Source organism: Oncorhynchus gorbuscha, linkage group LG16, assembly GCF_021184085.1.
Source record: "Oncorhynchus gorbuscha isolate QuinsamMale2020 ecotype Even-year linkage group LG16, OgorEven_v1.0, whole genome shotgun sequence".
NCBI lineage: Eukaryota > Metazoa > Chordata > Actinopteri > Salmoniformes > Salmonidae > Oncorhynchus > Oncorhynchus gorbuscha.
The window spans coordinates 79194808-79247134 of record NC_060188.1 but is presented as its reverse complement, the minus strand read 5'-3'; the positions used below and the strand labels follow the sequence as shown (position 1 = coordinate 79247134).

At 43.2% G+C, this 52327-nt stretch overlaps 1 protein-coding gene, 1 long non-coding RNA gene and 1 pseudogene across 2 annotated transcripts; 1 reads left to right on the top strand and 2 right to left on the bottom strand.

Moving 5' to 3' along the window:
- The first annotated feature begins 1298 nt into the window (after positions 1-1298).
- On the top strand, positions 1299-31715 carry LOC124000194 (rod cGMP-specific 3',5'-cyclic phosphodiesterase subunit beta-like). The gene is made up of 22 exons (XM_046306396.1): positions 1299-2021; positions 5085-5237; positions 6368-6457; positions 6623-6763; positions 8215-8289; positions 8402-8466; positions 8584-8650; positions 8792-8839; positions 8953-9102; positions 16583-16726; positions 16832-16897; positions 17054-17200; positions 17412-17519; positions 17876-17985; positions 18180-18267; positions 18396-18496; positions 28419-28526; positions 28657-28720; positions 28850-28924; positions 29109-29192; positions 29405-29528; positions 29649-31715. Exons 1-22 carry the CDS (start codon positions 1551-1553, stop codon positions 29672-29674), a joined length of 2505 nt encoding a protein of 834 aa, XP_046162352.1. The 5' UTR covers positions 1299-1550; the 3' UTR covers positions 29675-31715.
- A 1688-nt stretch (positions 31716-33403) lies between these two features.
- On the bottom strand, positions 33404-35268 carry LOC124000195. Its single transcript, XR_006832555.1, has 3 exons — positions 34220-35268; positions 33771-33825; positions 33404-33486 (listed from the first exon to the last, which is right to left on the bottom strand). It is a non-coding gene; the product is annotated as an uncharacterized LOC124000195 (long non-coding RNA).
- A 3093-nt stretch (positions 35269-38361) lies between these two features.
- On the bottom strand, positions 38362-51948 carry LOC124000891 (annotated as a pseudogene).
- Between the last annotated feature and the right edge of the window lie 379 nt (positions 51949-52327).

The window sequence follows — 52327 nt, the reverse complement described above, 5'->3', positions numbered from 1 at the left end:
GTTCTTTGAAAGGCCACGTACTGTGCTTGCAAACTCCAAGCTGATGCCTGTACAATACTTATGCTTGTAACACCACACTTGATCTTAGACCTCAGGGAAGATTGTTGGCACATGGATGTCTATTGACAATATCATATGATGTTGTACTGCATTCGACAACGCACAGCTTTTTCTGTACAGGCGTTCAATGTTGGTATTTTGGTTACCAGGTTACTGTAATAATTTAGATGAGTGGAAAGTAAGTCTAGGCGTGTTGTTGCTTTTTATTCATTCAACCTTTGGGATAGTGGCTGAGCGGGAGCATACATTTGCTGACTATATCTGGCATATCAAATTAATTGAACTGACATTGAAGAATTATAGTGCCAATAGATAACAGAAGGAGTATGACAAACAAGCAACAGTTCTAATATGTACTGGTTAAACAAAACTCTTGAATACATTTATTTTGATGGCTTGAATCTTAATGGCATGGTCAGCCTCAGTAGCAATGATTAACAGTACAAGCACAATTAGCTTGGTCCTTAGTATGAGCCGGCTGCCATCTTGTGTTGTAACACTGTATCTCTAGGTTCAAATGTGGCCCATGCACCAGGGACCACAAAGGGGCAACAGTTCATTGGTGACGAACAGGTAATGTAGAGGCCTGCAATGGTTGGATTAATATTACATCTAGTATCCTTGGATGTGTACATGTGTTAAATCCCTCATCTCCATCTGTAGAGAGTATCTCAGATGAATATAATGCCTTGGGATCAACAGTTCCTCTGCTGTCAGGTCTGTCAGTTCCCCTTGCTGCATGCATACAGTATGTAATGACTGACCCCATTAGTTTCAGAGGTTTATACTGTAATTGTGATTAAAGAACTGTTGAATCAATATTATATTTATTATAAAATAATAGTAGTTATATCCAACATAATACTGAGTAACAAAGATTACAGACCTCATAAACGAGGACAGACACGCGCAGGTTCATATGAACGAAACATATGACTATGACACACCTCCCTCGCCAGCCTCGTCTCACTCACAGGTAGCAGATCTGATAGTATGAATCTATTCATGTGGAGATTATCCAGCTGACCTTTTGTATAAGATGGTTAAGGAACCTTAATATAGCCGGGGTGGAAAGATTATTGCCATTTTATCATCAGGCTTGTCTTATTATCTCATAGACCCCCATACATCTCAATGATAGGACTGGACTGGGATGGCCTCCTTCATAGTGATCACCTGATCAGTTTTACATGAGCAGATCCTGGTTCACCTTCAACACTATTAAGAGAAAAGCTTGCTGATGACAGTGGGATTGGACTCAGCCCTCCCTCCCCTGTCATTGCAGGTGTATCCCCTGTTCACAGCAGGACCTAACTAATGTGCCTAACCTGCCTGCCCACTTTATTCAGGGTGTTTTGGGATAACATGGAGTGAATGTGTCTACTTTTTAATTTGCCAGTAATCAATAGATAATTGGTTTTGTAGTATTTTTAGGGAGCGTTGGTTTGAATACTGGAACTGGGGTAGAACCAGTACATCCCTAACCCAAGATGAGTGCGACAAAGGAAGATGTTGAAAAGTTCCTGGATGGAAACCCGGCTTTCGCCCAGGGCTACTTCAACAAGAAGCTCACACCAGGGGCCCTCTCTGTGATGGCGGGGATCCCGGAGTCCAATGTGGATTTTGGGATGTTACAGGAGCTGAGCCAGATAGAGGAAGGCCAGATCCTTTTCGACTTGATCAAAGAAATGCAGGAGAATGTGAACATGGAGAAAGTGGTGTTCAAGATCCTGAAGAGGATCGTCGCCCTGATCCAAGCTGACCGCTGCAGCCTGTTCATGTACCGGGAGAGGAACGGCATCGCGGAGCTAGCCACGCGTCTTTTCAACATCACCACAGAGTCTGAGCTGGATGACTGTGTGGTTCACCCTGACCACGAGATAGTCTTCCCCCTGGACCTTGGGGTGGTGGGAAATGTGGCCCAGACCAAGAAACACATCAATTTGAAAGATGCCAATGAGGTATGAGTCAGATTGTTGAAATTAAACATAAACGTTGTGGTAGTGATGGGGACAGACAGACAGTGTCCCAGAGGTTAGGACATAAACGTTGTGGTAGTGGTTGGGACAGATAGGCAGTGTCCCAGAGGTTAGGACATAAACATTGTGGTAGTGATTGGGACAGACAGACAGTGTCCCAGAGGTTAGGACATAAACATTGTGGTAGTGATTGGGACAGACAGACAGTGTCCCAGAGGTTAGGACATAAACGTTGTGGTAGTGATTGGGACAGACAGACAGTGTCCCAGAGGTTAGGACATAAACATTGTGGTAGTGATTGGGACAGACAGACAGTGTCCCAGAGGTTAGGACATAAACGTTGTGGTAGTGATTGGGACAGACAGACAGTGTTCCAGAGGTTAGGACATAAACGTTGAGGTAGTGATGGGGACAGACAGACAGTGTCCCAGAGGTTAGGACATAAACGTTGTGGTAGTGATGGGGACAGACAGACAGTGTCCCAGAGGTTAGGACATAAACGTTGTGGTAGTGGTTGGGACAGACAGGCAGTGTCCCAGAGGTTAGGACATAAACGTTGTGGTAGTGGTTGGGACAGACAGGCAGTGTCCCAGAGGTTAGGACATAAACGTTGTGGTAGTGATTGGGACAGACAGACAGTGTCCCAGAGGTTAGGACATAAACGTTGTGGTAGTGATTGGGACAGACAGACAGTGTCCCAGAGGTTAGGACATAAACGTATGCTGTGGTAGTGATGGGGACAGACAGACAGTGTCCCAGAGGTTAGGACATAAACGTATGCTGTGGTAGTGATGGGGACAGACAGACAGTGTCCCAGAGGTTAGGACATAAACGTTGTGGTAGTGATGGGGACAGACAGACAGTGTCAAAGAGGTTAGGACATAAACGTTGTGGTAGTGATTGGGACAGACAGACAGTGTCCCAGAGGTTAGGACATAAACATTGTGGTAGTGGTTGGGACAGACAGACAATGACCTAGAGGTTAGGACATAAAAGTTGTGGTAGTGATGGGGACAGACAGACAGTGTCCCAGAGGTTAGGACATAAACGTTGTGGTAGTGGTTGGGACAGACAGACAGTGTCCCAGAGGTTAGGACATAAACGTTGTGGTAGTGATTGGGACAGACAGACAGTGTCCTAGAGGTTAGGACATAAACGTTGAGGTAGTGATGGGGACAGACAGACAGTGTCCTAGAGGTTAGGACATAAACGTTGTGGTAGTGATGGGGACAGACAGACAGTGTCCCAGAGGTTAGGACATAAACATTGTGGTAGTGATTGGGACAGACAGACAGTGTCCCAGAGGTTAGGACATAAACGTTGTGGTAGTGATGGGGACAGACAGACAGTGTCCCAGAGGTTAGGACATAAACGTTGTGGTAGTGATGGGGACAGACAGACATTGTCCCAGAGGTTAGGACATAAACGTGCTGTGGTAGTGATGGGGACAGACAGACAGTGTGGTAGTGATGGGGACAGACAGACATTGTCCCAGAGGTTAGGACATAAACGTTGTGGTAGTGATTGGGACAGACAGACATTGTCCCAGAGGTTAGGACATAAACGTTGTGGTAGTGATGGGGACAGACAGACAGTGTCCCAGAGGTTAGGACTTAAACGTTGTGGTAGTGATGGGGACAGACAGACAGTGTCCCAGAGGTTAGGACATAAACGTTGTGGTAGTGATGGGGACAGACAGACAGTGTCCCAGAGGTTAGGACATAAACATTGTGGTAGTGATTGGGACAGACAGACAGTGTCCCAGAGGTTAGGACATAAACGTTGTGGTAGTGATGGGGACAGACAGACAGTGTCCCAGAGGTTAGGACATAAACGTTGTGGTAGTGATGGGGACAGACAGACATTGTCCCAGAGGTTAGGACATAAACGTTGTGGTAGTGATGGGGACAGACAGACATTGTCCCAGAGGTTAGGACATAAACGTTGTGGTAGTGATTGGGACAGACAGACATTGTCCCAGAGGTTAGGACATAAACGTTGTGGTAGTGATGGGGACAGACAGACAGTGTCCCAGAGGTTAGGACTTAAACGTTGTGGTAGTGATGGGGACAGACAGACAGTGTCCCAGAGGTTAGGACATAAACGTTGTGGTAGTGATGGGGACAGACAGACAGTGTCCCAGAGGTTAGGACATAAACATTGTGGTAGTGATGGGGACAGACAGACAGTGTCCCAGAGGTTAGGACATAAACATTGTGGTAGTGATTGGGACAGACAGACAATATCCTAGAGAATAGGAGCCAGCGGTAGTGATGGGGACAGACAGTGTCCCAGAGGTTAGGACATAAATGTTGTGGTAGTGATGAATACAGACAGACAGTGTCCCAGAGTCTAGGAGCCAGTGGCTTCAGTGTGATTGTGTCAATAACCTTTTTCAGGGGCTTTGTCACACACTCCCACATGATAATATATTTTAGCTGTACCTACTGCCACAAATAACAAACACATACAAAATAGATAGATGCATCAAGTTCATATTCAGCCAGACAAACAAGTGAATAGTTATTTATTCCGTGACTATTTTAACATACACATAGTTTTCACATTCTTGTTAAAACATAGTGCCACATAAAGTAGTACGGCAATTATACTGTTCTGTGGGGAGCTTCTAAATGTATATCTGGAGACAATATAAATCCTCTCGACAGACATAATCCAGTTATTATATATCCCATTACCCCCTGCTGTATCTGGGATTATGGCACCTGTCTTGGGGCGTTTACATTGGGGTCAGCATGAAGCTATTTATACATTTATAAATTTATATTTCACATTGCCCAAATTTACATTCGCTCTTGATATTGAAGTGTATTTCTTAACAGAATAGCTATATATATCCCTTTTATACATGGTCTTTTATCTTGAATTTGCCAGAGGTTTAACATGTATTAATCTGTGGTCTATAATGATATGTAAACTGAAAAAGGCTCCACACCAAGCCTATGTATCGACTTATAGACCCATCTTAACACATCCATGTGAGATCTCTGATGTCAGTGATTTGTTTGGTTTTCTGCCATACAGAGCAGTCACTTCAGCTCGTTTGTTGATGACCTGACAGAGTACAAAACCAGGAACATATTAGCTTCGCCTATCATGAACGGAGAGGATGTGGTGGCTGTGATCATGGCCCTGAACAAGACCACTGGACCCCACTTCACCACTGAGGATGAGGATGTGAGTACTGAGGATTAAGTGAGTCTCTGAGAATATGATCCACACATCTCTATGTGTCAGCAGGGAAATCCCACACAGTCACAATGGAAATACTATGATGAGGTCATTACTGGTCACCATAGCAGCACCCACCCGTAGCACACGCTCCAGCAGGTATATTTCACTGGTCACCCCCAAAGCCTAATCGTCCTTTGGCAGCCTTTCCTTCCAGTTCTCTGCTGCCAATGATTGGAACAAATTGCAAGAATCACTGAAGCTGGAGAGTCATATCTCCCTCTCTAACTTTAAGCATCAGCAGTCGGAGCAGCTCACAGATCACTACACCTGTACATAGCCCATCTGTAAATAGCACATCCAATGACCTCATCCCCATATTGTTATTTATTTATTATTATTTTTTGCTCCTTTGCACCCCAGTATCTGCACACTCCATTGTTAAATTGCTAAACTGTAATAACTTCACCACTATAGCCTACTTAATATCTTACCTCCCTAATCTTACCTCATTTGCACACACTGCATATAGATTTTTTTATATTGTGTCACTGACTGTACGTTTGTTTATTCCATGTGTAACTCTGTGTTGTTGTTTGTGTCGCACTGCTTTGCTTTATCTTGGCCAGGTTGCGGTTGTAAATGAGAACTTGTTCTCAACTGGCCTACCTGGTTAAATAAAGGTGAAATTAAATTTAAAAAAATAAATTACATGACGTTAGAGCCTGAATTAGTTGGGGATGGGAGGCAGGTAGCCTAACGGTTAAGAGTGTTGGGCCAGTAACCGAAAGGTTGCTCAAGTGAAGGCACTTAACTCTAATTGCTCCTGTAAATTGTTCTGGATAAGAGCATCTGCTAAATTACTAAAAAGGTCATCAAGAGCCTTCCCCAATCCCAGAGTTTGTTCACTGAAAGTATATGCAGCATACAAACACTGAATGCTGTTGTAGAACACAAACATGTCCAACAAGGAACGCGTACAAACTGCATTGCCTTTATGAAGAGGATTGTCACATTTACACCTGTTTCCACATACAGTACATGCGTTCAATCTTCTTGCCTTCCCTCTACCACCTTAATTACACATCAATGTATGTCACTCACTCTAAGAATAATTCACATTTTCTGTCTCCCAGCTTTTTCTGAAGTATCTCAGAATAGCCTCTTTGAACCTGAAGATTTACCAGCTGAACTACCTGTACAACTGTGAGACTCGAAAAGGACAGGTGAGTCTGCTGTCTGCACTGATATTCAGAGGAAGGAATAGTTGTCAATGGCAATATGGTGCAAACACAAAAAAGGCTCTTATTTAGCTTTCACACATTTATGGATATAGCAACCAACTGATTTTTAACTAATCCTTTGTGGTTGTTCATTTCTGTCGGGTAAAGGTCCTGTTGTGGTCCGCCAACAAGGTGTTTGAGGAGCTGACAGACATTGAGAGACAGTTCCATAAAGCCCTGTATACAGTGCGGGCATACCTGAACTGTGACAGGTACTCTGTGGGCCTACTGGATATGACAAAGGAGAAGGTGATGCTCTGTCTGCATGTATCCGGGTCATTCTTCAATTGCGGTGACATTTCCGCATGGCATTTTGGGAAGAAAATGACTTCATTTGTCTAAAATGTGTTTTGTTTAAATGTATTTGGGCACATCTTCCTATTCTAAATCAACTAATATGGCAGTTGAATGACTTTCATTTGTATCATTTGTATCATTATGACATCATTCTGCCACCAGTAGGAGCAGCAACACCGTTGACGGTAACACAATGACACACTTTCAATTAAGATTTACTTAAATGGTCACACATGCTCAAATCGAAGGTCAATAACCCCTTAAAAATCATTTATTAAAGTGATATAATTAATCATGTTGCGCACAACGTAATTTCCCTGCATTTAAATTGAGTAACACCAATTACACTTTTGATTTAGACACACCAAATGTTCAATGGAATCCTCAAGCCTTATGACATACTAAAAGGGTGTGATTGTAACGGGTGTCGTCGTCGGATGAGGAGGAATCGGACCAAAGCGCTGCGTGGTGAGTGTTCATGACTTTTATTGAACCTGAACACTTAAACAAAAATAACAAAGGGAATACACAAAATCGAAACGGTCCTGTCATGTGAAGAACACTAAACAGAAAACAACTACCCACAAAACATAGGAGGAAAAAAGCTACCTATGATAGACAGCTGTCCCTGATTGAGAACCATACCCGGCCAAAACAAAGAAATACAAAACATAGAAAAAGAACATAGAATGACCACCCCAAATCACACCCTGACCAAACCAAAATAGAGACATAAAAAGCTCTCTAAGGTCAGGGTGTGACAGTGATAAGCAAGTAATTTTCTTAAATATAGACCCCTCCCCCGATATCAGTTTGCTACTGGAGGGAATGCTCAATGCAATGAGTGATTTTCAAGGCAGTAACTCCAATGAAATAAAACTTAGGGACACATATTGTATTTGTAAACATTTTAAAATAAAGGTATTTTAATAACCTTCGTTTTTATTGGTCTATACAATACATGGAATAATTTTGATTACTTTCTTGCATTAAAAATAATAGATATCTCCAAATCCCAAAACATGTCACTACAACTCTGCTCATCACAACTGGGACCAGTCCATTTGCTTGCCCCAAGTACTTTAATGCACAAACATAAGGTTTTGCAGTATAAAGTACTTGCATTATGTTTTATCATTGATAATCAGTAAAATATAAACAAAAATACGTATGATATGTAACTATTTATCATGTTGAAGTGTTTTTTCATGGTTGCAAAGGTGAGGGACTTAAATGCCACCGCAATTCAAGAATGACCAAGACATTTAGTCATCATAAAGAAGTTATTATGGGTCCTCTGGTAATACTGTAGCCTACATGACATATCTCATATGGCACTATACAGTATATTATGAATATGCTGTGTGTGACAATCCATCTGTGTCATTGCTTTGTTGTTATAGGAGTTCTTTGACATCTGGCCAGTGTTGATGGGAGATCAGCCCCCCTACGCTGGACCTGTAACTCCGGATGGCAGAGTAAGTGTTCATATCTATCTACTTATTACCACGTGAACAGCTCTTTACCGTTTTGCCTTTGTTCTGCAAATTCTCATTTGTGATTTTTTGGGGGGGTTATCTGTGATTGCAGGAAGTCATATTCTACAAAGTCATTGATTATATTTTGCATGGAAAAGAGGATATCAAAGTTATCGCGTATGTTTCTCTCACCTTTCTCTGAACATTTGTGTATAGTTGAAGTAGTTACAACCCTGTATGACACTGTATAGAGGGATAATCAATGTGTGTTGTCTGACTGTCTCCTGTCAACAGGACTCCCACTCTAGAACACTGGGTGTTGTGTACTGGATTGCCCACATATGTGGCCGAAACTGGTCTTGTAAGTTCCCCCTTTTAACTAGCATTCCAGTAGTGTTTGAAATGCTTTCCGAATTTGGAATTTACTTAAAATGCGAGAACATTCAAATTGCCACGATTTGCATGTGTTGTTGATGCTGTACTGTTTATTATTAATATCTAGATATGTAACATCATGAATCCCACAACAGAGGAGATGTTCAAGTTTCAGGTACATTTTGCTTAATTATATAATCAGGTATCCTTATATGTAGTTTTGGCAAAAAGTTGAGCAACTTGCCTAATTCCTGTTGAGCATTTACTTTGTGTCTTCCCATGATGCAGTCAGAGCCCTTGGATGACAGTGGTTGGACCATAAAGAATGTGCTGTCCATGCCAATTGTCAACATGACGGAAGAGATTGTGGGCGTGGCTACATTCTACAACAGGAAAGATGGAAAGCCATTCGACCAGCAGGATGAGGAGCTAATGGAGGTACTTTACTATACTACAGCACTCAGTTGATTTCTCAACTCCTTCTGTCTTCACAGAGAAGTGGTCAATTAAAGTGACATGAGAAAGCCTTCTTCTGCTCCTGCTTTGTGTAGACCACATTGACTTTAGTGAACTTACTCAAAATGATATTGTGACTGTCTCTCCCAATGTTTCAAATAAAATTAAATCAAAGTTTATTGGTCGCGTACACAGATTTGCAGATGTTATCGCAGGTGCAGCAAAAGGCTTGTGTTTCTAGCTACAACAGTTCAGTAATACCTAGCAATAAAAATAATAACAATACACATATAATCCATAAATATATTTTAATGAAGAGATATTAGAATGAGCAATGTCAGAGACCAGAATATATATATATATATATACAGTGCCTTGCGAAAGTATTCGGCCCCCTTGAACTTTGCGACCTTTTGCCACATTTCAGGCTTCAAACATAAAGATATAAAACTGTATATTTTTGTGAAGAATCAACAACAAGTGGGACACAATCATGAAGAGGAAAGACATTTATTGGATATTTCAAACTTTTTTAACAAATCAAAAACTGAAAAATTGGGCGTGCAAAATTATTCAGCCCCTTTACTTTCAGTGCAGCAAACTCTCTCCAGAAGTTCAGTGAGGATCTCTGAATGATCCAATGTTGACCTAAATGACTAATGATGATAAATACAATCCACCTGTGTGTAATCAAGTCTCCGTATAAATGCACCTGCACTGTGATAGTCTCAGAGGTCCGTTAAAAGTGCAGAGAGCATCATGAAGAACAAGGAACACACCAGGCAGGTCCGAGATACTGTTGTGAAGAAGTTTAAAGCTGGATTTGGATACAGAAAGATTTCCCAAGCTTTAAACATCCCAAGGAGCACTGTGCAAGCGATAATATTGAAATGGAAGGAGTATCAGACCACTGCAAATCTACCAAGACCTGGCCGCCCCTCTAAACTTTCAGCTCATACAAGGAGAAGACTGATCAGAGATGCAGCCAAGAGGCTCATGATCACTCTGGATGAACTGCAGAGATCTACAGCTGAGGTGGGAGACTCTGTCCATAGGACAACAATCAGTCGTATATTGCACAAATCTGGCCTTTATGGAAGAGTGGCAAGAAGAAAGCCATTTCTTAAAGATATCCAAAGTTTGCCACAAGCCACCTGGGAGACACACCAAACATGTAGAAGAAGGTGCTCTGGTCAGATGAAACCAAAATTGAACTTTTTGGCAACAATGCAAAACGTTATGTTTGGCGTAAAAGCAACACAGCTCATCACCATCCCCACTGTCAAACATGGTGGTGGCAGCATCATGGTTTGGGCCTGCTTTTCTTCAGCAGGGACAGGGAAGATGGTTAATATTCCTCACCCAGAACCCCACTGGACTGAGGAGCAGATCGGGACTGAGGCAGCTCGGGACTGAGAGGAAGCTCGGGAGTGAGAGAAAGCTCGGGAGTGAGAGAAAGCTCGGGAGTGAGAGAAAGCTCAGGAGTGAGAGGAAGCTCAGGAGTGAGAGGAAGCTCAGGAGTGAGAGGAAGCTCAGGCAGGTTGATGGATCCTGGCTGGCTGGTGGTTCCGGCAGATCCTGGCTGACTGGCAGATCCTGGCTGACTGGCGGATCCTGGCTGACTAGCGGATCTGGCAGATCCTGGCTGACTGGCGGATCCTGGCTGACTGGTGGATCCTGGCTGACTGGCGGATCCTGGCTGACTGGCGGATCCTGGCTGACTAGCGGATCTGGCAGATCCTGGCTGACTGGCGGATCCTGGCTGACTGGTGGATCCTGGCTGACTGGCGGATCCTGGCTGACTGGCAGATCCTGGCTGACTGGCAGATCCTGGCCGACTGGAAGTTCTGGCAGATCCTGGCAGACTGGTGGATGCTGGCTGACTGGCAGATCCTGGCCGACTGGCAGATCCTGGCCGACTGGCAGATCCTGGCTGACTGGCACTTCTGGCGGGTCCTGGCTGACTAGCACTTCTGGAGGATCCTGGCAGACTGGTGGATCCTGGCAGACTGGCGGATCCTGGCTGACTGGCGGATCTAACTGATCCTGACAGACTGGCGACGCTGGGCAGACTGGCGGCGCTGGGCAGACTGGCAGCGCTGGGCAGACTGGGGGCACTGGCGGCGCTGGGCAGACTGGGGGCACTGGCGGCGCTGGGCAGACTGGCGGCACTGGCGGCGCTGGGCAGACTGGCGGCACTTTGCAGACTGACAGCTCCTTGCAGACTGGCAGCTCCTTGCAGACTGGCAGCTCTTTGCAGACTGGCAGCTCTGGCTGCTTCATGCAGACTGATAGCTCTGGCTGCTTCATGCAGACTGACAGCTCTGGCTGCTTCATGCAGACTGACAGCTCTGACTGCTCCATGCAGACTGACAGCTCTGACTGCTCCATGCAGGCTGGCAGCTCCTTGCAGACTGGCAGCTCCTTGCAGACTGGCAGCTCTGGCTGCTCCATGCAGGCTGACATCTCTGGCTGCTCCATGCAGACTGACAGCCCTGGCTGCTCCATGCAGGCTGATAGCTCTGGCCGCTCCATGCTGACTGGCAGCTCCTTGCAGACTGACAGTTCCTTACAGACTGCCAGCTCCTTACAGACTGACAGCTCCTTGCAGACTGACAGCTCCTTGCAGACTGGCAGCTCCTTGCAGACTGACAGCTCTGGCTGCTTCATGCAGACTGACAGCTCTGGCTGCTTCATGCAGACTGACAACTCTGGCTGCTCCATGTAGACTGGCAGCTCTGGCTGCTCCATGCAGGCTGACAGCTCTGACTGCTCCATGCCGGCTGACAGCTCTGGCTGCGCTGAACAGACAGGAGACTCCAGCAGCGCTGTAGAGGAAGAAAGCTCTAGCTGCGCTGAACAGGCGGGAGACTTCGGCAGCGCTGGAGAGGAGGAAGGCTCTTATAGCGCTAGACAGGCGGGAGACTCCGACAGCACTGGAGAGGCGAGGTGCACTGTAGGCCTGATGCATGGTGCTGGCACTGGTGGAACTGAACCGAGGACACGCACAGGAAGCCTGGTGCGGGGAGCTGCTACCGGAGGGCTGGTGTGTGGAGGTGGCACAGGATGGGCTAGACCGTGAAGGCGTACTGGAGATCTTGAGAGCAGTGCTGGCACAGGACGTGCAAGGCTAGGGATGTGCACAGGAGGCCAGATGCGTGAGGCTGGCACCAACTTCACCAGCCGACTAACACGCACCTCAGGACGAGTATGGAGCGCTGACCCAGGTGCCATCAAATCCCTGACACGTTCCTTCGGGCGAATTCCATGCAAAAGCACCAACACAGCAACTCCCTCATTTCTCTCTCCTCCAATATCCCCATGAACTCCTTCACAGTCTCTGCTTCGCTCACCTCCAACACAGGCTCTGTTTCTGGTCTCCTCCTTGGCTCCTCACGATAAACAGGGAGAGTTGGCTCAGGTCTGACTCCTGACTCTGCCACACTCTCCCTGAGCCCCCTCCCAAGAAATCTTTGGGGCTGACTCTCAGGCTTCCATCCGCTACGCCGTGCTGCCTCCTCATACCTGCGCCTCTCAGCTTTCACCGCCTCCAGTTCTTCCTTGGGGCGACGATATTCTCCAGGCAGAGCCCAGGGTCCTTTACCGTCCAGGTCGTCCTCCCATGTCCATTTCTCCAGGTGGTGCAGCCTCTCCCACTGCAGCTGCTGCTGCTCCTGCTGCTGCTGCCTCTGTTGCCTCTCCTGTGGCTCCTGCCTGTTAACACGCTGCTTGGTCCATTTGTGGTGGGTGATTCTGTAACGGTTTTCTAGGTGTGGTGAAGGAGAGTCAGACCAAAACGCAGCGTGTAGATTACAATTCATGTTTAATGAAAAAAACACACTAAACACAAACACTACAAAACAATAAACATAACGAAAACCGAAACAGCCTAAACTGGTGCAAACTAACACTAGACAGTTACAAGGACACTAAGGACAATCACCAACGACAAACTCAAAGAATATGGCTGCCTAAATATGGTTCCCAATCAGAGACAACGATAAACACCTGCCCCTGATTGAGAACCACTCCAGACAGCTATAGACTTTGCTAGATCACCCCACTAGCTACAATCCCAATATATACACACCAAAACCCCAAGACAAAACACACCACAATACAAAAACCCCATGCCACACCCTGGCCTGACCCAATACATAAAGATAAACACAAAATTCTTCGACCAGGGCGTGACAATTGGATCATTCAGAGATCCTCACTGAACTTCTGGAGAGAGTTTTCTGCACTGAAAGTAAAGGGGCTGAATAATTTTGCACGCCCAATTTTTCAGTTTTTGATTTGTTTAAAAAGTTTGAAATATCCAATAAATGTCGTTCCACTTCATGATTGTGTCCCACTTGTTGTTGATTCTTCACAAAAAAATACCGTTTTATATCTTCATGTTTGAAGCCTGAAATGTGGCAAAAGGTCGCAAAGTTCAAGGGGGCCGAATACTTTCGCAAGGCACTGTATATAGTTACATTTACATTTAAGTCATTTAGCAGACGCTCTTATCCAGAGCGACTTACTTCGGAAAGTATTTAGTCCCCTTAACTTTTTCATTATTTTGTTATTCAAAAATGGATTAAATAAAACAATAGTGGTCCTAAATCGAAGTCTTGAGGAACACCGAAATTTACAGTTGATTTGTCAGAGGACAAACCATTCACAGAGACAAACTGTTATCTTTCCGACAGATATGATCTAAACCAGGTCAGAACTTGTCCGTGTAGACCAATTTGGGTTTCCAATCTCTCCAAAAGTATGTGGTGTGTTAGATGTATTGAAAGCAGCACTAAGATCTAGTAGCACGAGGACAGATGCAGAGCCTCGGTCTGACGCCATTAAAAGGTAATTTACTACCTTCACAAGTGCAGTCTTAGTGCTATGATGGGGTCTAAAACCAGACGGAAGCGTTTTGCATACATTGTTTGTCTTCAGGAAGGCAGTGAGTTGCTGTACAACAGCTTTTTCTAAAATGTCAGCGTGCCCTGCACCCAGCCTGCCACAGGAGTCACTAGTGAGCGATGGGACAAGGACATCCCTGCCAGCCAAACCTTCCCGTAACCCGGACAACGCTGGGCCAATTGTACGCCACCCCATGGGTCTCCCGGCCGCGGCCGGCTGTGACAGAGCTTGGAATTGACCTCAGAATCTCTAGTGGCACAGCTAGCATTGCGATGCAGTGCCTTAGACCAGGGCTCCATCATTCTTAAATGGAAGAACTTTGGAACCACCAAGACTCTTCCTAGAGCTGGCAGCCAAACTGAGCAATCGGGGGAGAATGGATTTGGTCAGGGAGCTGACCAAGAACCCGATGGTCACTTTGACAGAGCTCTAGAATTCCTTTGTGGAGATGGGAGGACCTTCCAAAAGGACAACCATCTCTGCAGCACTCCACCAATCAGGCCTTTATGGTAGAGTGGCCAGACAGAAGCCACTCTTCAGTAAAAGGCACATGACAGCCTGCTTGGAGTTTGCCAAAAGGCACCTAAAGACTCTCAGACCATGAGAAACAAGATTGTCCGGTCTGATGAAACCAATATTGAACTCTTTGGCCTGAATGTCAAGCGCCATATCTGGAGGAAACCTGGCACCATCCCTACAGTGAAGCATGGTGGTGGTGGCAGCATCATGCTGTGGGGATTTTTTCAGCAGCAGGGACAGGGAGACTAGTCAGGATTGAGGCAAAGATGAACGGAGCAAGTACGGAGAGATCCTTGATGAAATACCGGTCTCAACGTCAACAGTGAAGAGGCGACTCCGGGATGCTGGCCTTCTAAGCAGAGTTCCAAAGAAAAAGCCATATTTCAGACTGTCCAATAAAAATAAAAGATTAAGATGGGCAAAAGAACACAGACACTGGACATAGGAACTCTGCCTGGAAGGTTAGAATCACAGAGTCGTCTCTTCACTGTTGACGTTGAGACTGGTGTTTTGCGGGTACTATTTAATGAAACTGCCAGTTGAGGACTTGTGAGGCAACTGTTTCTCAAACTAGACACTAATGTACTTATCCTGTTGCTCAGTTGTGTACCGGGGCCTCCTACTCCTCTTTCTATTCCAGTTAGAGACAGTTTACGCAATTTCTCGCATGGAATAGCCTTCATTTCTCAGAACAAGAATAGACTGACGAGTTACAGAAGAAAAGCCTTTGTTTCTGGCCATTTTGAGCCTGTAATCAAACCCACAAATGCTGATGCTCCAGATACTCAACCAGTCTAGAAGGACAGTTTTATTGCTTCTTTAATCAGAACAACATTTTTTTCAGCTGTGCTAATATAATTGCAAAAGGGTTTTCTAATGATCAATTACCCTTTTAAAATGATAAAGTTGGATTAGCTCACATAACGTGCCATTGGAACACAGGAGTGATGGTTTCTGATAATGGGCCTCTGCACAACTATGTAGACATTCCATCCAATGTCTACACTGCATTTCTGATCAATTTGATATTATTTTGAAGGACAAAAAAACGTGCTTTTCTTTCAAAAACAAGGACATTTCTAAGTGACCCCAAACTTTTGAACGGTAGCGTATATATATATATATGGGTAAAATGGGTAAAACAGTATGTAAACATTAATAAAGTTCTCAGTGTAATTTGGACAGCTGTCTCAAATGTTAAAGGTAGAGTACTGGGTGGTAGCCGGCTAGAACATTGATTAAAGTTCAGGGCAGAGTGAATTCCAATAATTGATATTTTATTTGTATTATTTGCATGGCCTGGAGATAGAAGCTGTTTCTCAGTCTCAGCTTTGTTGCACCTGTACTGTCTCAGCCTTCTAGATGGTAGCGGGGTGAACAAGCCGTGGCTTGGGTGGCTGAGGTCCTTGATGATATTCTTAGCGTTCCTGTGACACCGGGTGCTGTAGACATCCTGCAGGGTAGGCAGTGATGTGTTGGGCAGATTGCAGCACCCTCTGGAGAGCCCTGCGGTTGTGGGAAGTGCAATTGCCATACCAGGCAGGTGGTACAGGCCGACAATGCTCTCAGTGGTGCATTTGTAGAAGTTTGTAAGGGTCTTAGGGGCCAAGCCGAATTTTGTCAACCTCCTGAGGTTAAAGAGGCGCTGTCGCACCATCTTCTCCTTGTTGTCTGTGTGAAGGGACCCTTTCAAGTTGTCAGTATTGTTCACGCTGAGGAACTTTTGCTTTTGACCCTCTGCACTACGGCGCCATCGATGTGGATGGGGGTGTGCTCGCTCTGCTGTCTCCTGTAGTCCACGATCAGCTCCTTCATTTTGTTGACATGGAGGGAGTCATGGGTGAACATGGAGTACAGGAGGGTGCTGAGCACGCTGCCCTATGGGCCCCTGTATTGAGGACCAGTGTGGCGGAGGTGTTGTTGCCCACCTTCCCCACTTGTCTTCATCAGGACTTTCAAGTCTTCACCAAGTTTTACCATGTTGGCTACTGAATAAACCTACTCTGAATGACATTGTTTCTGTCTGTCTCCCCAGGCTATGACTAACTTCCTGGGCTGGTCCCACCTCAACACAGACACTAATGACAGGATGAAAATGATGGAGAACCGGAAAGACATAGCCCAGGACATGGTTCTCTACCACGTCAAGTGCCGTGATGACGAGATACAGACAATCCTGGTGAAGACTTGCTCGAAGATATTGTACACACCAAAGATCTAACCCCCTTTATACGAGAAGTATTGTTTTAATGTTTGACACTCATTGTTTTTTCATGTATGTTAGAAAACCAGGCAGTATTTCAACAGAGAGCCCTGTGACTGTGAAGAGGATGAGTTTCTGCAGATTCTGGTATTACTACGTTATATTTGTAGAATAACAGTTTGGTCATCCTCTGGTTCCAGATTAACTGGAACAGTAGGCCTGCATGTGAAACCTCTACATTCATATGGCCATATCTTTAGTTTGCTGTTAATAATGCCATAATAATCATGCATTATAATACAGAAAAAAGAGCTACCCGGCCCCAAGAAGTTTGAGATCTACGAGTTCGGGTTCTCTGACTTTGACTGCACAGAGCTGGAGCTGGTGATGTGTGGGATCCAGATGTACTATGAGGTCGGAGTGGTCAAGAAGTTCCAGGTTCCACAGGAGGTAACGTTACTGTACAATCATGATCTGTACTGCAACAACTTTCAATGCTGGGGAAGTGTCAATTTGAGCAAATACTCTGAAAATACTGTATATATGAACATGCTGTTTGTCATTAGTTAATTTATTGCTCTCCCATCATATCTGTTACTGTTCTAATTCTCTACTTCCAAATCCCATGAAAATCATCAGGCATCTTTATTTATTTCAACAGGTTCTGGTGCGTTTCCTGTTCTCTATCAGCAAAGGCTACAGGAAAATCACCTATCACAACTGGCGCCACGGTTTCAATGTTGGGCAGACGATGTTCACACTGTTGACGGTAGGAGTGCTTAAGCCTCAGTAGTAATGTACTTTATTTTGTCTCACAGAAAATAAAAGGCATATTTTCTTACAGATATCCTAATTTTACTAGATTCTCACATTAGGAAGATAATCCTGCAGCAACATGGGTTGATATGCTTTTTGTTAGGATAAATCAAGTCTGACATTTCAAAGTGGGTATTATGAACTTTAGAAGCCTGTTTAAACCTCAAATATACTACAATTGGCATTTTCTGCTGCACAGGAATATTCTCTGTGACAACAATTTGTATTTGCCCAAACACTTAACTGAAAGACATAATTAAAAGAAATCTCCAATTCTGAATGTCAAACTGCTGTTTTTTTTGTGTCAAGACAGGGAACCTGAAAAGGTACTACACAGATCTGGAGGTGATGGCCATGATCACATCTGCTTTTCTCCATGATATCGACCACAGGGGGACAAACAACCTCTACCAGGTGAAGTGAGTACTCCTGAGAATCTCTGCTCTCTGAGAGTTGGTACAACCAGCCCTTCATATATCTCTAGGTCTCTTATTTTACTATCTCTCTCATTGCAACTGTAAATGTAGAGAAGCACTTGAATTAGCTTTGTGTGATGAACGGCTTATGATGAGCTCCCTGTACAGTGAGTGGTCTGGTCCCTCCTCATCGACAGATCTGGTAACCCACTAGCCAAGCTTCACGGCTCGTCTGTCCTGGAGAGGCATCATCTAGAATTTAGCAAGTTCCTTCTGGCAGACGAGGTACGTAAGGCTTTTGAATCTCAACTACTGCAGTAGCATCTTTGATGTCAATTATTTATTTATTGGTACTCTTTACTTCCATGTTGATCACATGACGCTTTCGTCTAACTCCTCCTCCCTCCCACCAGTCCTTGAATATCTACCAGAACCTCAACAGAAGACAGAACGAGCATGCCATCCACCTCCTGGACATTGCCATCATTGCAACAGACTTGCAACTCTATTTCAAGTGAGTAATGGCATTTTATTTGTCACATGCTTCGTAAACCACAGGTGTAGACTAGTGAAATGCTTACTTACGGCACTTTTTCCAACAATGCAGAGTTAAAGATAAAAACACACTGAACAAAAAAATACACTAAACATGAAAATTTCAAAGATTTTACTGAGTTACAATTCATATAAGGAAATCAGCCCTAATCTATGGATTTCACAAGACTGGGAATACAGATATGCATCTGTTGGTCACAGATACCTTAAAAAAGGTAGGGACGTGGATCAGACCACTATTCTCCTCATGCATCTCCTTCGCATAGAAATGATCAGGCTGCTGATTGTGGCTTGTGGAATGTTGCCCCAATCCTCTTCAATAGCTGTGCGAAGTTGCTGGATGTTGGCGGGAACTGGAACACACTGTAGTACACGTCATTCCAGAGCATCCCAAACATGCTCAATGGGTGACATGTCGGGTGAGTATGCAGGCCATGGAAGAACTGTAACATTTTCAGCTGCCAGGAATTGTGTACAGATCCTTGCGACATGGGGCTGTGCATTATCATGCTGAAACATGAGGTGATGGCGGTGGATGAATGACACGATAAAATGCAATTGTGTTTGTTGTCCGTAGCTTATGCCTGCTCATACCATAACTCCACCGCCACCATGGGGCACTCTGTTCACAACCTTGACATCAGCAAACCGCTCGCCCACACGACACCATACACGCTGTCATCGGCCCGGTAGTTGAAACCCCGGGATTCATCTGTTAAGAGCACGTTTCTCCAGCGTGCCAGTGGCCGTAGAAGGTGAGCATTTTCCGACGCCTAACTGCAGTCAGGTCAAGACCCTGGTGAGGACAATGAGCATGCAGATGAGCTTCCCCGAGATGGTTTCTGACAGTTTGTGCAGAAATTCTTTGGTTGTGCAAACCCACAGTTTCATCAGCTGTCCGGGTGGCTGGTCTCAGACAATCCCGCAGGTGAAGAAGCCGGATGTGGAGGTCCTGGGTTGGTGTGGTCACACATGGTCTGCGGTTGTGAGGCCAGCTATACATACTGCCATAATCTCTAAAATGACATTGGAGGCGACTTATGGTAGAGAAATGAACAGTCAATTTTCTGGCAACACCTTGGGTGGACATTCCTGTAGTAGGCATGCCAACTGCACGCTCCTTCAAAACTTGAGACATATTTGGCATTGTGTTGTGTGACAAAACTGCACATTTTAGAGTGGCTTTTTACGGTCCCCAGCACAAGGTGCACACATATTCTTTAATCAGCTTCTTGATATGCCACACCTGTCAGGTGGATGGATTATCTAGGCAAAGGAGAAATGCTCACTAACAGGGATGTAAACAAATTTGTTAAGCATTTTAAGAGAAATAAGCTTTTTTGTGCTTATGGCAAATGTCTGTGATCTTTTATTTCAACTTATGAAACATGGGACCAACACTTTACATGTTTCTGTCATGCAGGTGAAAGAGGACCCAAAAGCGACTTAACAGAAACAGAGTTTATTTAAATCCAAACAGGGAATAACAAAAATCCTCTAGTCTGTAGAGGGGAATAACTAGAGAAGCGGCCACAGACTGCAGGTCGCTTCGGGTAGGCGCAGGCCGTAGTTGATAGAGCCACCTGCTCACACGCAGCATCTGATGAAGGCAAAAAACACGACAGGACAGGGCGAAACACAATCACAGCATGGTGAATACAAAACAAGGAACCGACGGGACAGGAACGGATCACAAAGGAATAAATAGGGACTCTAATCAGGGGAAAGGATCGGGAACAGGTGTGGGAAGATTAAATGATGATTAGGGGAATAGGAACAGCTGGGAGCAGGAACGGAACGATAGAGAGAAGAGAGAGCGAGAGAGTGAGAGAGGGAGGGGGAGAGAGAGGGATAGAAGGAGGGAAAGAACCAAATAAGACCAGCAGAGGGAAACGAATAGCATGGGGAGCACAGGGACAAGACATGATAATAAATGACAAACATGACAGTACCCCCCCACTCACCGAGCGCCTCCTGGCGCACTCGAGGAGGAATCCTGGCGGCAACGGAGGAAATCATCGATGAGTGAACGGTCCAGCACGTCCCGAGACGGAACCCAACTCCTCTCCTCAGGACCGTAACCCTCCCAATCCACTAGGTATTGGTGACCCCGTCCCCGAGAACGCATGTCCATGATCTTATGTACCTTGTAAATAGGTGCGCTCTCGACAAGGACGGGAGGGGGGGAGGGAAGACGAACGGGGGTGCGAAGAAAGGGCTTAACACAGGAGACATGGAAGACAGGATGGACGCGACGAAGATGTCGCGGAAGAAGCAGTCGCACAGCGACAGGATTGACGACCTGGGAGACACGGAACGGACCAATGAACCGGGGAGTCAACTTACGAGAAGCTGTCGTAAGAGGAAGGTTGCGAGTGGAAAGCCACACTCTCTGGCCGCAACAATACCTTGGACTCTTAATCCTGCGTTTATTGGCGGCTCTCACCGTCTGTGCCCTGTAACGGCAAAGTGCAGACCTCACCCTCCTCCAGGTGCGCTCACAACGTTGGACAAACGCTTGAGCGGAGGGAACGCTGGACTCGGCAAGCTGGGATGAGAACAGAGGAGGCTGGTAACCCAGACTACTCTGAAACGGAGATAACCCGGTAGCAGACGAAGGAAGCGAATTGTGAGCGTATTCTGCCCAGGGGAGCTGTTCTGCCCAAGACGCAGGGTTTCTGAAAGAAAGGCTGCGTAGTATGCGACCAATCGTCTGATTGGCCCTCTCTGCTTGACCGTTAGACTGGGGATGAAACCCGGAAGAGAGACTGACGGACGCACCAATCAAACGACAGAACTCCCTCCAAAACTGTGACGTGAATTGCGGGCCTCTGTCTGAAACGGCGTCTAACGGGAGGCCATGAATTCTGAATACATTCTCAATAATGATTTGTGCCGTCTCCTTAGCGGAAGGAAGTTTAGCGAGGGGAATGAAATGTGCCGCCTTAGAGAACCTATCGACAACCGTCAGAATCACAGTCTTCCCCGCAGACAAAGGCAGACCGGTAATGAAGTCTAAGGCAATGTGAGACCATGGTCGAGAAGGAATGGGGAGCGGTCTGAGACGACCGGCAGGAGGAGAGTTACCCGACTTAGTCTGCGCGCAGTCCGAACAAGCAGCCACGAAACGGCGCGTGTCACGCTCCTGAGTCGGCCACCAAAAGCGCTGGCGAATAGACGCAAGAGTGCCTCGAACACCGGGATGACCAGCTAACTTGGCAGAGTGAGCCCACTGAAGAACAGCCAGACGAGTGGAAACAGGAACGAAAAGGAGGTTACTAGGACAAGCGCGCGGCGCGCAGTGTGCGTGAGTGCTTGCTTAACCTGTCTTTCAATTCCCCAGACTGTTAACCCGACAACACGCCCATAAGGAAGAATCCCCTCGGGATCAGTAGAAGCCACAGAAGAACTAAACAGACGGGATAAGGCATCAGGCTTGGTGTTCTTGCTACCCGGACGGTAAGAAATCACAAACTCGAAACGAGCGAAAACAACGCCCAACGAGCTTGACGGGCATTAAGTCGTTTGGCAGAACGGATGTACTCAAGGTTCTTATGGTCTGTCCAAACGACAAAAGGAACGGTCGCCCCTCCAACCACTGTCGCCATTCGCCTAGGGCTAAGCGGATGGCGAGCAGTTCACGGTTACCCACATCATAGTTGCGCTCAGATGGCGACAGGCGATGAGAAAAATAAGCGCAAGGATGAACCTTATCGTCAGACTGGAAGCGCTGGGATAGAATGGCTCCCACGCCTACCTCTGAAGCGTCAACCTCGACAATGAATTGTCTAGTGACGTCAGGAGTAACGAGGATAGGAGCGGACGTAAAACGTTCCTTTAGAAGATCAAAAGCTCCCTGGGCGGAACCGGACCACTTAAAACACGTCTTGACAGAAGTAAGAGCTGTGAGAGGGGCAGCAACTTGACCGAAATTACGAATGAAACGCCGATAGAAATTAGCGAAACCTAAAAAGCGCTGCAACTCGACACGTGACCTTGGAACGGGCCAATCACTGACAGCTTGGACCTTAGCGGAATCCATCTGAATGCCTTCAGCGGAAATAACGGAACCGAGAAAAGTAACGGAGGAGACATGAAAAGAGCACTTCTCAGCCTTTACGTAGAGACAATTCTCTAAAAGGCGCTGTAGAACACGTCGAACGTGCTGAACATGAATCTCGAGTGACGGAGAAAAAATCAGGATATCGTCAAGATAGACAAAAACAAAAATGTTCAGCATGTCTCTCAGAACATCATTAACTAATGCCTGAAAAACAGCTGGCGCATTGGCGAGACCGAACGGCAGAACCCGGTACTCAAAATGCCCTAACGGAGTGTTAAACGCCGTTTTCCACTCGTCCCCCTCTCTGATGCGCACGAGATGGTAAGCGTTACGAAGGTCCAACTTAGTAAAGCACCTGGCTCCCTGCAGAATCTCGAAGGCTGATGACATAAGGGGAAGCGGATAACGATTCTTAACCGTTATGTCATTCAGCCCTCGATAATCCACGCAGGGGCGCAGAGTACCGTCCTTCTTCTTAACAAAAAGAACCCCGCCCCGGCCGGAGAAGAAGAAGGCACTATGGTACCGGCGTCAAGAGACACAGACAAATAATCCTCGAGAGCCTTACGTTCGGGAGCCGACAGAGAGTATAGTCTACCTCGAGGAGGAGTGGTCCCCGGAAGGAGATCAATACTACAATCATACGACCGGTGAGGAGGAAGGGAGTTGGCTCGGGACCGACTGAAGACCGTGCGCAGATCATGATATTCCTCCGGCACTCCTGTCAAATCGCCAGGTTCCTCCTGAGAAGTAGGGACAGAAGAAACGGGAGGGATGGCAGACATTAAACACTTCACATGACAAGAAACGTTCCAGGATAGGATAGAATTACTAGACCAATTAATAGAAGGATTATGACATACTAGCCAGGGATGACCCAAAACAACAGGTGTAAACGGTGAACGGAAAATCAAAAAAGAAATAGTCTCACTGTGGTTACCAGATACTGTGAGGGTTAAAGGTAGTGTCTCAAATCTGATACTGGGAAGATGACTACCATCTAAGGCGAACATGGGCGTAGGCTTATCTAACTCTCTGAAAGGAATGTCATGTTTCCGAACCCATGCTTCGTCCATGAAACAACCCTCAGCCCCAGAGTCTATCAAGGCACTACATGTAGCACCCGAACCGGTCCAGCGTAGGTGGACCGACAAAGTAGTACAGGACCTTGATGGAGAGACTTGAGTAGTTGCGCTCACCTGTAGCCCTCCGCTTACAGATGAGCTCTGGCTTTTACTGGACATGAATTAACAAAATGTCCAGCAACTCCGCAATAGAGGCACAGGCGGTTGGTGATCCTCCGTTCCCTCTCCTTATTCGAGATGCGAATCCCTCCCAGCTGCATGGGCTCAGTCTCAAAGCCAGAGGAGGGAGATGGTTGCGATGCGGAGCAGGGAAACACCGTTGATGCGAGCTCTCTTCCACGAGCCCGGTGACGAAGATCTACCCGTCGTTCTATGCGGATGGCGAGAGCAATCAAAGAGTCCACATCTGAAGGAACCTCCCGGGAGAGAATCTCATCCTTAACCACTGCGTGGAGTCCCTCCAGAAAACGAGCGAGCAGCGCCGGCTCGTTCCACTCACTAGAGGCAGCAAGAGTGCGAAACTCAATGGAATAATCCGTTATGGACCGTTCACCTTGGCATAAGGAAGCCAGGGCCCTAGAAGCCTCCCCACCAAAAACTGAACGGTCAAAAACCCGAATCATCTCCTCTTTAAAGTTCTGGAATTTGTTAGAGCAATCAGCCCTTGCCTCCCAGATAGCTGTGCCCCATTCTCGAGCCCGGCCAGTAAGGAGTGAAATGACGTAAGCAACCCGAGCTCTCTCTCTAGAGTATGTGTTGGGTTGGAGAGAGAACACAATCTCACACTGCGTGAGAAAGGAGCGGCACTCAGTGGGCTGCCCGGAGTAGCAAGGTGGGTTATTAACCCTAGGTTCTGGAGGCTCGGCAGTCCAGGAAGTAACAGGTGGCACGAGCGTAGACTCTGGAACTGTCCAGAGAGGTCGGAAACCTGAGCGGCCAGGTTCTCCACGGCATGGCGAGCAGCAGACAATTCCTGCTCGTGTCTGCCGAGCATGGCTCCTTGGATCTCGACGGCAGTGTAACGAGCGTCTGAAGTCGCTGGGTCCATTCCTTGGTCGGTTCCTTCTGTCATGCAGGTGAAAGAGGACCCAAAAGCGACTTAACAGAAACAGAGTTTATTTAAATCCAAACAGGGAATAACAAAAATCCTCTAGTCTGTAGAGGGGAATAACTAGAGAAGCGGCCACAGACTGCAGGTCGCTTCGGGTAGGCGCAGGCCGTAGTTGATAGAGCCACCTGCTCACACGCAGCATCTGATGAAGGCAAAAAACACGACAGGACAGGGCGAAACACAATCACAGCATGGTGAATACAAAACAAGGAACCGACGGGACAGGAACGGATCACAAAGGAATAAATAGGGACTCTAATCAGGGGAAAGGATCGGGAACAGGTGTGGGAAGATTAAATGATGATTAGGGGAATAGGAACAGCTGGGAGCAGGAACGGAACGATAGAGAGAAGAGAGAGCGAGAGAGTGAGAGAGGGAGGGGGAGAGAGAGGGATAGAAGGAGGGAAAGAACCAAATAAGACCAGCAGAGGGAAACGAATAGCATGGGGAGCACAGGGACAAGACATGATAATAAATGACAAACATGACAGTTTCGTTTATATTTTTGATCAGTATATATTTTTAGTCCAGCAAATTCACCCAATTCTATCTGGACATGAATAATACACTGAGTACACCAAACAGTGGTACACCTACCTAATATTAGGTTGAGTATGAAACATGGGACCAACACATTCTTCCTTCAGCTGTTCAGTGTAATAATAGAAACAGTGACACAAGGAATAAATACACAGTGAATAACAATAACGAGTAAAAATAGCGTGGCTATACAGTATACAAGGAGTACCGAGACAGTCTGCAGGGTTCAAGGTAATTGAGGTAGCTATGTACACACACGTAGGTGTTAAATAAACATGAAATAAAAACCATTTTAAAAAGGGGTAAAGTCACGAGGCAACAGAATATATCATAGACAGTAGTAGCAGCGCATGTGATGAGTGTGAAAGTGTGTGCGTGTAGTCAGTATGCATGTGTGCATGTGTTATGTGTGTGTGGACATACAGTTGAAGTCGAAAGTTTACATATACTTAGGTTGGAGTCATTAAAACTCGTTATTCAACCACTCCACAAATGTATTTTTAATCAAACTATAGTTTTGGCAAGTCGATTAGGAAATCTACTTTGTGCATGACACAATTTTTTTTTCCAGCAATTGTTTACAGACAGATTATTTCACATATAATTCACTGTATCACAATTCCAGTGGGTCAGAAGTTTACATACACTAAGTTGACTGTGTCTTTAAACAGCTTGGATAATTCCCCAAAATTATGTCATTGCTTTAGATGCTTCTGATAGGCTAATTGACATCATTTGAGTCAATTGGAGGTGTACCTGTGAATGTATTTCAAGGCCTACGTTCAAACTCAGTGCCTCTTTGCTTTACATCATTGGAAATCATAAGAAATCATCCAAGACCTATGAAAAACAATTGTAGACCTCCACAAGTCTGGGTCATCCTTGGGAGTATCCGTCATAGCCGTCATACCGCTCAGGAAGGAGACGCGTTCTGTCTCCTAGAGATTAACGTACTTTGGTGCGAAAATTGTAATTCAATCCTAGAACAGCAGCAAATGACCTTGTGAAGATGCTGGAGGAAACCGGTACAAAAGTATCTATATCACAGTAAAACATTTCCTATATCGACATAACCTGAAAGGCCGCTCAGCAAGGAAGAAGCCACTGCTCTAAAACTGTCATAAAAAAGCCACACTACGGTTTGCAACTGCACATGGGGAGAACGTTTGTACTTTTCGGAGAAATGTCCTCTGGTCTGATGAAACAAAAATAGAACTGTTTGGCCATAATGACCATCGTTATGTTTGGAGGAAAAGGGGGGAGGTTTGCAAGCCGAAAAAGACCATCCCAACCGTGAAACATGGGTGTGGCAGCATCATGTTGTGGGGGTGCTTTGCTGCAGGAGGGTCTGGTACACTTCACAAAATAGATGGCATCATGAGGTAGGAAAATTATGTGGATATCTTGAAGCAACATCTCAAGACATCAGTCAGGAAGTTAAAGCTTGGTTGCAAATGGGTCCTCCAAATGGACAATGACCCCAAGCATACTTCCAAAGTTGTGGCAAAATGGCTTAAGGACAACAAAGTCAAGGTATTGGAGTGGCCATCACAAACCCCTGACCTAAATCCTATACAAAATGTGTGGGCAGCACTGAAGAAGCGTGTGCGAGCAGGGAGGCCTACAAACCTGACTCAGTTACACCAGCTCTGTCAGGAGGAATGGGCCAAAATTCACCAAACTTATTGTGGGAAGCTTGTGGAAGGCTACCCAAAACGTTTGACACAAGTTAAACTATTTAAAGGGAATGCTACCAAATATTAATTGAGTGGCCACTTCTGACTCACTGGGAATGTGATGAAAGAAATAAAAGCTGAAATAAATAATTATCTCTACTAATTCTCTCTACTCTCTCTACTATTCTGACATTTCACATTCTGAAAATAAAGTGGTGATCCTAACTGACCTAAGACAAGGATTTTTTACTCTGATTAAATGTCAGCAATTGTTTAAATATATTTGGCTAAGGTGTATAAACTTCTGACTTCAACATGTACTTTTGTGTACTGTATGTGTGTGTTGGGGTCCAGTGTGTTTGCTGAGGTTGCAGGAGTGTTAATGCCTAAATGGGAACTACAAATGTGGCTCATGCGCACAGTGTAGTAGCACTATAAAAACGTCTTTCTTCATACATTCATATACAGCTTGAAAGATCCCTGTTAGAGGTATCATCTCATGCAAGACCAAGGGAGTAATCTCATCACCTGTTCATGTGGAAAAGCCCACGTAAGACAAACGAAAAGACAATTAAAACAACGCATAGCTGAACACCGCAGCTCAATCAGGTGTGAGAACATTGATTATCCAGTAGCAGCTCACTTTGTTAAAGCTAACCATCCCATCTCCTCCCTCAAATACACAGGCATTGAGCATGTTGCTCTACCAAGGAGAGAAGGTAACATCGAGATCCTACTACTACAAAGGGAGACTTACTGGATATCCTATCTAATAACATTGACCCCCAGTTGCCTGAATATTGACTTTGATCTCAGGCCCTTCTTATGAATGTATTTTTCCTTTATGAACAAGTTTTATAAATTGATATATTATTTATACAGCTTATTAGTGTACAACTAATATGTTCCCCCTGTTGATGATGCTCATTACACATTAAGGTTGAACCAAAAGATTACATGCAACAAACATGAAATTATGTGAAATTGAATGAAACAATAATGTATGTTGTTGCTAATATGATGTACAATATTCCATGATGTTTCTATATGATAGCAATAGTGTAATATATTTAATATGCCATATAATATTTTTTAACAGTTTAACTAATTCATTTGAATTAACTTAATCATTATGAAACACCCCTCACTATTGCCATTGGTTGCACTAATTGCACTGTTTGTCTACATAACCTGGTTCAAATCTTAGGAAGAATGTATTGTTGTTAATGTGGACTCTTTCTCTGCATATTGAAGCACTGTTAATTCAAATGTTTGCTTTTAACAGCTTTAGCTGCAACGATCATGCCTACTTAGCCCTGTAAAGTTGTGGAAAACAAGATTTCACATTGCACAGCTTACAACTTTAACAGAATGTATAAATCTCTGTTTTTTTCCAATGTCACAAGGAAGCGAACAATGTTCCAGAAGATTGTTGACCTATCAAAGACCTACGAAGATGAGAAGAAGTGGGTGGACTGGATGTCCCTGGAGACGACCAGGAAAGAGATTGTCTTGTGAGTGCAGTTCATGGTAGGGGGAGGATTGTAGTTATAGTGGGATATTTAGGATTATAAAATGCACATTGGATCGTATCTTATTAGCACTTCTACTTTGCTCTGATACCTCCAATAATTCTCCTCAAAGGGCCATGATGATGACAGCATGTGACCTGTCAGCCATCACTAAACCATGGGAGGTGCAAAGCAAGGTGAGGAGATCCTCAGATTATAGCCTGATTATATACCTTGAAGACATTTTAGCAGAAGTTTTGTGTTTCTGTAAATCAATAAAGATGTCCAACATAGTGAAATACTTGGGACTGTCTTGCTTCATCCAGGTGGCGCTGTTTGAAGCAGCTGAGTTCTGGGAGCAGGGTGACTTGGAAAGGGAAGTTCTTGAAAAACAACCCATTGTGAGTATATTAATTTTGTGTGTGTGTGTGTGTGTGTGTGTGTGTGTGTGTGTGTGTGTGTGTGTGTGTGTGTGTGTGTGTGTGTGTGTGTGTGTGTGTGTGTGTGTGTGTGTGTGTGTGTGTGTGTGTGTGTGTGTGTGTGTGTGTGTGTGTGTAATCACGTTTTTCTCCCTCCTTCCTCCAGACTATGATGGACAGAAACTGCGCTGGCCAACTCCCCAAGCTGCAGTGTGGTTTCATTGACTTTGTCTGCACATTCATCTACAAGGTACAGTATGTACTACCACTTTTTCAGACTAGCTACATCTCTCAGTTTCACATCTATTGCTAAGCACAAAGTAAACCATGAATCATACCTTCTATTGGATGTATAGAATAACCAAATGCACAACTATCATTCAAACAAGCATTATTTAGTTAGCTGGCTTGACTGTCAGAAATAGAGCTCGCTAGTTTATGTTTAGTTTATTTTTCCATCAGGAATTCTCCCGCTTCCATCCGGCCATCCAGCCAATGTATGATGGCCTCCTAAACAACAGGAAGGAGTGGAAGGCCAAGCAGGAAGAGTACGAGGCCAAGCAGGCCATCCTGGAAGCCCAGTCAGGTCAGAGTGGAGGATATATTGCATTATTGCTCTGTAGTTTAAAAGAGTATTTTGTCTGCAGTAAAAGTAACACAGATTATCCTTAACACGTACTTTATTTTCTATTCTGTTAATGTACAGGGTCCAAGACGTGCTCAGTGTGCTAGAGCCCGTTTTTGAGGTAGATCACTCCAGGATACATCACAGCCACAGTCTTGCTGCCGGCCAGGGCAGGGCCAGCCTCACCTCAGCAGCTGTGGAAAGACAGCCTGCACTCACAGCATCAGAGCCTTGGAGAAGAGCCAGAGGGACTATTTAGCAGCCACGCAGAAAAGCCGTTGGACCTGCTGGTTACAGACCCATGTTGGCACATTATGGACAAAACAGTCAAGTTTCTTCCTTCAGTTGAAGGGTAGTTGTCATTAGTTGCATTGGCAGATCCACATTTTAGAAGTTACCCCAGTCAATATGTTTCACGACCTTCGGAGGAATCCTGCAAGTAGACGTGTGGAGAGTATGCGTCTTATGTACACTAAGTTCCTGAAGGTCTTTATCAACCAATTTAAGGAACAAGAAATCACTAAATTCTGAAATATTTGTTTCTAAACATGTGGAATGTCCTATGAATATAACATTAATATGCATTGCTTCTCATTTGACCTTTTTCATACAGAATACTGTTAAATAATTTTTAACAGTATTCTGTATTTTAAAAAAAAACATTTATTTTACCTTTATTTAACTAGGCAAGTCAGTTAGGAACAAATTCTTATTTTCAATGACAGCCTAGGAACAGTGGGTTAACTGCCTTTTTCAGAGGCAGTTATTATACAAAACCTTGGTGGATTCATCAAGAATCCAATATTACATCAACAGTGTAATTACAGTGACTTATGTTGTTCTTCATACCTTCCAGTCAGTCATCATTTACATGAGAGAATGTGTTTACCCTAATGGTAATCAAAAGTAGATTATGCAGTAGTTAGGTTAGCGTCCTGATACGCCATGGTGGCAGCTAGACGAGCGGTTAGATCGTTGGGCCAGTAACCGAAAGGTCGCTAGTTCGAACTCCTGAGCCGACAAGGTGAAAAATCTGTCTGTGCCCTTGAGCAAGGCACTTAACCCTAACTGCTCCAGGGTCACCATTGATAATGGCAAACTCTGGCCATGACCCCATTCTCTGATGGGGTTGGGATATGCAAAAAAAGACACATTTCTAATTCACAAGAGTATTAATACACACGTGTACATGTGTGAAATAGGACAGAAAAAGCACCCACAGTATTTATGTTTTACGATTTCACTCCATTACAGGGTAATGTTACCCCTTGTTGTGGGTTGCTATGTGATCGTTTTGCTGTCAACTAATTGATACTGTATTGTCCCGTGCTGTTTAAGTACGGCAAGATAAATATTATAGAAAGTCTGAAGTCAAGACAGTCGAGATTCTCTCTGTGTGTACATTTAAAATGTATTGTACTGAGATAGGAGAGAAAGGAGTTGACATTTTCAGGAAGGTCTGTTCCAGTCTCTGGCTATCGACACTGAACTAGAAATGCTTCATTTTGAAAAAAATGAAACTGTTCACTGTCTATTTTAGAATATCTGAAGACATACTTTTAAGGTAAAAACAAGATACAATATGTCTCAAATGATGTGTGTGTATGATCTATAACAATATGGATGGATTTCCAAATGGTCCACTGAGGATAATGGTCAAAGTCCCAAACCCTCGGTAGTTATTGAAGCCAGTGGCCTTGATTCTGATACGAGCCGACTCAGTGGATCCATTGAATCTCCTAGTACTCGTTATGAACAAAGAATAATCATGTTCTTATAGCAGCCCCACTCTCTATGGGGTATCTATGCTTTGATAGATGTAATAATTTGTAAATAGTCTCCTGCTGTAAATATATTTAAATTATAGTATATTTTTTCAGATGATTAATAGGTAATACATAGATTCTCTATGAACGTCAGTGCAACATTACTGTTATGCTCTGTGCCGACATTAAATTAAATATCAAGTACCCATTTATTAGAAGCAGCAATTCTTTTTTGCATAACCATACCATTAAAAATTGCAACTAACATTTTATTCCCCAATTTGCTGTTACAAATATTTGCATGTAAACATGACCAGAATTCTGAAGCTCTGTATGTGCTATCTACAATAACCAAAATAAAGTACATTTATTTTTACATTTACATTACATTTAAGTCATTTAGCAGACGCTCTTATCCAGAGCGACTTACACATTTTTAAAGGATGCATTTTGTCTAATGGTATCTTGTTAGTTTTATATAACAGGAAAACTAATTTAGAAAATATACTATTGTTTGTATGCATATGGCCAGAGGTTGGGTGAAAGTATCGAAGTTACCCCTGGCCCAGCAGCATACAGATAGAAATGCAAGAACAAGTTACAACAAAATGAATTCAGATTAGAGAAAAAGTATCTGCATGTCAAATATTCATGAATATAATCACAAATTGGCCAGGTAGATGACTATTCTGTGGTAAACCCATACACTTATAAATTATGTGATGTGTCTGTCCCAAAATGGCATCTGCATTTCGGCACTAGAGTCCTCAATTGATCTCCATGGTTGAACCTAGGCAGAAGAGTGTGTGGCAGTAGTGTTGAGTCAGCACTTTCCTAGATTGGCCTATGACCTGAATCCTGGGATTTATGCTAAACTCGGCCTGGATTACAACCTAGTCCTTCTTCCTAACATTGAAGGGCAGGGTAACAGTCCCAGACATACAGTATACACCTGAGAACCAGACAGTTAGCTTTACTATTTATTCCTATCCATTTAGTCAGTAGAATACACAAAGGTATAGACAAATGTTTTCTGATTTGAGATTAACATTATACAAAATGTTAGAGTAAATTTGTGAAACATCTGGTTAAAAGAAATTCGACATCTGGTTGAATTTGGATGTCAAAACACATTTTGGATGTGTTTTGAGATTACTGGAAGTTGTTTGTATTATACTAATAATTGTAAGCACATTAACATCTAAACAGATATACCAGAGAAGAATTCTGTAATACATTCAAATAATTATGTTTATCATGCATGTATTCTTCTTCTAACATGACAGAGTAGATCCATAAGTTCATTTCAGGATGGTGTCTTCAGAGGCTGTGGGGGAGAAAAGAAAAAACATGCTTCACACTCCATGCTCAAATCAAACATTTCTTCACTTACATCTTCACAGCATCCTCTAGCTGATGGTATCATTGAGTTATTATGTTGAGATAACAGTTGATCTCAGCAGCTGTATAGGCATAGCAGGAGATTTTTCAAATAACCTTTTCTTGGCAACCCTTTCTTCGTTCTCGATTAGGAGAGGCACCGTTGCCTTATACACTTGTGTGTCCAGTTGCAGGTGGTACTCCAAAAACCAGAGAATATTTTAGAAAAACATTAAATCTACTTTTGCACCACGTGAAGAGGTTCCTCATCATCGAAGCTACCGCACATCTCGCATTTTCCAGCATCTCTGCAGGAACTAGTCATTTCTATGCGACGTCGCCAAGTGTAAAGGTAGATGACAGTGCGTCTCAGTGTGACCAAAACAAAGAGTTACACACTGTTAAAATAAAGGTCCAATAAATTTAAAAAATCTCACTTGATTAATATGGTTCTGAATATTCTGTTTTTTTTGGAGTACCACCTGTAACTGGGCACACAAGTTTATTACTCGCCTAATCGAGGACAAAGAAAGTATCGCAAAGAAAAGGTTGGTTGAGAAATGTGCTATGCCTATACAGCTGCCTGAGATCAACAGTTATCCCAGCATGATAAGACCTGCATGATACCATCAGCTATTCATCTCCCCTAACATTCTGATGGGTTTACTATTTACCTTCCGCAAGTGCTTTGGCTATTTTTTCCTGGTCCTCTCGTATCTTCTTCTCTGCTTCCTCAACACGCCTCTCTTCCTCAGCTCTTGGCTTCAGATAGTCTAACAGAAATGCAGAGATGACATTCAGTAACATTGCAATTATGAACTTTCAAAATACCCTCGGGTGACATTAACACAATATTATATATTGTTGGGAGGCAGGCAGCCTAGCGGTTAAGAGTGTTGGGCCAGTAAACATAAGGTCACTGGATTGAATCCTCGAGCAGACTAGGTGAAAAATCTGTTGATGTACCCTTGAGCAAGGCACTTAACCCTAATTGCTTTTGTTTGTTGCTCTGGATAAGAGCTTATGCTAAATAAAATAAAAATGTAATTTTACTTACCATATCTCTGTTTGCCATAGAACATGCCAATGAGCAAGAATGACCACCTTGCTGTCTGAAATAAAGGAAAATTGAGTTGATTTAACATTACCCAGTTTAAAAGTATTGACCTCTGTCTAAACTGGTTGACTTTCAATCGTCTTTTGGCATAATAATTCATTAAAGGGCGCGTTGGTAAATTTGCTTTGGTTTATCTACCCCGATTTCAGAGCACTCTCGTCTGAGCGTGACCGAGCGCAAAATAATATGAATTTGCAAATGCTCAACACGCTTTGTCACCCACACCAGACACGATCAGAACACACAGGTTGAAATATCAAAACAAACTCTGAACCAATTATATTCATTTGGGGACAGGTCAAAACGCATTAAACATTTATGGCAATTTAGCTAGCTTGCGGTTGCTAGATAATTTGTCATGGGATATAAACGTTGGGTTGTTATTTTACCTGAAATGTACAAGGTCCTCTACTCCAACAATTAATGCACAGATAAAACGGTAAATTCCTTCAGGCTTCTTTTTCTTCTTTGGACTTTAGATGGCGGTTGGCAACCACCTTTACGGTGCATTACCATAAAGATGAACCGAATGTGGACCTCAGTTCAGCTTTCAATCACTCACGTGGGTATATACGCCTAAAATCCAATGAGGAGATGGGAGTGCTTGAGCATCACAAAAAGAACCAAGTTCTATTTTAGTGGCTGGCCACACAGAAACTTAATTATGCACGAGCAGTGTGGGTGCAATGATTGAATAACATGTATGTGTAAATGGATTTTGCAATACTCGCGTATGCGGTGTGGTCAGCATGTTACAGTCACCAACGCTCTGGATAACATAAAAACAGCCTAACCAGCAGCTCTGCTGGGCGAGTAAAATGGTCAGAGTGAAGTGTTCTCTCGTGTGTCTGGATGTAAGCTAATCAGCAAGCTACCCAATCAGCAAGCTACCCAACGTTAGCCAGTTAGCTTGGGTGCTTGTCTGGCAAAGCGTCCGGGTGTGCGCTCTGAACTCTCCGAGAGCGAAACTCTAAATTTACAAACGGACAATCTGACAACGATCTACATTTACGAACACCCATATTGAATTTACGAACACACCCAAAGTTAGAGTCTGACACGCTAGCAAGACTAACGTTTCCTCTTAGATGATTTGGAACGCCCCCAGTTAGCCATGCAAGTCTATAAATTAGCCCGTTGTTATCAATAATTATTACAAGTCAATGAACTGAATTACTCTAAACATTGATTTTGGTTTGGCCGGATTATTTAGTTACGTTTGGCTAGTTTTATGGCAGGCATATCGTTAGTCAACGTTAGCTAGCTAACTGGCTAACCCTCATTGGATTTAACCAGTCAATGTCATATGAAAGTTCACGTTAGTAAGCTTTCTAACGGGCCAGACATCTGATTTTAACATTTAACACAACAACAGCATGTTGTATTCATCATATGATTTCAATGGAGTTAGTTATACAACACAATTTAATAAAATAAATATAGATTTACCTTGATGACAGGCGACACTACAATTGGAGGTAGCATATTGCTGTTGTAAAATTGAGGAAATGCGCATGCCAGGGGGGAGGAGTGTTGATAGCAGATCAAGTCGATTATTCGGAACAGTAATTCTTACTTTTATTTATTTGTTATTATGTGATTCAACGTTATTTCTATAGCATTGGCTTTATATACAATCAACACTTTTGTTCTCTCGCGCTTTCAACCAGACAGGTTAGGGCTATGTCATACAATGTAATGTGGTCATGGACTAGTAATGGGAAGTTCGGCTCATTTTACCGACTCGGATCTTTACGATTCATTCAGTCAAAGAAACTAATATTTCGACTCATTTCGTTCATTTGAGGCAGTAATGCCCATAGCTACGGAACATACAGAGCACGCTGGACCCTCTACTGGCGAACAGAACTCGTGATTCTACAAGCCTCTCGTTCACCATAAGAGGCTTATTGGAGCTGTCATTTTTGACTGTGACTTGTAAACGTGTGCTCTAAATAATGTACATTGGTTAATTGCTAGGCATACAAATACGATTATTTCTTGATAGACCTATATTTGAAACGAGGTCTAGTTGTGGCCTCAAACGGACTAGATTGTGAATGACTTGGCGGAATGCATTGTTACTGACGCGACACATGGGACTACTAGAACTTCGAGAGCTGGTGTAAACCAAACTATAAGCACTGTGTCGTTCGCGAACTGCAGACCCCCAAATTATGAATGTTCTAGTTGTTGAGCAGAGGCTGTGTATGTTTTGTTTCTACAAAGCTGTGACCATAACATTAAATAATCAATTAATTGCTTTCATTCTTGCACCATGCAAACAATTCTCAGTTCTAAACATGGATTTTTCTTCTCTATACTCATGATTGCACATATACCAGACAATTATTTTAGTTGGTGGTTGGGGTACATCTCTGGAGGCACTGAGCTGGAGGAGCATGTATTTATCCTGCTGTAGGCCTCATTCTTATAGAGTTCCACAGTATGAGTCATAATACCCATAAAATCTGACATTCAAACAAGGAAATTGCTCTGACCAGGTTGCTGCCTGCAGGTTGTCCGCATGAGGTTCCTTGATTGGTGAAGCGTGTAGAGTTGATCCATAGTTCGGGGAATAGGAAATGGCGGCGAGTAGTGCGGGCTAAATGGAGAAAAAGTTGGTGAAGCAACAGCTGTGTTGGAATACGAACAATATGGGTATCAGTTCTGATTGTATGGAATGGGAGGATGAGGGTCAAGGACCAGAATGGTCGGTAGTGGAACGACAGGAAGAAGAGAGATCATGATACAGAAAGCAGTGGAGCGTCTAGTAAAGAAAGCATAAAGAGGGCCAAGGTTTGAATCAAGAGTAGTGATGTGTTGGAGTGGAAAGTGGTGATAGTGTTTGATGAGACCACAGGGCCCCACTTACACCCTATCCGACTAACTAATGCTTTAGAGAAAGAGGTAGGTGAAATGAAATTAGCTTGGTTAATTGGAAATGGTAGATTGTTAGTATTGTGTGTTATCCAGGCTCACCAAGAGAATATTTAGAACATGGAAAAGCTTAATGGGAAGAAGATTAAAAGCCATGTCCCTGGGGTCTCAATATCTATGTCCACAGATGATATTAAAATGTGAATGGAGGCAGACTTATTGAGGCCAAAAGGTTGATCAGTAGGAAAGAGGGTCAAAGAAGTGAAAGCTTATCAGTGATGCTGAGGTTTGAGAAAGTCTTGCCGGGAAAAGTACAGATAGGATTCCTTAGTGTCAATGTCAGAGAATTTGTCCCGTATGCACTGCAGTGTTTTAAATGCCAAAGAAAGGGACATGTAGCTGCTCAGTGTAAAGGAAAGAAAAGATGTGCCAAGTGTGGAGGGGCACATGATTATGGTGAATGTGGAAGCAATGTGATGGTTTAGTGCTGTAATTGTGGGGGAGAACACAGTGCAGCATTTGGTGGATGTTAGCTACAGAGAGAGGCTCAGAGATATAAGATCAGTCATGATGTATCATATGCAGGGGCCTTAAAACAGGTTGGTGGAACTACAGTGCGGACTGATGGAGCTTACATGGATGTACCTGTAGTAAGTGGACCTACTGTCTGGTCTGTTGCTTCTGCTGGTCCTGGCATGGTTTGGAGGCCTGTTCAGAAATCTTGTGCTCATGAATGTGCAGTGTCAAAGGACACTTTGATAATGAATGAAGTTGACTTCATAGCTGTTATTGATAAGGTTATCAATACGACTCAGGTTGTGGAAAGCAGAAATGCCAGGTTGAAGGTTGTTGTGGAGACAGCATATGTTACAAATGGTTGTTGACACACTGAACAATCCTAAGGGTGGAGTGTTTCAGCATGATACAGATCAAGAATAGTGGGGTTGAGGGGGGGGTTGCTAGAAGTTAGTAGGGATTTAATTTGGTTTTGAATTGTGTTTTCATGGTAGTACAGATTTGGGCAGATCATGATTGATCGTTCATTCCAGCACAGTAGGTGGCGGCATGCACTTAAACGATTGTTTCCGGACGGCCATGATATCATAGAAGAAGAAGGTGCAATGATGGGGGGGAAATACAGGTGAAAATATTGAGAGATTGACATGGTTATCAAAACATCACGCCAGGGTAAGCCTACACGAAACACAGCCCTTATTGAAGTGTTTATAAAATCTCATATGGGAGAAACGAATGGAGGAAAACAATTTGGAACCATTTCCTCCATTCGTTTTTCCCATATGGGATTTTATAAACACTTAAATAAGGTCTGTGTTTCGTGTAGGCTTACCCTGGCGTGATGTTTTGATAACCATGTCAATCTCTCAATATTTTCACCTGTATTTCCCCCCCAAAATGAAATGCTAATTAGATGTTCATGTAGCTATCATAAAGAACTACAAATGCCATTATGATCTGGACGAGACTGCCGACTCGAGACAAAGGTAAGAATCTCTGGATTAACTATCTAATGTTAGCTAAATGTAGTAATAAAAATATAGGCTACATTTCTTTGAATTGACAATTCTGTGAACTGTCTTGTGCAGGTTTTAAATTGAATCAATACCTGTTAGCAAAGGTGTCAGTTAAAGATGACGTGCAAGAGGATTTTGTAGTCTTGCATGATGCCTACTTTGATGTTAATGATTATTTTTGAATCTGAGTAAATGGAGCCAAATATATTGATGAAAATCACCTTGTTAGAGATTTACATGGTTATCAAAATGTCACACCTTTATTTTAAGTGTTTCTACAATTCCCTATGGGAAAAATGACGAGGAGAAGCGATAGGAACCATTTCTCTGTTTGACTGCTGGGTATCATGACGCCTCCACTGTGGGCCTCTATTATTATCTCTGTGGTAGGATACTGTGGTAGGATACATTGCTGCCAGCACAAGCAGGTCTAGCAAAGAACTCAAATGAACAAGTCACTCAGTCAAACTAATTATGATTCTCGAGTCAGTAAAAAGAGTAGTTGAAAAAGAACAAATCGTTTGCGAACTGCACATCACTAATGGACTCTTACTTTCAGTAGGTCTACAATATGACATAACTCACCTGTCAGGTGAGAACCAGCCAACCATATGACAACTGATCAGACATGCTATATTTGGCATTTGGCATTGTTTAATATTTTTTGGGATAAATGTATCATCATCATCATTGCACCTTTGTTTTCAATCAGAATTGTAATATCTCTTGTTGAATACAGAATATAAGCATTGAAATACACTTTCAATATAAAAACGTAACATTGTATGTCATTTAGGCCTATTCAATGCAAAGTCACAGTTATTCATAAAGGGAGGAAGTGTCTGTGGACTGTGTTGTTCTTGAATGAAAACCACTTCACCTCAAAATAATCACAGTAAATTAGATAAAGGTTGTTGATATAAACAAGAAACCCCCAAAATACAAATATCACTTTGTAGACAGTGTTCAGTCGTTGTCATAGATGCAACCTGCAAAGAAATGACAGCTATTACTAGAGATGACTGACATTTGAAAAATAATTCTCAGACAAGAAAAACATATCAGCACCATATTGCAAGAATAAAATTGATAGCGTTGATCGCTTGATCTTCTGATTTATTATGATATTCATTATTAAATGCCATTGCATGTCAGGTCTGAAACATACCATCACTAATGTCATCATAGATATCAGCATCTCTGTAAAAGCAAAACAGATGATTGGTATCAAATTCTGGGTATTTCATATCCAAGCATTTTTCTCTGCAGTTTAGTAAACTGTTAATTACATACTATACAGTATATTATGTGTATTTATGGATGTGATTTTGTATTATCTGTTTTTGTGTTGTACTTACTCTACTACAATATGGCTGGTCAAGACGTAGCCGACTGAAGGAGAGAGAGATGGGGAGAGATCATTGAAGTTAGTTCCCTTGCAGATTTGTTTTATTGCAGAACACCTATGTATCACACTGAGGATTCATTGTTACTCACACTTGCCCTCCTCGTTTCTGCAGATGAGTTTGTTGTCTACAGGCTTAACGATGACATCCAGAGTCTCCCCAGGTCTCAACAACAGATCTTTACTGCTCCACTTGTTATTGGCCAAGGTGGAAACGATGGTCACCTGATAGAGTACCTGCATTTCCCCATCATACTATAGGAATGAGAGGTCAGGTTTGAGGGTCGAATGAATGTACAAAAAATGTAAAATTATAAACTTAAATTGTGATAGCCAAATTACCTTGAACTTCTTTCTGAATTCCTTCTCTTCCTTTTCAAGTTTCTTTAGCTTTTTAGGATCTTTGTCCTCAGCCTTACCCTTGGTTTTACTTAGTGGGAGATTGAAGAGAGAAAAACGGGACATTATCAAAATGCTTCCCAGTGGATGATAAGGACATTCTTATGTAATTACAGCGACTTTGTTTAAACACGGGTTAAAAAAAAAACTCTCTCTGTCATTACCTGCTAATAGGTGGAGGCAGATGGAAGTTAGTGGTGTCAACATCATCATAAATATCTGAATCACTGACTTCAGAAGATTCTTTTTAGAACAACAAAATATACAGAGAAATAACATCAAGAACACATTGAAACGGAAGGGAAGTTAACAGTACTTTCAAAATTCTATTCTTCAGTTGTTGTAATGCCACGACACAGAACACACATAGTCACTCTGCATATTAATCATATTAAGTTACCAGTATTTCCTGTCTGGTCAAACTGGGAAGGTGGGGATACTCTGAAAATGACAAAAACAGAATTAAAATATTAGTCCATGTTATGTCTGGTGCAAGTTGATTTTATTGTTGTGGGTTCATTGTAAGCAAAAGGACACAAATCAATACAGAGAATCTAGCAATAATAAAACAAAAACAGGTCAACAAATCACAACCAATGGAACTATGATTAGAGTTGAGTTATTTTTTTCACACCTGTACATAGAACATTGTAAGTGAGTGCATCTACAGTAGATGTATAGACAGAAATGGGGAAGGTTGTTCATTCATTAAAGGATGTAAAATAAGTATTTATTTAATGATTTACAGTGCTTGACTTGGGCAGGAGCTCACCAGAGCTAAGTACCGTTACCCCAAACTTTCTACTGCTTGAGCTCCTGTTCCTCTTATAGAATATTAGCTCAATGGTATTGTGGAGCTCCTGCACCTAAATATTAATGGTACCGGGACCCAACATGAGTACTAGCACCTATTTCAGTCCAAGTCAAGCACTGATGATGTAAGTATGATTTCATTAAATTATTCAGTAGTGAGGTAATGAATCCCTTCAGTCCCTCCTGATTGGTGCTTTGATATTTGGGGTTATCGGGATAGGAGGTAATTACAGTGTATTTCCTGATCCATCTTATGGTATTACTCAATTTTGCTGCCTGGGCTTTTCCTCCACTGGTCGAAGCCCTTAATAAACATCCAAGAGTGAGGTTTAGGAGGGGATCTGGAGTCTGAGGGGCTAGGGCTGCACATACATACTTATTCACATACTTACACAGACACATGCATAGAAAATATACACTCACAGATGAATGCACACCAATGAATCTACACCATCATAGTGCAAAAAGATATTCTCACCTGACGTCGAAGCTTGAATCGTCAAGTTCATCATATATGTCACTATCCTCATCAGGAGGGGAAGGAAGAACCACTAGGAATGGCCAATATAAAAATGTAATCTAGATTTAACTAAAGTAATTTGTGACCACATTGCCATATTGTGTTGTTCAGTTTCAATATTACGTTTTGGTCATTTGAAACTTACTTCCTGCACTTTTAATCCCACTGGAATGAGGAGGACATCATTCCATTGGATCACATAATTACACAATCAAAAGACAGAAAGAAATTCATGCAGTGCATTACAATAATAAGGTATTCATGTCTTTCCAATGGTTATTTGTCTCAAATGTTTTTTACAGTGTCAGCAGGATCGAGAGCCATTTTACCTGCTGGGGTCATTCTGAAAGGCCACATCATCGTATACCTCCGGTTCGTGCTCCATATGACTGGATATAGACACACCCTGATGCTTCAGGATGTCAAAGTCAATCTCAACAGACTCAGTCTTCACATAGCCATCTGCAAATATACAGAGCACATGTTAGTCTTGCACATGAAGAACAGTCAAAAGGATGTGAGGGAGAAAAGTAACCTGGAATAGGAGCGAGGAGGAGGAGAAGGAGGAGGAGGAGACAGCTGTCACTTACAGGAGCCGTCCTGTGACCTCCCTAGCCAGCGTCCTTCTGGGTTGTCCAAAACACGCATGATGTCAATAGACTCTCCCTGCTTCAGCCCCAGGTCCGTCTTACTCCCTTTACTGTCCACTCTGGCCTGGACCCTGTGGATGACCTTCAGTGGACCAGTCAGCTGCCACAAAAGGAAACATACATACATGATAGAAGATGGAGAGTAAACACATTCACTTCATAAATAGTATACTGGATGGACTCTACAATACAGCAAGATCGAGGGGAACTACCGAACAACAGGCTTTTGCAAACACTTACTTTGAATTTCTTTTTGGCCTCTTGTTCTTTCCTCTCACGTTCTTTCTGTTCTTTCCTTTCCACCTGTACCCTTTTCTCCTCCCTCTCTCTCATCTTCTCCTGCTCCTTTGATTCCACTGCCCCCCTGATAATAAATAAGTGTCAGTGGTGTTAATGCTCACTAGAGGGCAGTGTTTATATAAAACTATAGACTTGTCTCAGACATCTCATCAGCTTTTGGGCGCTATAGAGTCCTCTGTCTATGTCTAAAGCCTGTTGCACATTTCACAGATTGGTACAATAGAAAAAGTTGAATAGAACTTGGAGGGAATCTTTCTCACCATCTTTCATCAAGATCTTCATACATTTCATCACTCTCACTGTCCTGTTGGATAAAAAGATGCAATCCGAATACTGTAGGCCTGTATGGTGGTATTTAATCAAATACATAGGCCTAAATTGGACAAATGAGGAATTAGGAAAAAATTCACCTTAGTCATTTGACTAGGATGTCCTCCAGAGGGAGGGGGTGGAGGATTGTTCATTAACCCCACATCATCATAGTTCTCATCTGGGTCAGGTTGGATTCTGGAAGCAGAGACACAAAGTCAGTCAACTGGCCAAAATGACCCACCACATCACAATGGAAATAAGGTCAGTGGACAAGTATGCCACTAGGCATAGACGTCAGTTCAACGTCAATTCCATGTTGATTCATTGTCATTTCATTGAAATGATGTGGAAACAACATTGATTCAACCACTGTGTGCCAAGTGGGATTCTAATTTGAAAGTTACTGAAGGAAATAATGAACATTAGGATATAAACTAAGAACTGGGTTTTGTGAAAGGGAAGGTGTGCTGTTTCTATGCTCTGAAGCAATTGCAGTGTGTGTCTACAGGCTTATGTGCACTTTAATTATGTATGTACTTCACGGGAGGTTGGTGACAACTTAATTGGGGAGGACGGGCTCATGGTAAGGGCTGGTGTGGAATGGTATCAAATACATCAAACATGGTTTCCATGGGTTTGATTCCATTCCATTAGCTCTGTTCTGGCCATTACTATGAGGCGTCCTCCCCTCAGCAGCCTCCTGTGATGTACTTCAATGCCAGTAGTGGTATTTTCTAATATCGTCCGGTTTTCATACGACTCCACTCTGATTATCAGAGTCCGGTACTCACATGGCTTCTGGTGGTCGCGGGGGCAGGCTAGGGGCCATGGGGTGAGAGGGCAGGGGTGGGGCCATATGGTTACTGGGGTGAGAGGCAGGGGTTGGGGGAACAGATCCCTTCTTTAACCCAGCAGGACCTTCAGGGGAGACAATACAGGCCTTTAGATGACCACCTCACACATACAGTGAAGAAGGAAATTGCATGAACATGTTAACATTTCAAATCAGCTGCATATAGTGATTGAATATTTTGCTACACCCACAATAACATCTGCTAAACATGTGTATGCAGTGGCTGATTTAGGCATAGGTGACATGGGCAGCCGCCCAGGGCGGAATGGTGACATTTGCGCGATTGGTTTTCTATCGATCATTTGCACGTCACATCAATGATATCATGTCACCATGTGGGACTTTTTGGTCAATTAACCTTGCCGGAGTGGGCGCACTGATACTAGTTTGTGAGCTAGGCAGGCTACTGCCTGGGAAGGTCTCCCACTCACAAGTACGAGATGGGGAGGGGGGCAGGGGTAGGTTTACCTCAGGTCTCCCCACTGGAAGCCTGAGCTAGGGGGAGCGGAGGAAATTAGCAATTTGCGCACCTCTAACTTTGTACAGTACTAATGCAATTTGTAAAATCAGTCACACTACAAAATGCTACCAAATAAACCACAATTCATTCATAATACTGTAAATATATAGTTTCACCGACAAATTGATGCATTTCTTTCTGGTTTGTGTGAAATCGTTAAGAATAATATAAAACCAGTCTGCACACCACCAAGGTGAATCGGTTTAGTCTTGACTCTTGGTTGACAGTGTTGGGGGACGGGTAATGTATTGATGCTCGAGTGCCAAATCAACACAAATTCGTTTCAATTGGTCTTTGTTACTTATTTTGGATATTTATGAGTCTTATTTTTGTATATGTTTTTACATTGATATAGTTTTAAATGTTCTCAATATTTATTTGTGTTGTTCCAAATGTCTGAATAAATATTGCAGTTAGTGCAGAATGGTGCTTTTTTTAGTGGGGGGGCGGGACATCCATCCATTCGCCCAGGGATCTGTGCAAGCTAGAAACGCCACTGTCTGTATGTGACAAATAAAATGTCATTTTATTTGAATAAAGCATCAGTCCTGCTTCTTCTGTGGATGTTATTCTGTAGTTGAAAGGGAGAATAGCAGAGTTTGAGATGACCCTTGTACTCTTGGATACCTGGTTACTGAATATGTTGATTTTCAACCTGCATGTAGGCAACAATCATTACTCAAATCAATAAATAGTGTCTGTAACAGCTTTGGCCTACATTCTCACCAGGGGGAGTGTGGAATTCACATTGGATTCTTCTCTCTGCTGACTAACAGCAATGCATGCAAACCATGCTGAAATGTGTCTTTAGTCAAAACCATATCCCCATGTGGATCCAAACCTGAAACCTTTCACTTGAATATGTGCCAGTTTAAAGATGAACTTCCCAGTTAGGGTGTAAACATCAGCTGTAGAAAGGAGGAAGAAAAAATAGAAACTAGAGGGAACTTATTTAGGGGAAGCATTCATTTCTGCATCTTTGGTTTTACATTTTGACATTAAATTACAGCACAGCTGCGTGTTTAACCTCACTTATTCTTTATGTAACAGGGCTTATATAAAGCAACGCACTGTGCTGTAAAGCAAATTCAACAGCTCTAATCTGTCTCTCAGTTGTCAGATTCGGTCTTGTGGTTTGTGATGAAGACCTATGATGCAGTCGAGTGTGTGAGTGAGTGTGTACTCTACGTGTGCATGCATGTGCGTGTGTGCGTATGCGTGTGTGCATGCAAGTTGCCTGCATGCTTGTGTGTGTGTGTGTGTGTGTGTGTGTGTGTGTGTGTGTGTGTGTGTGTGTGTGTGTGTGTGTGTGTGTGTGTGTGTGTGTGTGTGTGTGTGTGTGTGTGTGTGTGTGTGTGTGTGTGTGTGTGTGTGTGTGTGTGTGCGCGTGTGTACATGCAAGTTGCCTGCCTGCGTGTGTGTGTGTGCGCGTGTGTGTACATGCAAGTTGCCTTCCTGCGTGTGTGTGTCTGCGTGTCCTCTACTACCCGTCTCTGGGGGTTCTGATCAGTGGAGCATACAACCACATAAACCCCTCTGGTCTGGGTGCAAGACGGAAAGTGCAGCATGTTTAGAAAACCACAGCAGAAGCATCTTCACTATTGATGGATTTGGCGGTATGTAACTTATTAGTTATGTTTGAGATAGAACACTTACCATTGGTCCTAGCCTCTGTGCCCTTCTTGAACTTATCCAAGGTCACCCTAGGAGGCCGGTTGGGTTTGGCTGGCGCAGTCCCTATTGCCAGGAAATTGGGCATGGGGTTCAATTTGGGGGGACGGGATACTGTTGCTCACCCCCACGACTGGGGAGGTGGGACCCAGGGGCTTCTTAATGAAGCTGGGTTTCTTACTGGCTGTAGGTATAGGAAGACAAGAGTCGCTGGAAGTGAGGGGAAGTTTGGTTATTTCCTTTACCCCATTCTCAGATAGGGTATCTCCTCTATTGAACATGTTCTGTGTAGTCCTGAAGTTGGAGGGTTTGAGGATAGAAGCTGCTCCCAGTGGTTTGGTTGTAGAATCCACTGCTCCATCCACACTATCCTCTGTCTGTAGACTCATCTTTGCAATGGAGATTATGTTCTTTTTGGAAGGGGGTATTTTGGGTGGGATGGAGTTCGAGGTACCCCCACTATCGTCAGGTTTGGGGCTGCTGTCTTTGACCCAGGAGGGTTTGGGAAAGGCAGACTTGGTGTCAGACGAGGTCAAGCTCAGAGAGGGCTTCTGGAGAGGGAGTTTGGGCAAAGGGCTTTTGACCTCAGCATCCTGGGATATCTTTGGGCCAGGTGGTTTGAGTTTAAAGGGGTACTGTTTGACAAAGGAGGGTTTGCTGTCCTCTTGGGTGTTTCCAAACTTACTAGGGATCACTTTGATTTTGGGAAAGTCCCTGACTTCTGGAGCGCTCTTGGTGGAGATGGTGCTCTTGAGGAAGTTGGGTTTGGGCGCGGTGGAGGCTGCGCTGCCTGAGAGGCTGGTCTCCAGGGCAGGTTTCTTAGGCTGGATGTGGGGTCCTGAGGACAGGGTGGGGTGCACTGTAGCTTTTGGATGTTCTGAGGAGATACCCTCTGTAGCATTTCCCCCTGTGTTGAAGCGAGCCATGATGGCCTTCACATCAGACTTGTTGTCCTGCTGGCAGGAAACAGAGAAAGACTACTGAGGAGGAAGTGTGCTATATGTATACACTCTCAGGAGTTTCCCCTAATAAATATGAATTTGAGGAAGACGGAAACATTTAATGTCATTCACATCAATATTGCATTATTGATTCATTAACCACCATTGAAAATGTATCTACTATACAAACACAGACACATTTAACGAGGGAGCTAGAAAGGGAGAAAAAGGGAGAGAAATGGGTGGGACCCAGGGGGGAGAAAGCTGGAGGTTGTAACAATTGTTCAATAACTGACATTTAGAAATTACTCCAACTTTCACACGTACAGCTACTCATTCCAAACCAATCACAACATCTAAGAGAAAGGTTGCTCTGTGATTTTACAGCTCAGATTGATGAAACTCAAAGGACGGACTCTAAAAAGGATCCTAAGCCTTACGACCGAACCCTGAGTAAACTATACTGTGTTTGCACCATGTTGGTATTTTTAGCCACTTCAATCTCACTGAAGTAAGCCAACAATGATTCACTTACCTCTTCGTGTCTTGAGGTACTAAGAGCACTTAGACCCTCAGGACCCAGTGTGTGACAGATCACACAGGAAATGCAACAAAGTCATGGTGCTAAACAGGAAGTGGACACATCGGTGTTTTGTGCTCACATTACTTGATTAACCCATGCTTTGCTTTGTTTTTCATAGTCAATATAGGAGGTCTAACGATAATGGTTCTGCTACTTACTATTTGACAAAAACAATATATTGAATGGCTGGTTGTTAAAAATATAATTATGATGACCTAAGAAGGCCCAAATAACCAGATTACCACTCTATGGTGAAAGAGTTCTTTAACTTCTGTGTCCGCTTACATTGTTGTTGTAGCTGTAGTCTCTTGTTAATCCTGTATTTCCATGCTCAAGATGCAAATGACAAAACATCTGTTTATTTGTGTTCTGTCTGTGTGAGGTTTTGAACATGCATCTGTTATAAGCTGCTCTAGTGATAGCTGCAGTAAAAGACTACTATATGCTCCATGTTGTTGACAATAAGGGATAAGTGGTGGATGGCTTTCCTCTTGTAGCACCACACCTCACGTTAATGAGGTTTGTTTGAATTGAGATAGAGCAACCTATCATGAGGAAGTGCTGATAAGTCCGGAGGACAGACATTCCTATTGCACAAGGCTGACGGCCCCCTGGCCAGGGAGGAACACGCTGTGCTGTTGTTGAACTTGGACAGACAATTGAGACAGCTAGGGGGCCAGAAGTGTCCATAGGAAGTGGCATCAACTAATCAATTAATGAAACATGTTAACACTTGTTTCACAATGTATTGTAAATTGTGTCATGTCATATAAAGAGCAACAACTTGTAACTCAGCCACAGAGGGAGATTACTTATTAGGTATCTGAATATCATTCCCACTGGTTCTGCTTAAAGCAGTCAATGCACTTGACATGTTCAATCATTAGCTAAACACTTTTTATTAGCTAAACACCTTTTGCCTCATTGGTGAGCATGCATGACTATTGCTCAACTCCGTAGTTTCCCCCCAGAAACGACACGGAATCCACTTCAGCTGGAATCCACTTACAGTGGCAAGAAAACATATGTGAACACTTTGGAATTATCTGGATTTCTGGATAAATTGTGTAGTGGAAATATCCTGTATTTGTCAAATCATGAGACCCAAACCACCACACTAGTCAGAGTTATCATAAAGTCCATCTTTAATTATTATGAGCTCCATCACAACCCTGTGACTCTCAAATCAATTCAGTGTCTATAAATGAATTCTCTGAGAGTCCTTACACATTGCAACTGAGATCCTTTATAGCAAAGACACACATAGCCAGACAGCATTGGCTATAAATTATCGTTCAGCTTTGTCTCCTAAACTATGTTCTTATCTCGCTCTTGGTACCACTCAGGACCAAAAACAAAACCTCATCCACTAGCATATATAAAACACACCCCTCCTAGACAAGATCACAGAGACACAGTGACTGGCACACAGACATTGTGGAGCTAAGAGATAATTGGTTCCCCCTCAATCATCCCTTCACATGGTTTAAAAGATATGTTTACATATGAAGACAAGCTCGACCTCTTCCCTCTCTGCGGCCCAAGTAACTGAACCCAGGACAGAGAAAGGATAACTGCAAATGGCCACCACTATATTACAACAAGATACATTCTAAATGAGAAGTAACTCACAAGCATATAATGAAAATAAAACATCTTATCTATGTTACCCAACTATTCTGATTCATCCCCAACAATTGGTCATCAAATTTGATCTGCTCCTCATCTAAGTCACAACAATAGACAAAAATGTTGTGCTTAAACTAATAACACACATTATTGTATTTTTCTTGTCTATATTGAATACATAATTTAAGCATTCACAGTGTAGGTTGGAAGAAATATGTCAAACCCTAGGCTAATGACTTCTCCAAAAGCTCATTGGAGCCAGGAGTCAGCTAACCTGGAGGTTCAATCAATGAGACGAGATTGGAAATGTTGGTTAGAGCTGCCTTGCCCTATAAAAAACTCACAAGATTTGAGTTTACTATTCACAAGAAGCATTGCCTGATGTGAACCATGCCTTGATCAAAAGAGATCTCAGAAGACCTAAGAATGGTTGACTTGCATAAAGCTGGAAAAGGTTACAAAAGTATCTCTAAAAGCCTTGATATTCATCAGTCCACAGTAAGACAAATTGTCCACCCTATGAGTGGCTGTCCTGCGAAGATGACTGCAAGAGTAGAGTGCAGAATGCTCAATGAGGTTAAGAAGAATCCTAGTGTCAGCTAAAGACTTACAGAATATTTGGAACATGCTAACATCTCTGTTGACAAGTCTACGATATGTAAAACATGGGAGGACACCACGGAAGAAGCCACTGCTGTCCAAAGAAAACATTTCTGCACGTCTGAAGTTCCCAAAAGTGCACCTGGATGTTCTGTGGACAGATGAAACTACAGTTGAGTTGTTTGGAAGGAACACACAACACAGTATGGAGAAAAAAAGGCTCAGTACACCAACACCAAAACCTCATCCCAACTGTAAAGTATGGAGGAGGGAGCATCAGGGTTTGGGGCTGCTTTGCTGCCTCAGGGCCTGGACAACTTGCTATCATTGACGGAAAAATGAATTCCCAAGTTTATTAGGGACATTTTGCAGGAGAATGTTAGGCTTATCTGTCCGCCAATTGACGCTCAAAAGAAGTTGGGTGACGCAACAGGACAACGACCCAAAACGCAGAAGTAAATCAACAACAAAATGGCTTCAACAGAAGATAAATACGCCTTCTGGAGTGGCCCAGTCAGAGTCCTAACCTCAACCCGATTTGAGATGCTGTGGCATGACCTCACGAGAGCAGTTCACACCAGACATCCCAAGAATATTGCTGAACTGAAACAGTTTTGTAAAGGGGAATGGTCCAAAATTCCTCCTGACCGTTGTGCAGGTCTGATCCGCAACAGAAAACATTTGGTTGAGGTTATTGTTGCCAAAGGAGGGTCAACCAGTTATTAAATCCAAAGATTCACATACTTTCCCCACCCTGTACTGTGAATGTTTACACGGTGTGTTCAATAAAGACATGAAAACCTATAATTGCTTGTTATTAGTTTAAGCAGACTGTGCTTGTCTATTGTTGTGACCAAGATGAAGATCAAATTTTATGACCATTTTATGCAGAAATCCAGGTATTTCCAAAAGGTTCACATACTTTTTCTTGTTACTAACTAGTTCATGTCCCTTACAAATGTAGCCATTTGGAAGCTAATCATTATTAAACAAAGATCTAAAGGGGAATGTGTGTCTGTCTGTTATGGATGTGCTAAAGACTGTGTGACAATGCTATTTCATGTTTATGACTTTACAGACACAGTGGGTTTCACTTGTCTAACGGCTACTGTATGTGTCACAAAGACATTAAAGAAGGTCCTTTCAGCATCCCTCTGTCTATAGTCACCTCACCAGAGATGTGCTGCATGTCTAGCAGGAGTAAATTACAGCCAATAACAGAGGTTCTACAGCAACACATGGACTTTTTTGATACATGAGATGAGTTGGCTGTGAGCTGGGAATTATTTTGATATGACATGGCCTTGAGCAAAATCCATGGGTGAAAAAAAAGTAGGCTGTTGTAATTAAGATTACTTAGTATTAATGATTTTTCCAACAATATAACTAACCTCCTGACACGCTAAGGAGAGGTCAGTGTCTTAGATGTTGTTCTTATAGCTCAATAAAGGATAACATGTCTTGAGTAAAAGCAAAGAGGAACCAAAGGTTTCAAGTTGAAAAGGCTGTATTACACAATCCAGACTGACACAACCCTGTTAAGCAAAACTGCTTTGAACAAGTACTTCTCTAATGCAGAGGTTAAGAGCTACTCTAATAAGAAAAAACAAAAAGACATCAACAAACTTTTCTAATCTCCGTCTCATAGCGCTTTCATAAAACTTCCAAGAAAAATGTGCAAAGAAAACAGGGCACCGTATAACAAAGAAAATTAAAATAGAATAGTATATATTTACAAAACTCCTGCTCCTACCTGCCACTACACTACGTTGTACAACAAGGACGGTAAACAAACAGTAAAGCTTTCCCAACTGAAATGTTCTGCCCTGTTACATGTATATCCTACTTCCATTCACTTTTTATGTATAAACCCACTGACCTGTATATACTTGCATTCTCATGTTTCTTTAACTCTCATTGCAGTTCTTGTGTGTTTTTTAGTCAGACTTTTTAACATTTTATCTATGTTATCTAAGTTATGATTATCATTGCACTGTTGGAAAGATCTCTCAAGGTTAGAATATTACTGTACCACAGGAGGATGTTGGCACCTTAATTGTGGAGAATGGGCTCATGGTAATGACTAGAGTGGAATAAGTGGCATGGTATCAAATACAGCAAACACATGGTTTCCAGGTGTTTGATGACATTCCATTTGCTCCATTCCGGCCATTATTATGATCCGTTCTCCCTTCAGCAGCCTCATGTTTACTGTTACTGTTTTACACTTGTTGTATCCTGTGCACGTGGCAAATAAACTTTAAAACTTGAAACATGAAGCTAGTTATACAGTAGCTAATAAAGATACAGTACCATTTACTGTACGTCTGGTACTCACCATAGTGGGAACAGTCAGCGCCCAGAGAATCTATCCAGTCTGTACGTGGGCTGGTGGTCCTAGGGTAGGGGAGAGTCTTTGTTTGTGCATGTGAATGAGTTCCTCTGTGTGTGTGTGTGTGTGTGTGTGTGTGTGTGTGTGTGTGTGTGTGTGTGTGTGTGTGTGTGTGTGTGTGTGTGTGTGTGTGTGTGTGTGTGTGTGTGTGTGTGTGTGTGTGTGTGTGTGTGTGTGTGTGTGTGTGTGTGTAAGCAATTGTGACCTCAGTGTGTGTCCTTTTAACAACTTCCCCTCTCTGCAGAGGGACTCCTATTGAGTCATAAGTACGGCAGCCTTATCACTTTCTATTCATCTGCTTTATTTTCCTATTCCAAGCAGCCCCACTGCTGTTTCCATCTCCACTGAACCACCAGTGTCGCATGTCTACTGTAATGTTTGTCATGTGAAATACGGCCTCTCTCCTCCTCTGGACTACCAGTCAAAAGTTTTAGAACAGCTACTAATTCAAGGGTTTTGCTTTATTTTGACTATTTTCTACATTGTAGAATAATAGT

Bases quoted from the DNA above. Each gene is read 5' to 3' on its own strand.
- LOC124000194 (XM_046306396.1), top strand. From the start codon at position 1,551: ATGAGTGCGACAAAGGAAGATGTTGAAAAGTTCCTGGATGGAAACCCG. The intron at 8,651-8,791 runs GTAAGTTCCCCC...ATTAATATCTAG, and splicing joins ATGTGGCCGAAACTGGTCTT to ATATGTAACATCATGAATCC. The intron at 17,201-17,411 runs GTAACGTTACTG...TTATTTCAACAG, and splicing joins AGTTCCAGGTTCCACAGGAG to GTTCTGGTGCGTTTCCTGTT.